This window comes from Magnolia sinica, chromosome 1 (genome assembly GCF_029962835.1).
Source record: "Magnolia sinica isolate HGM2019 chromosome 1, MsV1, whole genome shotgun sequence".
In the NCBI taxonomy this organism is placed as follows: Eukaryota; Viridiplantae; Streptophyta; class Magnoliopsida; order Magnoliales; family Magnoliaceae; genus Magnolia; species Magnolia sinica.
The window spans coordinates 10,857,000-10,907,578 of record NC_080573.1 but is presented as its reverse complement, the minus strand read 5'-3'; the positions used below and the strand labels follow the sequence as shown (position 1 = coordinate 10,907,578).

Below are 50,579 nucleotides of genomic sequence, written 5' to 3'. Positions count from 1 at the left end.
ATTCCTGCTATGGGTAATAATTATGTTTTTTGAATCTCATTCCACCTAATCCCTTCTAATCCCACCGCCCAAACACACCCCAATGGAAAAAAAAAAAATCTTAAAATATAATTTGTATTGCAGCACCTTTCCCAACAAATTTTATCAGCAAAGCTATCTATTAATTTGAGTAATCATTGCTAGAGTACTTTCCAATAGAGTTTTTAAACCGAAGTTGGCTCCGCCATCCAAGCACAGATGCTAAGCGGGTTGAGCTGGCCCAATGTCTCTCTCAAGCTAGAAGGGTTCATTTATGATTTGAGTGGACCCCACAATTGAAAGCATTATCATTTTGTGGCTCACCATATATTATGGATGGACCTGAAGTTGCGCATAAGGCATTAATTTGAATATAATATATAATGGTTGAATTGGATATCATATAATTACTCCCCGGATCTATGACAATTAAGTGTGGATGTTTTATTTAAGTATTCCCTTTAACACAAGTCACTTAAATCACAGGCCAACATGATATTTTGACCTTGGGCTTAAGGTGGGATTACACACATCTAATGGTTGAAGTAGGTTTCACATGCATTAAAGGAGGATTTTCTCGGTGAGGATATTTTGATGTTTTACAAGGCCCACTATGAAGTGCTTATGAGATCCACTTCGACTGTTAGGTAAGTATTCTAACACTAAGGGAATGTTTTGATAGTAAGTTACTTAGGTTATTTATGCCTCAAGTAACTTAATTTATATTTATTAAGTTTGTTTGGTAAGCAAGGATATTATCATCTTCTCTTTTCCGTCTCTCTTGATGTCTCCTTCAAATTGAAAAGTAGAAAAGCTTTTTTTTAAAAATCACTGAAGGAATTAAGTAATTTTAAGCAAACAAAATTTTCTTATAATTAATCATAAACCAAATTTACTTATCTAAAATAAGTTTACCTATTAAGTAGAAAAAGTTACTTATTCGATGGTACTAGTAAGTTATTTTTTTTAAAAAAAATTCTTCTTTTTAAATACACTATATGACAAAGCTATAATTTCATAACTTTGTTTTTTTTTATAAAAAAAAAATAGTAAAATAGATCAAAAAACAAACGGAGGAGATGTCAGCGTTTCTTTTAAGGTTTATTTAAGTTGAGTGCGTAGGCTTCTTTGTAATTGTTTTTTTTTTTATATACAAATTTGTTTAGAAACTCTTTTAAGTAATTCATATCTTACTTTCCATTAATCTCTCTAGGATCTCTTTAAAGAAAATTTACATGAGGAGCAACCCAAATTAAAGGTGGGACTCCACATGATGAATAGTCTACATCAAGGTGGGGCCCTACATCAAAGTGTGACCCCATGTGGTGGACAACTCACGTTAGGTGGGACCACGTGATAGAAGGTTGACACCAAAAGTGGGCTTACATGATAAACAACCCATGTCGATGGTTAGGCGTGCCCCACATGATAGATGGTTCACAACAAGTGGGTCCCATATGATGGATGGTGAACATCAAAGGTGGGTCCCACGTGATGGATGACTCATATCAAAATGCAGCCTTGTATAATAGACTATCTACATTAAGTGGACCCCACATGATGGACAAGCCATAGCAAAGGTGAGACACAGATGATGGATGGTAGACATTAAAGGTGGGCCCACATGAAGGCAGCCCCACATAATGCACGGTTCACATCAAAGGTGGGCCCCACATAACGGATGACACAAATCAAAGTGTGGCCCAACATAATGGACCATCCACCTTAAGTGGGCCTCACTTGTCCACATCAAAGGTGGGGCCCACATAATGGATGGTGGACATTGAAGGTGGGCCCATGTGATGAATGGTTGACATCAGAGGTCAGCCCACATGGTGAACGATCCGTATTGAAGGAGGGGCCCACATAATGAATGATCCACATCAAGGCAGCCCACATAATGGATAGTGTGGGCCCACATCAAAGTGTGGCCCCTCATGATGGACAATCTACATTAAGTGGGCCCCATCTAATGGATGATCTACATCCAAGGTCTCGCATGATGGATGATGCATATCCAAAGCGGCCCAACATGGCCGACATCAAAAGTAGGCCCCACATGATGGACAACCTAATTCGAAAGTGTGGTCCATGTGATAGACATATCAAACATGGATTTCACTTGGTGGGTAGTGGACATTAATGCATCGAAGAGTAATTTCTTAAAATCACATCAACTACCCATTAAAAAAAAAAAACTCTTATTTAAATAATTTACCAAACATACTTATTTCATCCCATAATTATTTTTAGTTTTGAAAGCCTAATTTTACCAAAAAAAAAAAGCTTATTGATAATGAAAGCCGTGATAAAAATAAAAAAAACTTTTTAGAGCAACTCTTATATGGAAAGCCTCGTTAGATTATAATAGAGATATCAAACAAGCCCAAATACAGCTAAAAGTTCAACCTAACTTGTGGTTTAGTGACATCATAGGCTTATTTGGATAATACTAAATAGGTAGCTTTTAAGTTATTTAGATGCTACCAGATCAGTAGCTTTTTACTAATTTTTTACTTTTAGAAGTAACTTTTCCATCATGGTTACACAACAATTTAAAAATTTATTTATGTTCCATGTGACCATGAACCCTTCTACATCATGAGATTGGAAAATCATCCAATAAATGTATAAACGATCTAATGGGCTCCACAAAATGATGGCCCACATCGAGGTGGCCCTATCTAATGGACAATCTATATCAAAGGTTCGCCCCTATTAATAAATGGCCTGCATCCAACGGGAGCCCTACATGATGAGTAAGCCAGGTGGAAGGTGGGACCAACATGATGGGCAACCCACATCAAAGGTGGGCTCTACGTGATGGGCAATTAATAATGGTGGGCTCCACATGATAGATGATCCATATCAAGGTTAGCCGTACATGATGGACAATCAACATCAAAGGTTAACTTAATGATGGACAATCAACATCAAAGGTTAGCTTAATAATGAGTAGCCCATATCCAAGGTGGGTCCCACATGATGGACAGCCTACATCAAAGGTGGGCCCCCATAATGGGACGTCCACATCAAAGGTGCCCTACATAATGAACCGTGCATATTGAAAGTCATCCCCCATCGAGGAATGGCCCACAACCAAAGTGGGACATGCATGATGGGGGGCTACAAAAAAATGATACACATCAAGAGTTGGTTCTGCGATTCTCCTCTTCTATCTCTCCTCGCGCGAATCTACGCAGAATTCAATCGAAGGGGATAAGATAGAGAGCAGATTCGGTCAGCTCGGGTGACACCGATTTCGGTCAGGCCGTGATCATAGGCACCACCTTGATGTATTTTGTGTATATCCACTCCGTCCATACCTTGTTAAAGATAATTTTATAATAAAATAAAAAAAATGAATAATATCCAAACCATGAGTGGGCCACACCACATGAAAAAGTAGTGATTGAGATCCTATCATTAAAAATTTTCTAGGGTCCACCGTAATTTTTATTTTCAATCCAACATGTTGATAAGATCATAAATACATGGATGAAGATCAAATACAAATATCAGATTGATCAGAAACTTTTGTCGCCCACAATAACTGTTTAATGGTAAATCACAACTGTTTTCACTGGAATGGTCCAACTGAGACATGGATCTGCTTCATTTTTATTCCAATGCCATAAAATTATCTTTAATAACGGATGGACGGTGTGGATATATAATTCAGATATCAAGTTGGGCCCCACAAACATGTCCTGACCGAACTCGTTGTTTCCCGTACCTGACCGAATCTGGTCTCGATAAGACACAAGCTTCACAACTCACAGCATCTTTCTCTCTTTCAAGAAAGGAGATTGGAGAGGGAAATGGCGTCCATCTCTTGTACAATCTCTCATCTTCAATTCCAATCATCATTGAATCTCAACCGTCCATTTCTTGGGATTAGAAAGAGGCTTGGATGGTTCAGATCTCCAAGTATTGGGCTGAAAACAGTCCCCAGCTCTCATTCGAGGGCCAGATGCTGGTTCCGGTTCGGAAAGAACGGTGTAGATGCCGAAGGCGCTGGAATCTACGGTAGCCAGACCCGCGATGATTTTGATAGGGATGACGTCGAGCAGGTTCTTTTCTTTTCTTTTCTTTTTCGTGAAAAAAATGCTACTAGTTGCATTAGGACACTTAGACATTTCGATACATTAATCCAGACCGTTCGTTAGGTCCATGGAAAATATCATGGGCTACATTGCAAATATCATACCAATCTGACAAATATTAACCATTTGATCAATGGTCTTAACTTATGGATGGTGGAGATTGTTTACACAAATGTAGGTCCAATGAATTAGTTGATCCATCTAACTGTTAGAGCTCATGATGGATTGTTTTTCGGAGAATCGTAACCATCCATCCATGGCTTGGAAAATGGATGACTATAATAATAATAATAATGATAAAAGTTAAATCAAGGATGGATTGGACCGTCCAATCACTGCGGTTTTTGTATGGTGGTCCATGAAATGTATTCTGGACTTAATGAACAGTTCAGATCAATCGATTGGACAGTGATAATGAGACAATGTAAGTAGGAGCACTGTAACTCTGTAGTGCACTGGAGCATTTCAATTTCTCGATATGGAGCAACATAGCTCGTGGATGAGTTTTGAATGGTCAGATTCTGGGCGCTCAGTGCGCACTGAGAGTCAGTGCGCATACATCACCCTTCATCAGTAGGTGGGATCTTAGCACTCATTTTAAGATGGATGTTTACACAATCGGATCTTGGAATGCTTGTAGATTCCTTGCAGCTATCTTTAAACTTGGGAGATGGTGTGCGCACCAGCTCTCTGTGCTCCCTGGGCGCATAGAAGTCACAAGCTGCAGATTTTTATTTTTATTTTAAATGATTTGGGTTTTTAAGGCTATAGTTGTTAGACAGGAAACATGCCTTGTATAGTTAATTTTCATATTACACAGGCCACATGCCTTGTATAGCTGATTTCCATGTATAGGTAGACGGTTCTGTTTTTATCTATAGATGACTGTAGATCTCCATATATTTAACCCTCTACGGTTGTTTCAAATACAAGAAACCAAAGGAGGATTGTCTTCTCTTTGTTTTCAATAGTAGCCCCCTCCTGAAAGTCGATACTGCAACCATAGTAGGGTTCTTAAATGGATATTCAATCTGTAGAGCTAGAAACTGGATACTGAAATCTACTGAAAAGCTGAAAAAGAAATATGAGGGACTGTTTGGATGTTGATACAATAAAAGATCCTGAACCATAGATGACAAAATGCAGATAGAATGATCCGGTTTCAATTGTTGGGTTCCTCAATTTACACCCCAATTCATTGTGGAATGAATTTTAAGGGGTGGTTTGGATGCCTGTAAATTTTAAAGTTGTGATTTTCATCTAAAAGTGACTTTGGGTACTGTAATTTTGCCTGTAAGTGACTCATTTCTCACTTATAGAACTTACAGGCATCCAAACGACACTTAACCAAGAGTGGAAATTGTTCCATTTTGTGAATTGGATGGTTCAATTGATGCATTGTATTTGAAAAAACACAACGATCCAAATGGTCCCGGACAGATTGTTTGGCTTGGAATTTAAAAAGTGGCTAAAGTATTTGTTTCTAGTTAACAAAACCTCTGAGAAAGAGATTCTGAGAATGTAAGTTTATGGAATTCAGAAACTGTGTTTGAGTGCTGGGAAAGGATTGACAGGAATTCTATTGTTGTTGTCGTTGTCATCGTCTTAAGCATTATCCTAACTTATGTCGAGCATGAACTGGGTGGATCAGGAGACTAGCATCTATCTTCTATCTCACATTTAAAAGGTCTACTAATAAATCTCATTTGATCTTGAGTTGAGTTGTGACTCAGCTGAGTTGGGGGTGATTCATTCGAGTTGGGTCGACTTAGCCCAGCCAGGCGGGTTCACCTAGCATTTTCAATTCTAACTCGTGGTGTCAAACCGGATGTGTCTTATTGAGTCCAACTCAGACGAGTTGTCTTAAGGGGCCATGTAAATTCAGGCCAAGTTGTGTCATGACAACTATTCATGGATATGTTGTTGGGACTAGTTATTCATGGACATGCGATTATGACTAGTTGTTTCATTTCTTTTTTGTCCAATCCTTGGAATTATGAAGATAGATTGTGGCATATGTCGGAGCTTATTATAAATGGCAGCACATTGACACATGCATGTGCCTATTTAACACATGTGCGTTGGCACATGTGCCATATTTTTGGGTGCTTGAAGATTGATGGTACAACATATGCACATGCAAGATTCTCGAACTTTGATGGTTGCACACATGACATATTGGAACATGTGATGCACATATACAAATACGAGTATTACTAATGTGTAGTGAAACTGTAAAATGTCGTTGATAAAGAGTTCCACTTCTTAAGACAATCAATTCATGCTTTAGTGGTCATATGTTTTGGATAACTTATCAAAAACTGCATTGGTTTCCATGTACAAAGATATTAACAAACCATAGACACATACTTTTATCTCCATTGCTTGTCGATAGCAGAACTTTGCCCAAATCCAAACAACCCTTACAACATTTCAGGCATCTTGACCAAGCACACTGATATTAAAATCCAAACCCCTCATCTAGAGGGGACCCATCGTAAAGGGATCGCAGAGCGGTCTTGTTTTTGTCTAACCGTGTATTCATGAAGTTGCTTTGAATCAAGGTTTCCATGGTTCGATAATGAGAAGATGGTGATGAGTCATAACAAACTGTATTGTTCTTCTTTTACAGTATTTCAATTACATGGGGATGCTTGCTGTGGAGGGTACATATGATAAACTGAATGCTCTTCTAAGACAGAACATCCACCCAGTAGATATCTTGTTGATGATGGCCGCCTCGGAGGGCGACAAACCAAAGATCGAAGAGCTGTTGAGAGCCGGAGCGAGTTACAACGTCAAGGACGAAGATGGGCGGACTGCACTTGATAGAGCGGCGAGCAATGAGATCAAGGAATTCATGCTTGGCTTTTCAGTCCAGAATGCTTAATTATCTTTCTATCTATCTTTGCTGTGGCATTATATATACTTGGGTAGATGTAGTTGAGATATTTGGGTTCATTGCCGCTGTAAATACATGTTAGAGTGGTTTGGATCATCAAATTGTGATTTCTTGAAGAATGAAATGTACAGCCAAACAGAACTATTTTTGGTTCTGTTTTCGTAGGCTAAAATGGGTTGAAGCTCAGGTAAGATATTGTGCTGTCTTGATGGTTCAATCAATCAACTGTGCAGCTCAAGCAGGCCAGTGGTTATGATGAATGGTTCGTATAACTAAGATTTTGGCAGATTAAAAATTAACTTAGTTATCCATGCATGCATGTTGACATCTCAACCCTTTATTCCTTACATTTATATATGACAGCCCTGACCAATGGCTGTTAATGATTCTTGTAGACGTAGTTGATACTTTTACATATTAACGGCGCGGCTTCAGTGGATCCCCGGATCCACGAGGTTGGTGGCTCCCATGACTATGGGACCCACATTGATGATGTGTCTTAAATCCCCACCGCCCATCCGTTTTTACCGCTCATTTTAGGGCATGATATCAAAAATGAAGCAGATCCAAATCTTAGGTGGACCACACCATAGGAAACAGTGGTGAGTGAATACCCACCATTAAAATCATCCTTGGGGTCCGCTGGAATGTTTATTTACCATCCAACCTGGATGAAGGGACCGCACAAATATAAGCTTGATCCAAAAATTGTGGCCCACGAGGTTTTTAATGGTCAATCACCACACTGTTGTTTCCTGTGATGAGGTCCACCTGAGATTTGGATCTGCTTTATTTTTAGGATCATGCCCTAAAATGAGCTGTAAAAAAGGATGATACACTGAAGTCGCGTCCCATATTAACGGCCTAGATGATGGTTAGTGGGACAAAAAGCGATGGACAGTCAATGCTGTTGAATCCAAATTACCTGATGATGCCATACCATCGGGTAATCAGGACCATGAATACTCTCGGATGAATGGTGGTGCCATCTGGATTCAAGAGGAACGTAAGTTTTGTACAACACTTAGCATCCAATCATGGACTGAAGATGGACGGTAGATATCATTCCATATTTGATCATAATAGGTCCTAGCAAGGATCTGAAATTCCCATGTCGGCCCCCATCTTTGATTTCCAACACTCTGAAAGAAACCTTTCGAAGGAAAGGTCATAGCCATATCATCAATGGCTGTGAAAATAGATAATAAAGAAAATGCCAATCAGAAATCATCTCTAAACAAATTATATAGTTTTGGGACTAAATTTTGAGAATTTACGTTTAATAGAAATACACTTTAAAAAATAAAAATAAAGACTGGCTACACATTATATGTGCTAAAAGAGGCCAAAATAGATAGAAGAGCTGCACACGAGCCGAGCCAAACCGAGTTTGACCCAAGTTTGGCTTGGCTTGTTTATGTGACACTCCATGTTCGAGCTTTACAAGAGCCAAGCTTCGAGCCAAGTTTGGTTTGGTTTGTTTATGTGACACCTCCTGTCCGAGCTTTACACGAGCCGAGCTTGAGATTGGTTCGGTTTGGTCCAAATATCCAAACCAAGCTAAGCCGAATCAAGCCAAGTTCAAACAACCCATAGGAAACAGTGCGTTCATGTTTATGTATTATCCACACCCTTCATCCATTTTTTACATATCATTTTAGGACAGGATCCTAAAATTGAATCATATCCAAAGCTCAAGTGGATCACACCACAGGAAACAGTGTGCATACAATTTATGATGTGAGTCAAACCTAGCTAAATGAACCTGAGCTTCGTGCCGAGCCGAGCTGGTACCATTCTAGTTTGAGCTTGGTTTATTTTTTTAAACAAGCTTGACTCTGAGGTTTGGTTTGAACATTTATTCGAACCAATCTAAGCTAAGCTTTCGAGCGGGCTTGATTTGTGTCCAGCTCTAGATAGAAGTATGAAAAGGAGCCAAAATAGAATAAGGGTGTTTGTTAGTTGATACTGTGTTTGAAAGCACTTTACACAACCCCATCTCCTCTCCGGCTCCACATAATGTGTGCTAAAAGGTTTACTCAGCAAAAAACCGAGTCAACCATTAAAAGAAAATAAATAAAAATATAAATAAATAAATAAGAGGCATGAAACCCATTATCAGGAAACCCCTTTTGAGCAAGTGACTCAGTAATACACTCGATGAGCCTCGCTGATTCAGAACCAAATCAAGCTCATGAGTTTCTTGGACTTAAACAAGTCGAGTCAACTCACTAGAGTTTTAGAACTATGTTTAGTAAAAGGTATAAACCCTCGAAACCCTGATCAATGCAATAAAAAACCCATGTCATAGGGACCAGTTATTGCAGGGGAAATTATTTCTATCAAGAAAGGCATGATTTTTGTCAAATCCAACATTCTGCCAAACATGCAGCCGTTGTATTGGCTTCTAATCCATTAAAATGACTTTAAACTTTGAAAATGGCCTGGGGAAACCAAAACCATAAACTGCATTATTTCAAGCGTATGTGTACACTATGCAAACAGCTTTCTCAACGCCATCAGGCAATGTTATTTGAATAAGCAACATATATATACTCATTACCCAAAATTGGAATTTTTTTTAATTTTTTTTTCCATTTTATTTCCTCATTATTGGATAAATTATATTTTCCTCTTTTTCTTTTTTTGGTTTGTGTAAATACATGATTTTTATAACTAGTATGTATTCGGAAGATGGCATGTATACCTCAGTTTCGGGTGCGAGCTGAGCGCATGCTGTAGAGCGACATCCATTCTCGCCCCTTCTCGGAACAGGGCATCATATAGAAGACAAATGAAACTGGATAAATCCTCTTCATCATCGTCTCTACAACTTGATGGATGCTCGGCTTTCTCCGGATCGCTGTCTTCCCAATCGCTGACGGGGCTGGCTGGCTCTGGCTCTTCGTCCTCTGCATCTTCGTCTCCGATCACAAACCTCCCGTTCTCCATGCCATTAAAATCAGCCAACCCATGAAATACACTTGGGTGCATCTCAGGCGGTTCAGCTGACGAAGAAATGACGGCTTTTGCACCCGAATCTAGGAATGCCTTGACCAGACTGGGGGCAGGCCCGCACTTGCCAGTGCAGATTATAATTCTGTCTCTCCAAGCTCCAACCTGGACATTTCCAAAGTTAAGAAGGGCATATAGAAAGATAACAGAATAGAAATCAGTGCTCTACATGAGCCCAACTGAGTCCATCTCCAAGAACGTCTTCACAAGCATAATATCAATAAACAACTGCATTTCCTTCATTAATACTTGCATCCTTGCCCAGGCGACTCGTCCAAGTAGGATCGTATTCCTAAATCCTACTTGAGCACACATTTGCCACCATGGCATGCTTATGAGGTCAAGGCCTTTCATTAGGAATTCCACACCATTATGCGCAATCAGGTCGATCCATTCACCAAGTGATGAGCTTCTGCACAGAGAAAGGATGCAAAGAAAGGTTGACAATCGGTCCACATTCAACTTACAAGTGTTGCCCACCTGATGGCATCTGGCCTGATTTTTTCACTAGGAAATATACAGCAGGGAAAAGCTCATTAGTGGCCTGCATCTTGTACCTGTGCCATGCAGGCACATGGGGTCGTGAGAGCGTTCATATTCCTCTTTTAATTACTAGCATGGATAGACACACATACATCACAACAAGAAGGGGCGGGAATGGCCCCATAAAAAGTGAGGTTCGAGAAACTTCACTAGTAAGGCTATCTGCAGTCTTCAGCCACGCATTCGGAAAGGCAGTTAAATGGGCATCTTGCCAGGGATTGATGTCTCCAACGAGGGTTTTGAAAGGTGCACCATTCAGAAATTGTGGAACAGACATTCTGCATTAGGGGGATTGAACTTTCTCCATTGAACTGGCTCGCAATCTATGATACCCAGAAAAGAAACAGATAGGTAATGTGTGTGCGTGCATGGAATTGTGTGAGTGCAGATCTTACAGATAAAGTCAGTGTTAGCAAGGCTATGAGCCAAATATGTTAACTGTTTTGAGGTATCTAGGTATCATAGCCTGAAATAGCATGGGGAAGGGGGAGCAGGTAAAAAGAGGTTGGAGGCTAAGGTAAATGGTTGTGGAGATTTGGCAAGGAATAAGGGAGCTTACGGAGATGTGTGATTGCAAGAATGGTGTCCAGAAAGGGAGATTGCAAGTATGGTGGGTCAAGGATTCTTTCTTATATAGGGCTTCTAGGCTATGGAAGGTGTTTGCTTGTTTGGCAATTACATTTAAGGAGGGAGTTAGCTTTTCAGTAAGGGGTGGGAAAAGGATTTGTTTTTGGGAGGATGTGTGGATAGGAGAGGGTCTGCTCCAAGCCGAGTTCCCAAGGTTAGCAAGGTTAACTATGGATGTGAACATTCCTATTGCTCAATGCTTCTCTTTTTGAGTGAGGAAGTGGTTTGGTTTCCTCCATGTAGGAGAAATTGTTGGATGAGGAGGTGGATGAATTCATTCGGCTTTTGGCATGGCTTCAAGGTCGCCAAGTGAGAAGGATGTGATGGTGCGGATAAAGGAAAAGTTGGGTCGCTTTTCTATCCGGTCCCACGGGATGATACTCCAACCAATGGCAGGAGAGGATTGTAATCATACCACTAATGTATGGCACTATGGCGCCCATCCTAAGGTAAGAGCCTTTGCTTGGTAGGCAGGCACAGGGTTCTTACAATTGATGATATTAAAAATAAAAATAAAAAAAAATCGATAGTCATTCCCAATACTTGCATCATGTGCATCCAAAATGCATCACTTATTTATCCATTGCTCTTTTGCTAGGGTAGTGTGGGAGAGATTCTTCAACCTCTTGAAAGTGTCTTGGGTGATGCTAAGGACCATTGAGAGCTTGTTTCTAGCATGGCAAAGGGGTGGGATTGGGAAAAAAAAGGTAGGGTGATGTGGAGGTTGGCCATGTTGGCAAGCATTTGGGCTCTTTGGGGGGAAGGGAACAAGCAGCGTTTCCAGAACCAAAGCTGGGTGGTATCGGAGGTCTTTAGAAGGGTGAAGTCAGATGTTTTGGGATGGGATTCAAGCTGAAAGGCTCTTGATGAGTGTATTTTTATTTCTTGATCGGGCTTTTGCCATTGTTGTGTTTTTGTAGCTTTTTGGCACTAGTACAATATCATTACCTTCAGAAAAAGGCCAGAAATAGGAAGTACATTGAAGAAGAAACAAGCACAATTGCTCTCTGGGTGAATGCAATACCACTCAATAAGAACTTGACAAAATCCGAATGCACTCGTAAACAATGAATATGAGAAAAGGAAACATCAAAGCTTCTCCATGCGCTTGAGCATATTTCTTTTCCCTTTTTCTCTCTCTCTTTATTTTTCTTTTACTTTTTCCTTTTTCTGTTTTTGTTTTTGAATTTTTTTTTTTTTTTGGAGAAGCGCCGTTGAGCATATGTCATTGTTTATAATGCAAAACAGGAAGGGTTGGCATATTTCGGTGTGGAGGCTTGCTAATACCAGGCATTATAAAGGAAGCCATCCACATGCAGGTGGGTCTTACCGTGTAGAGGCCTTGAAGAAAAATCAGGTTGGACCACTCATCGTGTGGGCCATAATGTTAGAAAGAAATGAAATGGGCCTGGGGTGAACTTAAAGGGGTGGTGTTTTGAGGCAGTTTTGATCTTCAGTTGAACATAAGTTTTTTTTTTATTTTTTAAAGGATTGTCAGCATCGTAACAGAGGAGAGGAAAATAGTTGGCTGAATCTCTTGGACAGTGGAACATTTCTTGGTTTCTTATTTCAGGTCCCCTGCTTGGAATCAAAGCTAGCTCCATCTCCACATGGGATCCATTGTTGCAAGTTTCAGAAAAAGACTGGCTTCTTGGAAGATGCTACTTATTCTTTGGGGTTCAGACTACACTTATCAGGCCACATTGGCGAAGCTCCCAGTGAAATTCCTTTCCGACAACAGTAGCTGAGAAATTGGAGAAACTTCAAAGGGATTTTCCTATGAGGCTGACAGGAAGAAAATGGTACCTAATCAAGTGGAAGGATGCCCAAAAGCCTAAGAATGAAGTGGTGTGTGTGTGTGTGTGTGTAAAGGGAGAATTAGAGAGAGAAATTGGCACCTACTACATAAATAGTGGTGGTGACTTGATGAAGAACCCAACAAGCTTTGCAGAAGGTTGGTGTGTGGTAAATATGGATCCGCAACAAGGGAGTTGGAGACAAAAGGAGTTAGAGTACAGAAAGGGGTGCAATTTTTGGAAGAACATTAGCAAAGTCAGAGATACCATAGTTTTCGAGGGATTTGATATAGAGTAGGGGAAATAGAATATGCTTTTGACAAGACATTTGGCCTTTGGGTGGACAAGTTTTGCTGTGAAATTCCCAGGACTCTATGGGCCCACATGAACAAAAAAGGAAGAAGATATGAACAAATTCTAGTGAGAATCTATTATTCCAGTATTCCACAGTCAAATAGCACTCAATAGACTGATGGTAGTTTGTTGTCAAGCATACTGGTATTTAAAAGCAATTCCAAATGCAATACCTGTTCATACTAATTTAAAACAGTTACTGTAACTTGTTTCAATCCCACAACTAAGATGACCTTGCAAAATAATCAAGTGGTCCAGCTGATGGTTTATTTGGACTGTCAAATCATGTTTGCCTCACCTTTGATTGCCAATGACTCTCTATAATCGCTTTAATCAGACAATTCTAACCGCCGTATAGGACTATCGACGTGTTGGATTTGGGTCCCAAGTCTGAGTAGGGCATCTCCAAGGTTGGTCCCACCCAAGTCTGATAGAAGGGGAAGCGAACCATCTGGATTCTCCTCCCGAAGTTTTGGAATGCTAGCCCAGCGCTGGATGGTGATCACATAATAGGTGTGGAGGATGAAATGCCATGGGTGGGAAGACTCATGGAGCTTTCATTTGAAGGCAGAAGCTTTGTTCCACTTCATGGAGGAGACGATGGAACAAAAATATGAAGCAGGTTCTGACTCCAGTGAAGAGTGCCATACAAGTCAACAGGGAGCTTCTAAACCATTCTTCCTTGTTTATGCATAAGCAAGAGATCATTGTATAGTGATATGAAGAACTCACATAACAAAAAGCATTTTCTAACGCTGGCATGCTTCAATGAACCCCCAAAAACAAGAATAATATGGTAGATACGAGCAGTGTTAACATACCATCCAACGAACATCATCGGACGTTAAGTGAGTGGCAGGTACTGTCCTCCGAAACATAAATGCTCCAATTTCTTGGTCATCTTCCAACACCTTCACATATCACATCATTACAATCACTATATTGATTTTACTGCTTAAAGAAATCAGATGGGATGGAGTAGATGTCCTCTAATTCCATACGGTTGCCGAGCCCAGCCCATTCACTGTAGCTGCATGTGCCAACATGCACAAGATCCAACCCATACATCAGATGGGCCATGCCACCACGCACAGTTGGTCTGGCCTCCCCTCACTCTGTTCCAATCATCATCAGGTGGGCCACAGTATATAAAACAAATGGACGAATAGAAAGTCAGCCAAGTTTTTAACAGTTCATTTTTTTCTGTACACCGATGCACCTGATGAGTGGACAGGCCTGATTTTTGAGCCAGCGAATGGTGGCAGTTGCCTAATGGACAGCAAGAACATTCCGTGGACGTGCAAACGTGAAATACATGGCCACATGTGAGTGTGCTGGGATCTACACGCCTCTGGGATTCACAAGCATTAAGAGATAAACATACATGTGTTTGGCGTCCGATATATCGATGCAGGATGCCTCCTACTTGAAAGTAAGGCCTGTATGCAACCAAATCAGCCATGGTTAAAATCTTTGTTAAGGCAGATGTGTCCTTTCTGCTGTGCCCACGCATTGTTGATGATAGACTCAACTTCACACTCTGTAGGAATCTATCCGCAAGCTCCCCAGGTTCAGCAACCACAAACACATCATTCTGCCAACTGGTAAATGGATGTCAAGCATGTTAAAATTGAGGATAAAGCTGCGTCTGCCAGAGAAAACAACATAGGTTAAGAGGAACTGTATGATCCTAGATCCAGCGATTGTTTAGCATCCTCGGGCCATTGGTTTGTGAAAGTGGGGTCCATGGTCCTGCAATGCAGATTGTTGAACTGATGGGACCCAAAGTAGCTAGGCCATGGCTCTGAAATCTCAATGGGAAAAATCCTAATTCTCCACTCAGTTGACATTCAACTACAAAACAGGCCAAAGATTGAAATTGATAGGAAAAGGCAGGGTGGAGATTTTTTAGCATGGTTCATCATGACATGGTCCATCAAATCAATGGTTCTGATTAAGTGACAATGGGCCCAAATGTACAAAATGAAAAGGCGAGACCATTATGCACATGCTCAGGCTGAGAATCATACAGTTCCTTGGCTTCAGAAAAGGGGAAAAGAAAATTCGACCTTAATATTGAACCGATTGAATCATTTTGAAGAGCCAGATGTACTATCCCAACTTGGGGCAAATTCTGTAGTTTTTCATGTAATGCCTGAGCAGGTACAGAGAGCTGCCTGATTCCTGAAGGAGATTTTGGCGGAGAGAATGGTGCCTTTCCAGTTTGAAAACCATCCAAGCTTAGTGGTGGAACTAAATCAATTCTATTCATCCGCTGTGGACCAAGTTCAGGACTGCATAAAAGTGGGCTAGATGGGAAACTTCCAGTGAACAATGGCGATGCGAATGGTGTAGAAACTGATGCTGCCGGCTTAGAAAATCCAGCAACCTTATTCATAAGAGAAAACCTGATGCCATTACGGGCACAGAACGTCTCAAGAGATCGAACATGGTGGATTGCTTTCCCCGAATCAGGACTATAATAAGATTCTACAAGAAGTACCATGCGCCTCCAACCCAACAAAGGGCTTCTCTCATCGAGCACTGCAACAAACAGAAATTCCAATATCAAATCCTATAAAGAATGTGACATTCAAATATTTAATAAACACATCCAAGGGGTAGTACAAAGAAGCACCACAACACAAACCAGTATTTGAAAGCTTTGTTCTAGGAAAGTTCTGAGGCTTCGACTTCTCTGACCATTTTTCTTCATTGAAGTGTGTTGGAACCAGTCGCTCGCAAACCTCCGTGAAGGCCTGAGATTGATCCTGAATATACTCTTCCGTTGCCGCTTCCAGCTTGAGCCAGTTTGTGGGATCAGTTTCATCCAATTCCATACCGCACCGCTCATCAACTGTGCACATGGGATACAAAATGAGTGATGACCAATAAATTCCATTTAAGAGGAATGCCAACCTGCAGACGCACACCTGCATAAAGTGAAAACAAGTGCCCTGCACGTGCCAAAGTGGCATGTGTGTGTAGATACCCCACCTGACCAGTGATGTCCCCTAAACCATTTGATCATACCGGATTAGGAGGGCTATTCCTCGAATCTTACTACAGAAGGGATCATTACCGTTAGGACAAATCCACACACACCCAATTTCACACCAAAAACAACTTCACCAAGCAATAAAAGGGTGGGGCAAGTTATGGCACAACCCGCCCCACCCCCTTCAATTTTTGCTAAATTTGTATTGCGGAAATTGGATTTCTGCATCGTCCACAAAGCAATCAAGCTGAAAAGTGCACACAGAAATTAGATTTTTGCAAAAGTGTGACGGCACAATGACATGGTTTTTTCCTCTTATTTTAACATTTCTAAGCAACCAGATGATGTGGGGGCATCTTGGTGTGGCTCCAAGGACACATCATATATCCACACTGGGGGTGGGGTGGCCCACAAGGTGGGGTCTGTGAGATGCAGGATGGCCATGAAGTGAGACCAATTGTGGGACCGTGCAATTTGGGAACCCGTGCAAAACGGGGGTTGCCCACGAGAAGGACTCGTCTAGGTTTGTCTGGGAGAGCTAGAATATTGGGATAAATCGGTGCTTCCCCAACAGCTTTGGATCTTTTGGTGTGTTGGTCAGTTGTTCACTATCAAAGTGGTATCAAAGCGGGGGCCTAGGGATAAAGTCTCCTCGCCAGCGTTGGTGCAGGGGCATCTTGCTGTGACTCCAAGGATATACCATATCTCCACACCGGGGATGGGGTAGCCCATGAGGTGGGGCCTGTGAGATGTTGGATGGCCACAAGGTGGGACCCATTGTGGGACTGTGTAGGGAGAACTTGTTTGGGTTTGCCTAGGTGAGCCAAAATATAGGGATAAATTGATGCCTCCCCAACAAATCTGGAGCTTTTGGTGCATTAACCGGTTGTCTGCTATCACCTAATCACCTCCCCCTTTTCCCACATTTTTTTGAGAAAATGGCATGCACCTTTACCCTCGAGAGTTCTCAAAATTACCAACAACCTATCCTAGAGATTTATGAGGTAGTGTTGTGCAATGTGTTCTTATGCACCAAAAGTCTTATGGGGTTGTGCCATGTGACCCTTACACTTTTCTTTGTTTTTCGAAAGGCAATGAAAATTTTGTGTGGGAGATGTGGCCTTGAAAGAAGATTTTCCGGATATATTCCATCTCGTTCCTAATCAAGCTATATCAGTAGCTAGCTGCTATACTGTCATCGGCAGGAAAACAGAGTGGAACATGGTGTGCAGAAGAAATTTACATGACTGGGAGATTGAAGAGTACATGGCCCCCCTTGACCGCATTTACAGAATCAAGCCAGATCAGCTCAGAGCAGACAGATTTAATCTGGAGGTTCGACAAATCCAGTAAATTTTTGGTAAAGTCGCTATACAACCTTTTGGACAGCGATTCTTCCTTCAAAGAAGAATCCTTGACAAATCAGATTTGGAAATATTTGGTCCCTCCTAAGATTGCATCCTTGGGATGGCAGGTCGGAAAGAAGAAGATACTGACGGTCGGCAATTTGAGAAAAAGGGGGATGATTATAGTGTCTATGTTGCATGGCGGACGAAGAATCGATTGATCATCTTCTTGTTTACTGCTCCTTTATCAACCAAATTTGGTCAGAATTTTTAATCTGCTTTAGAATCAGTTGGTCTTTCCCTGATACGGCAGGTTAACTGCTAAAGGCGTGGCATGGTGTCAGACTAGGCAAGCATAGGACTTTTTAATGGAGAATGGCTCTTCTGGCTGTTTGGTGGTCAATTTGGCAAGAAAGACACAGGAGATGCTTTAGGGATGTTTCCAATTTTGTGGAGTCTATAGCTTGTAGAGTAAAATGTCTAATGGTAGAGTGGGCTTCAAATGTAGATTATCTTAAGGGCTATGATTTTCCCTTTCTTGGAACCTAGGTGGCCCACTTCCTCAGCGGCCCCGCTCTCTGTTTGTTTTCCTTTTTTATCATATTAATATAAATCTCGTGATCTTTCTATTAAAAAAAAAAAAAACGAAAATTTTGTTAAAAAAGAAAGAAAGAAAAAGCTTTTTCATAGATAGATATCTATGCCACATTATGACAAAGAAGGCCTAAACAGAGAAAAAAAAGGGGACATTCAACAAGAGCCTTTATACTTAAGGCTCAACCTGTTACATCCAATTTTACCCTTCTAAAGACCTTCGACACCAGCCCACTCTGATTACGGAAACATTGATTATTCCTTCCCCCCCATAAACCCCAATTACATGTAAGAAGAGATAGTCATCAAATCATCTTCCTTTGTTCCCAACTCTAAACCCCCATGCCAAGCTCCATGACGTCGACTCCCCCTTTCCCGTATGGCTTACACATCTCTTCCAAACACTTGAACAAATGAAACATTTGCCTACTCCACTTTCCTTGTATGGCTTACACATCTCTTCCATAAGAAGTCTCATCTTTGTTTCTCCAATCTATCCAACATAGCATTCAAAGTTCAAACACCTAAAAAGAGACAGTATAACAATAGGTTTGACATGCATGTTTTACTAATGTTAATCTTCCACCCAATGAAAGATGCCAACTTTTCCACCTCAACAATCTCCTTTCAACCTTTTCAATTACCCCGTCCCAAATAGAAAGGCCAAGATATAAGGAAAGATAAGAACCAACGCAACATCCAAACACCTTTGCTAGCTAACCATCTCCTCCTAAGAAACATTAATACCCGGCATCTAGCTTTTGAGAATGTTTACCTTCAAACCATCTAATTATTTTCTCTGCATCGCAAAACAGAATGGTGTCACCGAAGAATTACACGTGAGAATTTTGAAACTGAATTTTCCACCCTAAACCCACTAATGAGACCAACACATCTCTTTTTCAGACATCCAAGCACTTCCGCTACAACCACAAACAAGAAGGGTGAAAGTGGATCCCCCTACTAAAGACCTCTCAAAGCCTTGAAAAAACTTTTGGTATACCCATTGACCAAAACTAAGAACTTAGCCAAATGAATACACTCTTTGTATCCACCTCTTCCATCGCAGCCCATATGCTAATTGTCCGAGCATGTAATCAAGAAGATCTCACTCCACATTCGTATGCTTTTTCAATATCGAGCTTTTATATAATGTCTTTTTTCCTTATGGCCGAATCAATGCATTCGTGAGCGATTAAAGCATTGTCCAAAATTTGTCTTCTAGCAACAAACACACTTGGACTTTCGATATGACATTCCCTAGAACCACTTGAAATATGGACGCTAGGATTTTTTCTAAGATTTTGTAATGACTACCTATAAGGCATAGAAATCTTAAATTTGTTAAGCATTCATCACCTTTTTTAGTATGATGGCTATGAAAGATGCGCCTAACTCAGACAACAAGTGACCTTTCTCGAAAATTTCGGCAAATGAATGTTACTATGTCGCCCTTCACCAGCTCCCAAAATGCTTAGAATAAAAAAGCCATGGGGAATCCATCCGGACCCTAGAGCTTAGTCTCTGCCAAATGCATCCACCGCCGCTTTAACTTCCTCATCAAATAGCGGTTTTTCTAAAATCTTAGCCGCATCCACCTCTCCCTTGTAAGAAGATTCTTGTAAAACCATACTATGGCCTCATAAACCTGAGATTTTTCCTCTACCCTAACACCGCCACCATCACGCCTTGGATCTTATTAGTCCTAGCTCAAGCACTAGCAATGCTATCAAAAATTGTGTTCTTGTCTCCTTCCTTGAGCCACGTTGCTCGGGATCGCTGTCTCCACTCAATCTCCTCATCCTTTAAATGATTCCTATATTCTAAGGAAAGCTTGACCCTCGTGGATTTTTTTTCCTCTGACAACTCCACCCCCCTCAAGCTTAAGGTATTAAAAGATAATTATGTAACGGTAACAATGGTACCTATCACACGTCACAGGTTTGTAACAGAAAAAATGGCCCCGTAATGGGACCATTACGAGGGAAACCAGGATTTTTTCTTTCTTTCTTTCTTTTTTTTTTAAAAAAAAAAGAGAGAAGAAAAAAGAGGGTTAAAATGGCCATTACAACTTATATATCATAAGGGTAATGACCACTGTTACCGTTATCGAATACCTTGATTAAGCTTCTCAAATGTGAATCTAACAACATCAGAATCTCCTCCTAAGCACCATCAAAACTGCAACGTATCACGAAAGGAGTCCAACTTTGCCCAAAACTAAGAACATTAGACTTGTTGATTCGGTCCCCAAACTGCCATGAACAACCATTTAAAACCCGTTGTTAGATCCCTAAGAAGCACTGAAACTAAAAATTGGCCTCCCCACCACTCCTTGTCCCAAACTCTAGTGTCCCAAATAACCACTATTCTTCCCACTACTCCCAACATATCAAGAGCCACCCAATCCTTATTTCTTCCTCCCCCTGATAGCGCTTACAAAAATCTTTGATTTGGAACCTCTTTTATGGGCAATCCAAACCCCTAATAATCCAACTGACGAGCATCATTGATGAACAACACTAGCCCTTTTGCCTTTCTTCTCACCTGCAAAAGGGATCTCCACCCCATAGTTTATAGAGGACACAAAGCCCGCCAATTCTCCTCCCCTTGGGAGACTAGTGAAGCTAACTTCGTTGAGTAGCTTGTGATTTTTGAATTCCTCTCAACAATGAAATCCTCCTCGCAATCTCTGAAGGAAATTCCAGCCATTTTACGGACATGTCCAATTACCTACTTAATCCAACACATGCCACGAGTCATTTAGATGTGCCTCCCTTCTTCCATTGCTAATGAAGTATTCTTGCACACAACTAACCGGCTACTGGTGTCTTCAATCTCCTTTTCGTTGTCATTGACTGCTTGTGAGGGTGGAATAGACATGTCCGATTACCTCCTCAATCCACCGCATGCCACAAGACATTGAGAGGTGCCTCCCTTCCCCCATTGCTAATGAAGCATTCTTGCACACGATTAACCACCTGCCGATGTCTCCAATCTCCCTTCCATTGTTGTTGACCACTTGCAAGGGTGAGATAGACAAGGCCTTTAATAGATACTCACAGCTAGTTTGCACCTCTTACAAAGACAAAGTTTCAATCACCTCCCCCTTGCTCTTGGCCACCTCGATCAACCTTCCATCCTTGCATTGTTTTGTGCAAATACAACCATCTCCCCCATATGATGAGAGAATATTAGTCTAGCTCCTGAAAGGGGTGAAAGAAATGGGTAAGGTGCAGGCTCAAGAGTCTACTCAAGAAATGAGAACATCAGTAGGTTGGTGTTGCTCTTCTCGACACCAACTTGCTTGGAAGGAAAACTTGAATCATTGATCATAACTAATATAAAGGAATACCTTTCACGCATGATAGAAACTTAAAGATGCCAACACATGCTTGTTACTACTGGATTCATCCACACATACTTGAACTAACTCATGTACTTGAGGTGCTTCATCGGTGTGACAACTATCCAAATACGTAGTTGCCATTCCTTCTGAGCCTTTCCACCTATCCCCTACACACCAATCTTCTCGTCACACGTGGCCAACCCCTCTTTTGTTGGATTGCAAGACCACCTATCCCTTGCTCCATCATACTTCCCTTCAGCTCTCCTCTTGACCTCCTCTAGCAATTCATACACTATTCATCTCGTCACACATGGTTGGGCTGTCAATGGGCCAAGTTGGCCTAACGAGCTTTGCCCGCCTCTAGACAGGTCGGGCTTGGGTTGGACCATTAGGCTCAAGGGCCAGGTTCAAACTTAAAAATCGAACCCTCGAACCATTTTCCATTCAACATTGCGACCACTTGCTTTACGTCCTCTATCTTCTCCATTGACACAAAGGCGAACCCTCGTACTGCCACCAATCCCCTAATCCGAAGAATAGTGACCTCCTTCACCTTCCCTATCTTTTGAACATCCTTTGAAAGTTCAGTTCTGACCATTCTTTCAAAAAGCTTTCAACGTACAATGTGGAAAACTCCAAGAACACTCTAGAACCTCTTCCAGCCTTGTTTAGCTTTAGTGTTCCCCTTCCAAGCCACCAGAATCCATCCTCCTTTAGATCCTTCATCCCCTTGTACACCATCTCCTTCAACCACTTGTACACCATCGAAAGCCATTAGTTGCGACCAAGGTGCCACTTTTTAAGATTATTCTTATTCCGTGCAAAATTCATGAATACCTATTGCACTTGACCTCCAAAAAGTTGCCACTTACTTTGAACTTCAAATGATGGAATGACATGCAATGATTTTCTATGCATCCAAAGAAGTATATAAGTGTGTTTCATCCAGTTGTGTCCCTAATGCATTTTATGCCTACTAAACCCTAACCACCCCACCCCCCCCCCCCCCCCCCCCGGCTCTATTTCTCCTTCATTTAGAGATTAAAAAGCCCTTCTTCTGTTTTTAAAGAAATCCATCATTACGAGAGAATAGTATAGAAACAACAAAGACATCAAAGCAAAGAGCAGGGTTAGAGGATCTAAGAGTTCCATACTCCTCTCTTAATGCATTAGTAAGGAGACACCTCAATCTTACAAGGTTTTGGGAAATGGTTCTCGACCATTGCAGCAGAGAGGAATTTGAGGTTATTCTTTCCTCCCCCAAATCTCTAATCAAGGCCCTTCATAAGAGGACCAAAATGGTTCGAGATGGAATTTTTTGACATTTGTCTTGCTACTGGCCTGTTTATTTCTTTTACCATCACTTGGAGTTGAAGGATTTTTGCTTAAAAGCAAAATTCCAATCATAAAAGTTTTGATTCCCGAAAAAGTAGAGAGGGTACATATGTATGGGCAGAGTGCAGCTTCCTTATTTGTCACCAAAGCCGTTACTCAAATCTTTGGGAAAGACCTTGCTGGAGTTTATCAATCAAACTCATCAATCTTAACCCTTAGGTTATTTGATTATACGGTTTCTAGCCTAATGTAGACTCCAAGATTTTAGCTAGTGGCGACTCATTTCCCTTATTTTTGCCAAATTTCGCTAGTAAATTTTACCAGTCTATTCCACTGCGTGTGAGATCCAAAACATTCATCAAGTCGACCTAGGGTATATGTAAACATTAGGACAGTCCCCTGACCAGCTTGGGCTACTCATGCACATCGCATGCAAACATCTAGTTATCCTTTCTTAACTGCCCTTTTCTCCAAAAACATGCAACCCACCTAATGGGTCAACCATTTTGTGGTTGGGAGACCTTCATAGTAGGACCCACCCGAAGAACACATGAAACACTTCTCTTTGGCATGAGTAGATAGGCTTTGTGAGTGACATTCCGCTTCATATACTCCTTAGGCATGAAAATGGCCGTGAAGTGTCCTTGGCACTAATTAGGAACAAATTATGCAAAAATGGTTACTTAATGGCCGTTAAGTGAAGGTAACAGTGGCCATTGTTACGCTTTACAAGGTCATAACAGCCATAAAGGCCAGTGGTGGCACTGGGTTGTTTTTGTATTTTAGATTTTTTAGGTTTCTTTCTTTGTCTTTTTTGTTCTCTTTGTTTCTAGGTTTTTCTTCTATTTCTGTTTTGGGTTTGTCTATCTCGTTCTCTTTGCTTTGTTTTCTTTTCAATAAAGTATCACCTTTCCAAAAAACAACAGTTATGAGGGCCATTGTGGAAAAAAGAAAAAAGAAAAAAAAAAGCCCATAATGGACCCGTAATGGGTGTAACCACTGTTTTAAGTATCGACGATATTGGCCGATTATATCCTACGATATATCTTGTATCCCACCTATGTGATACGAGACACACAAGTAGTGGGATATATCTCACATATTCGATCCAATGAGCGTTTTCGATTTTCGATCATTTTTTCTGTAAATCATGTTAAATCAGTGTCATATTGTTACAAATATATGACATTTCATGTTTTACATAAAAATCCATGGATTGGGAACTTCGATTTCAAGATTTAGAAGACATGGGCCGAGTTGCAGAAAATTGAAAAAAAAATCAAAATTTCTCAATTTCTCGCAAATTGGTTGCAATATTTGTGTCCAAACATAAAATCAAACACGTATGTAACCTGATCTAGTAATTCTTCTTTTGCTTTTGAATGTATTGCTTGGTTTCCACACATCTTCTTACATTTATAAATTATATGAATAGACTTTGAATATACTTACATCAACTTAGTTAGACAACACATCGATTAGGACCCCATACAAAGAAAACCTATTATGTGCACTTGTTTTTCTAATGTTTTGATTTACAAGTTATTGATGTCTTTTTTAACAGTCACTGAAGTTTCATTGAAAAATTCGACCAATTTCCCAATGTTTCCAACAACAGTGATACATTATGTGATACAACTGATGTATCCCATGCGATAACCGATACATATCCATATCCTAATTGTGTGATACATAATGCAATACTGATATTTTGAACATTGGGTGTATCAACCCTGTAACGGTCCGTTATGGGGCCAATAAAGGTTTTTTTTCCTGAAAAAAGGGGGGGGGGCATAACGGCCATCATGGCCCGTATCATAACAATATCGGTAGTGGCCGTTATGGCCATCGTTACCATTACAGAATACCATGAATAGGAATTTCGAGAATGAGACAGCAGGACCTCAAATGGCTGTGAAACAAAGGAGATTGCGTCATGTAAGCAGATTTAGAAATTGCCAAAACCAAGATAACAAACAAACTCCAAAGTCGATGTATCACCTGGGTTAAACCGAAAATAGTGAATCTCAGGAAGCATAGGTAACAATGCATTCAGAGCTTCATCAACTCGATCCACTGAGCATGCGCTCTCAATCAACACTTGTCCAGTATCTAAATAGCGCCACCCTCCTTTTCGAACCTAAAGTACATGAATTTACAAATGAAGTGTTAATGGCTTTTGAGTCCATATGTAACATAAAATGATCAGTCATGTAGATAACTACCCATTTTCATGAGGATATTATCTTCGTGCAAATGTTTTCAACACACAATGGTGCAAACAAGTGTTGTAGATCCCACCATGTGTGTTGATGGCGCCTACTCTGACCATCATGCACGCCCTCCCTGTTTAGCCATGGGCCCAAAATTCAAGCCAATGCAAAAGTCAGGTGGGCCAAACGAGCAAGAAAAGTTAGGACGGGACACCCTTAAGTCTTGTTGGGCCCCACCCAAATTTCATGATGGCCTGCCATCATATGGGGCAGATGTTGGATATCAATGGATTGGATGGTATATACACAACACGGTGAGCACCCTACAAGAACCAAAGGCAGGCATCCCCTCTCAACTGTTCCTGCTCATATGGCCCACCCGAGTCATAGACTGGCCTGATTCTGGACTCATGATTAAAAATGAGAGGGTGTGCATGATGGTCGGAGTGGATTTCATCAACACATCACGGTGTGCCCGACAGCAAACTTTTGCACCATAAATGTGGTGAGCACACTTGAACTTGATAATTTCCCAAATTTGGGCATGTGCATACACGTGCATGTTGTAGGGTAACTATCCACATTTCTAAATGTGTTTGAGAGAGAGAGAGAGAGAGAGAGAGAGAGAGAGAGAGAGTATCCATCGATAACTGCTGATATTTTAGTTGCGAAGCAATCGATATGCAGTCATGTCACACACGTGAAAGAGATTTGGGCTGTTCATCTATAGTCAATCTCCAGTCATGTGGTACACATGTACCAAGGCATGAGATCTGGGATGTTCACCTATAGTGCTTTGCGATGGATAGGACATGTGAAAAATATACCATTCAAATGATCCTAGCCACTGATTAGAGGACATTTGTCCATCAAATGCCAGCTGTTTGTTGGACTGTTTCCAACCACCTATTTATAATCCTCTAGAGCACTCTAATGAATGTGATTTTTGGTATAAGCCCTGTACACAAAAGGGCCAAACAGATGGAAGGTACAGTTCTCATCCATGTCAGACACCGAGTGATCGATAACTAAGATTGATAATTCTGGACCCGGTCTCCTATAATTATAATGTGTTAAATGCTAATGCTACCACACCCACCATCCTACGGATGCTTGGAATGCCCCCAAAGCTCTTAAATGACACAAAGGAGAGCACATCATTGTTCCAGACTATCCATTTGTTCCATAGAACTACTTGCAAGCCATGATGCAACAATCATACAATCAGATAATCATAACCCTTCAACTTAGTCATTTTGTTATAACTATCAGTTTCTACAAGACATACATCGGATGGTTAGCATCATCTGACAAGAAAGTTTCTTCTTTATTTTCGTTTTTCTTTTTTTGAAGATTACAAAAATGCATCTTAGAATCACAAGTAATCAACGGTGGGGCCTAATGGATGGATATATTTTCAACATGATGATTCAACCTAATTTTTTCTCTGCTCAATCTTGACTAATTATCTTTTTTTGCCATTGAACGGATGTTTAGAATCACAGGATCGGTGTGATTTTTGTGACTAAGTAACTAAATAATAAAATCTGTTATGGGTATGAATGAATTGAGTCTGGAGATGATTGGCTACTGCATGTATCATTTAAAAGCTTTGAGGACATTATAACCTCCTCATGGAAGTGCTGTTAGCAGATAATTACTGCTATTTATATTGATGATGACACATTCGGGTTTCCAACAAGGCTTCACTGTGTTTCCATTCATATTTGTGTTTCTAGTTTCTACGAATAGATCCTGATCATGGAATTCCACTGCTGCTTTTGAGAGATTTCTGAGAAAAACATGGACATCAGTGGTTCCCAATATTGCCAGAGCTAATACCCATTCCCCGTGCAACGTGGTAGCTGTAACCAAAATAACATCAAACACAACAAATGGCAGTTCTTCCCATACCTTTGTTGGAACAGAACCGCATCCCACAGAAACCAGACAGTCGATTCGAGTATCAGGCCACAGAAGTTGTGCTTCTCTTATGGCAAAAATGGCCGGATTATTTCCTACAATAGCTCCATCCTGCCAACGATTTACATCTGAAACAAATGATAGAAAAAGATGCAATTATTAGGACCAAAAAGAGAGATGACAGTATAGATAGCTCAAACTCCAAGTTCATAAATGATATTTGGAAATAAGCTAATATAGAAGTCAGATGAAGCAAAGTTTACAGTAATAAAGAAAAAAGAAAATTTGGAACCCGAAGAGAAGGATAAGAATACCATCAGAGTAATCATCGAGATAATATGGAGCAGCAGACGATGCTCTTATGGCCTGCCATATATGATGCTTGCAACTTCCAATGAAAGCACCACGTCTAGCAGTTGCTCCAACCCCACTAATCATCAGAGCATCTCCCGTTCCTAAAGGCATCTCTGGTGTACCAGAAGGATACTGCAATTACAAAATATGATTATTACTCTTAGATTTAACATCCAGGATATAGTTGCACGCATATATTAGGACATAAATAAAGTATAAATGTCAGCACATCAGCCAAGCAAAGCAGTTCCCATCGCCCTACTGAAGTAACTCCTTTTACCTGATTGTTCCAATATTCGTGAGCCTGAGAGGTTTTTTTTTTTTTTTTTTTTGGAAAGATGACGAAAATTTTATTTAAAAACAAACAAAGCAAACTACAAAGAGATGAAACGCCGAGAAGGCGACCCACTACAACCCAAGGAAATCGAAATTACAATCCCTACCCTAACCTTAGAGACACTAGAAGCCCACTCAACAATGAGCATCCTTGAAACAGTACTGAGCCTGAAAGACTTAATTCCTTCCAAGCCTTAAAATGGGTTAGATCTATTGATGCTTAATTGTTTTAATTCAAACAAGATCTCATCTTTTTAATGGCTCAAAGGAGATCTGTTTTGACTCGCAGCCATGATAAATAAGCAACTGAATGACTTGAAACAGTACTGAGCCAAGCTTTTGATGCAACCAATGGCTACACAAGTTGGTTGATCAAAGATCTCACCAATCCAACCATACAGATTTTCTTGATTGATGATTTGGACCAAATCCATAGTCTGATGATGAATTGGATGAGATCAACATTTGGCTTGCAATGTCGGCCTATGGGAGAAAACGAGGGGTCATTAAATTTATAAGGTTTGATGTTTTAATTAGTTTAGGGTAAGATTTAGTACATAATTATTTAATTTTTTTTTTTTTTGAAAAATAACTTGAATTAAAGGGGGAGAAAAAGCTACAGATAGGAGCTGCTGAGATAGCAGAACCAATTAGGACGCTAGAAAGGAAAGATCGACATTACACCCATCCGTATGGGAAGCCCATTCCGCAATTAAACATTTAACAAAGGAGGAGACTAAGTGATAAGGCTTCGAATCGTTCCGAAAACAGCGGTTGTTTCTTTCAGTCCAAACAGCCCACCAGGTGGCCAAAATTGCCATCGGCCAGATCCGAGATTTTGGTTTGTCCATTCTAACGCCATGCCATGCCTTTAGAAGCATGTCCGCATTTCTAGGAAAGCACCAGCAGACCTTGAAGCAAGAGACAATCTCAGTCCAAATGGAGTAGGCGAACAGGCAATGGATCAGCAAGTGGTCCACAGTTTCTTCAGAGGACAGGCAGCATATGCAGACATTAGGAAGAATCATTCCTCTTTTCCGAAGGTTGTCCAAAGTGAGAATTCTGTTGTTTCCAGCCAGCCATCCGAAAACGTGTAACTTAGTAGGAACATCATATTTCCATATGAAGTGATGGTTCTGAGGAGAGGAGTTACCATCGGGGGTCGATATTTGTTTGAACAACGATCTGACCGTGAAGACAGACGATTTGTCTGCCTTCCAGATGATGTTATCCTCACGCTTGTGATTAGGAAAAACAGGCTAAATGCATTCCATGAGCTCCACAAATTCAGTGATCTCCCAGTCCTCCAGGTTTCTTCTGCTTTGAATGTTCCAGACCACCTTGCCTGCTTGAATAGAGTAATTATTTAATAATTTTCTTTCATATTCTTGTCGTATTTCTGATGGACCACTTTTGGAGCATCAAATGATTGTTAGAATGACATGATATTGGTCCCATTTGATGGCCTACTGAGCTATCTTTCAAGCGAGCTGAAGATTATGCAATTCCGATACTGTTTGACTTGTGGCCCATCTACATAAGGCCCATAGAGTTGTGATGAATTTTAGGGGTATCTTAGTCTTTTCTCCTATGTTTAGGGGTTCCTCTTTGTTGAGCCTATATAAGGCATCACTTTGGACATGTGATGCAGTTTTTGACATGAAGAAATAAAAAATTGGGTTTCTTTTCTTTGGCGTGTGCTTTTGGAAGATCTGGAGATGGCGCTTTCAGTCTCTCGCATTCAGCTAGAGGATTGATGGGGTTTCTTCCTACAACCTTCGTTATCTTCCTATGATCCTTTGCATCCCATCTCGGGTCCGGTTATTTTCTCCCTGATTACTGGAAAATTCAGTGATGCCCCTTATAAAGGCAGCAATACAGGGCCCTGATATAGTCTCAAATTATTCCAATAGCACTATAGTGGGAATTATCAAACTAGAAACCGATAAACTTGAGACTGAATGAAATTCTGAGCTAACAATCAAATGTTATTGTAATAGTAGCAATGAACCAGCAATAATGGATAATATTCCACAACTATTAGACACTACCCTTGTAGATCCCTTCATTGATCATGATTTTTAGGAGGCTATTGCCTAGCAGATAGTTTAAATAAATCTGCCATGGATGAATATCAAGAATTCATAGGAGTTGCTCATCCTAACACTGTTAATACTGCCAGCAATGATGTTTCTTGTTGACTGTACACAAGTCCTTTGTAGTTCTTTGTTTTCTTATATGTGAAGCACAGCACTTACCCTCAAAAAATTTTATGCAATGGTAAACCATCACTATGTTTTACAAAACTAAGATTCTAAACAGGTTACAAATTTTGATGGATTTGGGCGTCTGAATTCTCATAAGAAACATTGGTGCAAAAGAATAAAAAATATGACCCAAGGAGCAATTGTTCATCTGAATGAGAATGAGAATACGTTCACATAGAACAACTTAGAAGCACGCTAGTAAATGAATGGACCTGATAGTTTCGGAAGACAAACGGCTGAGCTGGCACCACGCTGACAAGCGTTGCCACAACAAAAACTTTGGGAATGCCTTTCACAGCTGACTCTATTAGAAGGTCACCATCTTCATCAGCACACATCTCTTTCAGCAACCTCTCAAACTCATCCGCATTATGCTGCAATAGAATTCATGGTAAGGTTTCCTGTGGCCAGAAACAAATAAGAAAAAATATATAAATTATTTTTGCGGACTTTAGACCCCTGGACAACGACTCTAAAGCTCTGTGATGAACTCTTGTAAAGTTGATCCAGCTTCTCTCTCCATGTTGCAGCTTCATTGTCCTTTGGGACAGGGTCCGCAAATACAACTTTTCCTGGGTAGCCACAAATCGCCAATGATATACTGGAATTCTGTAAATAAATGAAACATGGCATGTCTGGTAAAGGAAACATATTGAGCAATTTACCCAGCCAACAAAATGTGCATGTGGGGCACACCTTTTCTTTGCCCAAACCATTTTTTTTACTTTGTCCAAACCACTAGTACCGTGGGCCCTAAACTGGATGGGAGATGCCCCAAAGATCTGCCCATTAAAGATCCAAGCTGTCTGAATGGCCACATTAATGTGGACCATTTGGCTGTTTACAAGCCACCAATAAGATTGATAGGATCATCTAATAGGTCAAATATTGGGCATAGCTTGTCCAATCATAGGTGCAGCGGATGCGCAGAATCACCAAAGATGCGCCCCTCCAGTACAATTGTTGAGTCTGACAAATAAATTCCATTTTTTTCCAAATGAGCATCGTATAGTGAACCTATCTTGAAAATATCGCATCACTCTGTACCTACCAAGTTTCTTGTATATTTCCTCACACTGATCCAAGGTCATTTGTTTCATCCCAAGAGCAATAGCAAGCATGCCACCAGTGGATGTACCGCATATAAGATCAAACATCTCATGGATATGCTTCCCTGTTCCCTGTTCAATTCGTTTAAGAATCTGGACAGTTGCCAGACCTTTCATACCACCCCCATCCATTGAGAGTATGCGCAATCCCTGCTTCCCTATCTGCCTTCCTCTTATTGCTCGTCGCAGAACCTCATTCTCTCCTAAATAGGCATACAAGACAGACAGATACAATTAGAACATACAGAAGGAAGCTTACTCAGAAACATGAGATCCAAGAAACAAACCAAGAATTGCCAAAGCACGTGCTGCAGCTTTATTCACACGTGGCTCAGCCGTGACTGTTAGGCGCACGAGAAGCTCACGCAAGCTTTCAGAAGTGGCTAAAGCCCGTCGATTCTCCAAGCAGAAAGCTAAATTCCCAACAGAAAAAAGTGCAAGTCGTTGCACCTAATGGAAGGTACCATCAGCAATTCTCGTGGAAAAATGTGTAACTTATAGACAGAGCTCTATTAAGTGCACATGCATCTCTGCATGTGACCAAGCCTGCCAACCTGGCATGTGCAGCGAGCATCAGACCCATGCAGCAAGTGGAACCCACCATGTAATTGACCTGGCCCTAAGATCAGGCAGTTCAACTTGTCAGGTGGACAGATGACCACACATGTATGGAGAAATGGATGGTTCAAAAAAATGTCAAAGGTCCGCATTGGACATAACCATATGGCTCCCCTGGATGAGTGGACAGACCTGACTTTGGAGGACACGGTCTACATGGCGAGGCCTACCCTATGCACAGTTCGAATGCCACACACTACTTCGCCACATGTAAAGGTGCATCTGGACTTAGCAAAGTCAATGAACATGCTGCACTGAACTTGCCTCTGCATTTTTATGTCCGCACAATGCTTTTAGTGATTTCAGTACATCTTTAGTCAGCATCTTTTGAGCTACAATATCAGAGGCAAATGCTAAGTTGACCACAACTTGCAGCACAGAAATTAGTTCTTCTTGGTCGACTGATTTCAGAACTGATTCAATGGGTTGCATGATATCAGACTTCATCAACTGCATTGCCACAGACACATCTGCTGCAAGCGATGAAAGAGCACAACATGCTTGTTCAACCTACAACATGATGGAACCAAGACAAAACACATTGTGTTAATGGCAAAAGCAAAAGTTCATCCAACTAAGAGGAATTATATATCCCATGACCTGAGATATATGTATTCATCCTGGGCTTTCTAGTTTGTGCAAGTGTGGCCCATGGTCTAGTAGTTCTAACCATTGACAGCGGATCTACAAGACCAAAGATCTCCTAGATGAAACAATCCTAACCCTTCCACTGGTGGCCTCCAAATGGAGGGTTGAGAAAAAAACACGGCAACTATCAGCATTTAACTGAAAATTGGTGAAATAAAAAATGGTTAGGGGAAACTTTTGGGGTGTGGTACATCCATGGAGGGCCTGCGAGATCAATTTCATGCATGACTGAATAATGTGCCTCACATGCACAAACTGAAATCCCCAAGGACATGTAAACCTTGGGTTGAAGATCATAGTGCAAGTTTTATCCACATACCACGTGACGTTCTTCACTGCTTATCATGCTTATAAGCTGTCGAACAGCATTTTCATCTTTGCCAATCGCTGTGCGGTTGGCACGATCTTGCATGATTTTGGCCAATGCAGATGCGAGCAAAGGGTGATGACAAGAGGAAAACCGGAAAATAAGAGAGAAGAAAGCACTCAGTTTGTGTCTAGATGCAACGAAATAAGAGCTGTTGTCCACCTGCAATCAGCAAAACAGGTTTTTACACAACAAGGATAGAGGTATTCAAACAGAGCCCATTAACGCCACTGTCTTTCAATTATTACCTCAATTCGCACATCTACAGACTTTAAATTATCATCAGCTTCAATTCTGATATTTGCCAGAGACAGGTGGCGGAGCTTGTGCAAAGGTAAAATTTCTGGAAGAAATTCAAGAGGATTACCAAATAGCCTTAAAACACGTAGCTCAGCCATAGCCCTGCCATTAAACTCATGACAAACATTAGATTTGGACTCAAAGTGGATGAAAACAGAAGGCATAACCAAATAGTTAATTGCCGATTGAATGACCTGAAATCCAGAAGGGGGCGGACCAATTTGTTATATTCCAGTGATAACTCCACCAGCCCAACACACTGCCTGAGTTCCACTGCATGACGGTTATAACATGGTCAGACAAAATAGTATGCACTCGGAGAAATTGAACAGTTAAAAAGGAAAAAAAAAAAAAGAAACAGAACAATGGGATGAATGTTGAACAACATCAGCGCACTTCTGTGTAATTTTCAGAACAAATCTAAAGTTTACCTGGAACTGAAACCAGCATGTTGTTATCAACTCTAAGTACTTTCAGATTTTTAAGTTCACCAAGCTCAGGAGGCAAAACAGTCAGCTTATTGTTATCAAGATATAGCTTCTCAAGAAGCGGCAATCGAGTTAACTCAGCAGGCAATACCTGAAAATAAGTCCACGATTAACGGGCTTATTGCAAAATATGCTTATATGCAACCATCTATTGAGAAATGAAATATTTATCATGAAATTGGATTTTCAAGCAAAATGTTGGTTTCCAGGCAACATGATTTTTTCTTCAACTCAAAAATGAAAGAAGATCATTTACCAGCAATAGAAGGAATCATGAGGTAAAAATAACAACAAAAAAAAAAAAAAATACTGAAGCCCAGGGGATCAGTGCTTCAGGCACATGTAATGTGTAAGCAGGTATGGATTTCGCAATGTTTTGTTCATTCAGGCAGAGCATATTTATATCACAAATTATTGTTGAATTAGATGACGTTGCGAGCAAAATAAGGGGCAAAAGCATGCAGGCATGTCTTTCTAATATGGATTGTTTTAAATTCTTTAAACAGCTCTGAAGCTAGAAGCTAAAAGCCAAAAAGGATCTCGCACACTCTACATGTCAACAACATTATTCTACTTACTTTAAGTTCTTTCCAGTGATTAGACACAATTCCACCCAGTCTGAACCCCCAACCAACTAATACACACCCCAAAAGAGCCTTCTTTACTACTACTACCAAAAAAAATAAAAATAAAAATCCTCAGCTTGCAGGATCATACACCTTTTAGGTTGCCAGTTTCAATACAAGCATCCTTGGCATCCCCTTGCTAGTAGGATCAGCCAACTGCCTCAAAAAGCTTCAGGAAACCATTTTCCAGTAGTTTGTACTTGGATAAATGAATGCTTTGCAACAAAAGCAGCTGTCCATTTCCAAGAATTATATGGTCCGTTTGTAGTGGAAAGACACCCTATTTTGAGAGCAGATGCTCATTCTTGGATAGATGAATGCTTTGCAACAAAAGCAGCTGACCATTTCCAAGAATTATAGTCTATTTGCAGTGGAAAGAAACACATTTTGAGAGCAGATACTCATTCTTGATACTGACCTTTTTGCCCATCAATCTGTCTCCAAATATGAACTTCAATATGTTTCGAATCCTTCAATAACAAGAGGCATTACATTTGCAAGGGTGTTCCTCTTTCCCACTAATGAGTCACAGTCAATCTCATCATTCTTCATTTCATGGAAGTTACCACAGCAACCCAGTGTTGGACTTGGGAATGGAAGATTTGTTGGTATAGAATAAACATCTTGTGGACAATTTCATTATCTATTATGTGGCCAAATTTCCTTGATCATAATCGTAACGAAGTTTTCCTTTCAAAGTGGTCTATCTAGAAAATTTGCCTTTTTTCTTCAATCATGTTATTAGGTTCTTTTTCTTTTCTTTTCTTAAGATTATGTTATTAGGTTCATTACTAGTACTGATCACCGAAGGATATACCCTGCCTGTACCAAATGCTGGCCTGTTTTTTTTTCCTTTCGTTTTCTTTCTTTTTTCTTTTTTTTCTTTTTTTTTGGGGACATGATCTCAATGTTCCCAAATCCAATCTTTCGGAAAAAAAAAAAAAAAAACAATTCCCCAATCCACCCAAATTAATAACCATTGAAGATTATTTAAAAATTAAATAATGTAGAATGAGAAAAGAAAAGGAAAAGCTGTGCACATCCTCCAAGGAAATTTCACAACTGAACAATTTACACTCATCAGAATTTTCAGCCTACCACCCATTGATCGGTCGCCCAACCAGATCAACAGTCCTGATCAATAACAAGTACATTCATTTCATAATACTACCATTCTTAATAATCAATGGGGCAACAGAAGAGCACTCACCGACAAGCCGCACCCACAGACACTCAACACGGTAACGCTCTTCCAGTGCTCGCCAAACCCTAGAAACCCATTGCCGGCGCCAAACGGCGCCAGCTCCGACCGCAGCAGCCTGGTGAGTACCCCGACCCCGTCGTTCTGCTGCCCGGAGCCGACCGTCTTCGACATCGTGATTGACCGCAGGGCTTCCCTCATCCTGATCACCTTCATGTCGACCCCAACACTATCCTCCTCCTCACCCTGGGTGAGGCTGAGGACTACGGAATCCTGAGGCGGAGGAAGGGCCACCATGAGCTGGGATTGGAGGCGAAGGGCCACCTGCTCCTCGTCGTCCCCGGCGGACCAATCAAGGTTGATCTGGAAGTGTGGACCGTTGGATGAGGGGGGAGGGGGATCGACGGCGGGGATGGCATCGTCGTTGTCACCGTAATTGAGGGTGAGATGGAAAATTTCGGAGGGGCGTTTCCAACCTAAGCCCCATGACATGGCAAAAATGCGATCTTTCCGAGGAAAATTAGGTTTAGGGTTTCAGAGAGAGATGAGATGAGAAGGTTTTATGCTGAGAGGAATGGCAATTCCTTGAAATTTAAGTTTGCTGGGGGATGGCAGTTCTGTAAATGAGAGAGAGACAGAGAGAGAGGAAAACCAACAGGACTCGCGCGAGCGAGTGGAATGATGAAGAAGACTCGCAGCAAACGTGACAACGGGGGAATGGCAGTTCTGTAAATACGAGAGACAAGGAAAACCAACAGGACTCGCGCAAGCGAGCGGAATGAAGAAGAAGACTCGCAGCACACGTGACAACCTCAGACGAGTGTGCGGGTCGCGGCGAAAGTTCCTGCGCTGGGATGCAAGGTGGGGTCCACCGTGATGTTTATGATAAATCGAACCCGTCCATCCATTTTTCGAGCTAATTTTAGGACATGCAACAAAAAATAAGAAGTATCCAAAACTCAACTGGGCCATACAAGATGAAACAGTGGGGAAATGAATTCCTACCGTTGAAACCTTCCTAGGCTCCACATTAACGTTTATCTGCCATCCAAACCGTTTATAAGGTCATTTTCACTGGGATGAAGTGAAAATACCAAAAACTTAGACAGATACGAAATATTGTTGACGTTGGTCACTAAATCCCCACTGTTTCCTCTTGTGTGTCCCATTTGAGTTTTTGATTCACCGTAATTTTGGTCATGTCTTAAAATGATCTCGTAAAACGGATGGACGGTTTGGATTTCTCATAAACATCTCAGTGGGACCCATCTAGAATCCTTGCGCAGGAACTTCCTGGCAAACGCTTTGGCAGGAAATCCGCGTCCGCGGCCCGCGGGTCGAGGCTCCTGGATTTGCGCGCAAGAATCGGGGCCGTCCACTCGTTGGGTGATGGTCCTGATGGAATTGTGTTCTTTGAGTATAGGCAGTCTATCTTTTCTTTTCTTTTTTTAATTCTATCGTACGTGTGTCGATTCATGAAGCAGCTTCATTCTTAGGAGAGGCAAGTGCGTAGCAGACCACAGCCAATGAACGGAGCCGATGTCCCACACGTGTGCTGTAAGGATCTCTCCGACTCACGCGAGTTATTGGACGATGCTCCAGTGGGGTGATCTAGACCATTCAATAGATTGAAGACCCAACATTCTTTGCTATGATTTTGAAATTTGGGGGATTTTTTTGTCATAGGACACTCATACTGGATCCAATCATTCCAACGGTTTGGATCACTGAGACGTTGGCCCCAGGTGTACAGAAGAAAGCTACAACGGACTGTACGGTGTGGTCCTTCCTAGCATTGTACAATACCTCGTAACTCAAGTTGATAGGAAATGGCCATCAATCCGGACTCACCAATTAATTGGCCCACCTTATGGATGGAAGCGGATTGGCTGGTGTAGCAAGTTCTGTGGGTCACATCATGAGCTATGTGTTATATCCAAACTGTCCATCCATTTTGCCAGCTCATATTAATGCTCAAGGTGAAAAATAAAATAGATCTAACGGTCAAGTGGACCACACTAAAAAAAGCAGTGGGGGATTGAACGTCTGCCATTGAAACCCTCCTGGGGTTCAAAGAAGTTTTGTATCAATATGAAATTTGTTTGGATATATACATAAATGTGGAGCCCAGGAGACCCTTAATAGCATGGTCCTGAGGGGACGCCGATTTCCTTTCACATCAAGTCCCTACGTAAGGATTCTGGGTAGGACGCGCTGTAATGTTTGCGAGAAATTAAACCTAATCATCTGTCCATCTACTTTTCAAACTTATTTTAGGGCATAAGACAAAAAAACAAAGGGGATCAAAAATTTAAATACGACAAATGAGAGAAAAAAGTGGAAAGATGAATGCCTACTATTGAAACCTTCCTAGGCTCCACCTTGATTATTATATGCCATCCAAACCATTTATAAAGTTATTTTCACGGAGATAAAGTGGAAGCACCGTAAACTTACAAACATTTTGTGGCTATATAAATGATTTAATGGTGGTCACTAAATCTTCATTTTGTGGCCCATTTAAGTTTTGGGTACACTTCATTTTTTTTGCATGTCCTAAAATGATATTGAAAATTGGATCGACAGATTCGATTTCTCACAAACATCACAGTGAACCCTACTCAGAATCCTTTGGAAAGAACTTTAAGTTTAAAGCTTTGGCAGGAAATCCGCTTGGGGGGAGGGGGGAATAACCATTGAGTGTGCCGCGTGACAGGAAAAAGTGGGCAGAAAAATGCCTCCCTAAGGGCCTATGTAATATTCACATGCCATTCAAACCATTCTTAAGGTCATTTCCGCTAATCCCAAACTTTCATGACCTCACCAATGTTTCAACCATAGTGTTTTATGTTTTCTGTTGCATGACTCATTGAATTTTGGATATGTCTTATTTTTAAGTTTTTGTTCCAATATTTGAAAAAAAAAAAGAAAAAAAAGAAAAAAGAAAAAGAAGATGAATGGAATAGATTTTCCACGAAAATTATGTGGGCCCACATAGCTTCTAAGCATAGAAACTTCCTACGTCACTTCTTAATGACTAAACAAGGTGGACCCAAATGCCTACTGGAAGTGTTTGATGCCTGATAATATTATTTTTTTTATCTAAGTTGTTGATCCTTTTTTTTTTCCTATCATTTTATGACAAAGCTTGTAATTGAAAAAAACACATATATCATTGTGGGTCCACATATCACTGCCTATTGTGGAAGTAGATTCCGGATTCCATCCTATCTTGGTAATTTGTCTGGGCAGAGCTCTGTCCGGCGTGCTGTAAACATGTAAGATGCTGTCCACATCTATTACCATATCATTTAGGGCATGATCCAAAAAATGAAGCATGTCCAAATCTCCATTGAGCCAAGCTAAAGGATGCAGTAGATGTAATGACACCCACCATTGAAACCTCTCCAAGGGCCAATGTGATGTTTTTTTACCATCCAACTTATTCATATGTTCATGTAGACCTGGATGAAGTGAAAACACAAATATCAGCTTGATCCGTAACTTCTGCAGCTCCTGAGAAGTTTTTAATGGTAAGCCTTCAATCTCCACTCTGTGGCCCACATAAGCCTTGGTTCTACCTCATTTTCGGGTTCATACTGTATAATGATCTTTAAATAGGTATGGACGGCGTGGATAAGACGTTTTCATCACGGTAGCCTTCACAGAGCTCTTCCCAGACGGATTATCCGCTTCTGTCCATTGTACACCTCGCTATTCGGCAGCACCGGCAGACGATCCACGTCCATGCAAGCATTTTCTTTGAAGGTTTGTTGTTGTATTATACCAAGATACGTCGGCACAAATATTCGTTGGACCACGTCTCTATAATCTAGGCTTTTGAAACGATGAATACAACGATCCATGGCCGTCTCAAAAACCTTCATGATTCGGAAATCTTATACCTACGAATCAGGAGCCTGCAAAGCAACGGTTGAGATGACGGGTCCTGTTCACCTGAAAAGGTTAAATAATAAAAGTGCTTAGATGCTCAATCGGAGAGTTCTTGTATGGATTTCTCCACCGACGTCAAGGACTCAAGGCTAATCTTGTAAACGGTGTAGATATCAAACACGTGTGCGGTGCATCTGTATGTTGAGTCAGATATCAACTATCTATTGATCCGGACCGTCTGATCGGCTCATGAGTGGACCGCTAGTCATCAGGTGCGGCACGTGGGGCCCATCTCGATGTATGTATTCTCTATCTACGGTGTCCATAGTCACATATCAAACAATGCATACGATCTTATCCGTACAGGGGCCTTCAGATAGAAAATCAAGATGAAGATTAATTCAACCATCAAAAGTAATGATTTGAATCTTCTGTTGTTGTGATTCTCAACCAAGGGCCATCCACGGATAAGATTCAATGGATGAATGGATCAGATCTACCCTCGACCTGCCCACGTGTCAATTACTGAACATGATCCAAGACGATAGACCAACGTGGAAAAGTGGCAAACAAAACCCATAAAACGGATCTCTTGATGAACGGTCCAGATCTAGTGGGCGTGCGAACCTTGTGGGTAATAAAATCAATCAACTTCAAGGGTACGTTTGAATGTAGACTGCCGACTCGGTCAAGGACTCGTACTCGAGGGAGGAAAGCCATCTCTCGGCAGCATACGTGGCAGGGTGATATGTCAATCGGGTCCGTTCATCTAGTTTCCCCTTCTTTGGATAGGAAATGGTGGAGAAGATAAACGGATTGGATGATCCAAGCCATCTGATCAACAGCTCTTAAATCATTTAACATTCAGACGTTCAATGAGGGAAATTGAAAATGGACGATTCTAATTCTCTAATACGTGTGATTTTTGAAACATAAGCCATCCATGATAGGGCCAAGTAGATGGATGGACTGGATTGGTATAGAACCCTTCCATGTATGATGTGGAGAGATGGCTCTACCATATTCCAACTGCTCTGGGGCCATACCTTATAGTCTCCCTTGAAATAGTAGGTACCGGTTGTTTGCCACCAATTCAATAAACTACACTCTAGTCATGTAAACGACTTGGACTGTCGTATCGTTGACATGGACCGTATCAAACTGATTGGACAAATCTAACCGTCCAATTGATATATTGAAAATGGACAGTTCATGTAAGTTTCAAGGAAATTGGTGTTGGTGTTGACCTGCTAAAAAGATAAACATGCTATCTAATCACCAAAATTGCTTTGGAATTCATTCTAATTCAATAATCTATAGTAATTCTAAGATTTAACATTCAAAGACTTCCTTTAATGAGCAACCAATTACATCGATTTAATCCCTCATTTCAATCAAGATCGCAACTTGCTATTGGTTCATCAATGGATGAGCAAGATCACCCATCGAGCTAATTGATCGATCATGCTGCAATTGATAAGGGTTTCCTAATTGAAAATCATAAATTTGATGCCATTACTCTTGGAATTCTATTATGATTTTAAGGGCTTGTTTCGACAATGGTATTAAGTTGTATTAAATGGGATTGCATTACTAATCCCACTTTGAAATATGGGATGGCGTGTTTGGAAAGAGTCTAAGATGGGATTAAAATTGACTTCGTAGGCTTTGGAAAATGAGCCTTGTGTTGAAAAGTGTGACGTGGGATTACTAATCCCGATTTTTCTTTGCATCCACGTTCAATCTAAATGCAATTTGAAAGTAAATCCTAGGATTTATTTTTTAATGCATACATTCCAAACACTGTATTAGAAAACATGGGATAAACCCAATCCAGGGACAATACCTTACACTTGCATTTATTGTAATGTTTGCAATTCCATTCACCTTAATCCCACCTAATACAGCTAGCCAAACAGGCCCTAGGGATCAATGATTCTGATATGATATTTATTGATCACCCTACTTTGATCACTTTGGTGACTATTAAATTGTTCCAAGTTATAAATTGATAGTTAAAGTTAATAACATTTACACAAATAGGCTAAAGGTGTCATAAGTAATTTTTAAAAAAATATTTATCACTATGTCATTAGTGGTCTTATCTAATTCATTTTTGGCTAAAATATTAATGCTTTAATCCAATCACATAGGGTCTATAGGTTGGGTCCAAAATATAATTACATTATTGGCTAATTTAAAGCATTAAAAAAAATTATGTTTAAAGCTTTGGATCCAACCATCACAAGTTAATTTATTTATTTACTTGATCAAACTGCTATATTCTAGTTTATAGGCCAAAACATACATGATAGGCCCAATAGGTGATAATCATAATCCAAACAAGATAGTCTTACATACATACCTCCAAAAACATCATTTCATGTGTGAATATGATGATCATGCAAAAGGCGCAGAATTATGTCATTGAATGTGAGCCCATCAATTTATATTGATTAGCAAATTATCGTATGTGAGCCCATCAAATGCACTCACTATCATCAGGGTCCATGAGCATATGCACTTAAACCCAACAACAAAGTTGATATGCATATAGTTGATTATATATTAGGTTGACGATCATATCATCACATGGAGATTTTACATAAATAGTTTGTCAAATGGATTTGTTAGAACCTGGTGCCATACAATAACAATTAGGGGTGTACATCGAGTCGAACCGAGTTGAGTTGGCCTCATCTCGACTTGGCTCGGCTCAGTCCTCGAGCTTGACTGGCCAGCTCGGCTCGGTTTGGTCAGCAGCTCGGGCCTGTTCAAGCCGAGATCAAGTCGAGTTCGCCATTGCAGCATTTTCACAAACACCTGGACTATGCATAATCATAATCCAAACAAGATAGTCTCACATACATACCTCCAAAAACATCATTTCATGTGTGAATATGATGATCATGCAAAAGGCGCAGAATTATGTCATTGAATGTGAGCCCATCAATTTATATTGATTAGCAAATTATCGTATGTGAGCGCATCAAATGCACTCACTATCATCAGGGTCCATGAGCATATGCACTTAAACCCAACAACAAAGTTGATATGCATATAGTTGATTATATATTAGGTTGACGATCATATCATCACATGGAGATTTTACATAAATGGTTTGTCAAATGGATTTGTTAGAACCTGGTGCCATACAATAACAATTAGGGGTGTACATCGAGTCGAACCGAGTTGAGTTGGCCTCATCTCGACTTGGCTCGGCTCAGTCCTCGAGCTTGACTGGCCAGCTCGGCTCGGTTTGGTCAGCAGCTCGGGCCTGTTCAAGCCGAGATCAAGTCGAGTTCGCCATTGCAGCATTTTCACAAACACCTGGACTGTGCCTTGAAAATCTCACTGTATTTGAGATAGCAGCAATGGTTTTATAGGTATTTTCAAGAAAAAAAAGGGTGCTGGTTTCATATACATACCTTCATTGCCACTAGCCACACTTCTTTGAGTCATTTCATCAAACACTTAGTGAGCAACATCAATATCAAAGTAACTAAGTCACCGAACTAGTTCGATCCAAGTTGAGCCGAGCTGGAGCTAGCTCGAACTCATTTTCGAGCTAAAAAAATCAGCTCGACTCGGCTCGAACTCAGCTTTTAACCGAGTCAAATTGGGCTTTTTTGAGTCGAGTCGAGCGAGCTAACCGAGCTAGCTCAGTTCTTGTACACCTCTAAAAACAATTATGAGGTCTAGCAAAATAATATAAATTGATGGAATCTTAACCCGATGCATCCGACAAAAAACCAACCTGTTGTATATATTAGAGGTGTAACTTGCACCGTTGAACTAGACAATGAAGCTCAGTGGTGATGAGTTGTTGCTTGGATGATTTCAACTGTCTAGATCTTCACGACGCAGCACCTTTAGCCTAATCAACAACTAAGATCAACTGGGTTTGGTCTTCTCCTTTCAACTCGCTATGATGTATGGATGGAGATGGGTGTATTCCACTGCAATGTTGAGTTAAAGAGAGGAACCAAGAGCCTAGCCGCCCAGGGGAGTGTGGGTGAGTGTCTGGGAGGGGTATGGTTCCAATCCATCAAATGAACCAATTAACCATGTGACTATTTATGTCCTCTAATTAATTAGAAAATAATTAATTTAACAATGGAATTTCAAGAACTTTTATTCTAAAATATAATTGACTTGGAATAGAAAAAGTCACGTCTATGGAATGTGAAAGGACATCTATGGGAATGCAAAAAGACATCATCAGATTGTGAAGAGTCATCCTTAGAATATAAAGAGTCTTAGAATGTGAAAGGATACCTATTGAAGCTGAAAGGTGTGGTCAGCTAGGCTACTCTTTATATATAGGCACACACACACCCCAATATATTGCACCTGCCTAAAAAGAGTTGGAACCTGTGAAAATATTGACTTGTTTAAGTGAAACTCTATGCACGTGCCACACGAGTGGGAAAATCCATGTCATCCACCATGTGGGCCTCACCATATATATAGATACATCTAACCAAAATTCGAATCCGGCTAAACACAAAGTGTTGCTAACATAGTAGAGAACAAGGAATAACGAAAATGACATATAAATGCAGATTACAGCTACGTCTTTAGTCCCATCCTCACATGAACGGAGCCATGGTTGAATCACCAAACACGACCACACTCAATCACGCACACTTTCGCAATCTCCATCCAACTCATCCAATGCAAATTAACGGCTCAGATTGCCAATTGCTGCCACCAGTGACCAAGTTCAAATTCCATTTTAACTGCCTGTAGTCCAACTTCATGTTCACCATTATGGCCTTAACCCATGCAATGTGTGCTCCAAGTTCTAAAACCACATTCTGTAACCGCGATCAAATTTACGAATAACCTCAACCAATGATTTGGTCTTCGGGTTTTGATTTACGCTGCGTTTGGATGTTCAATTGAATTGAAATGCAATAATCCAATTCAATAAGACTTAAAATGGCCTGTGGAGCTATCCCCACTCGCAATGTTATCACTTTAACTTGTAATGATCGTCACTGTAAATCAAAATGGACCCACCTCAATTTTGGTTACTTCCTCTCCGTTCCATCGAATTCTTGCAATTTAATCCAATTAGCATCCATCCAAATGCAGTGTCCATGTCGCGATACTTATTGGCCTTCTGCATCTGATAAGCTAGAATTCTTCAGTTTTATGGACACTCCTGTCTACTGCCCTCACTCTTCTCCCTACATTCCTTGTCTTTATATGACTCCATCTTCATCATTGATGTCTGGTTGAGATTGTGGTGTATCAGCATTCCCAATAGCCATTTTTGGTGACTTTGTAGTTGGGGAGCGTAGATTCAGGGAGATTGGATCTTTAGAGCTCTCCTCGGGACCGAAATCTTGTATTGAGAGGTATTCGAGAGCAGTCACGATGTCACTGATCAAAGGGCGGGTGCTAGCTTCCTCTTGAAGGCACATTGAAGCAATTGCTAGAGCTTGGTACAGACCCTTCTTTGGGTACTTCCCTTGAAGTAGTGGGTCGGCCATTTGTGTGAACTTCTGCCGATCTTTAAACAGTGGTTGGGACTGAAAAGTGGGCACACAAGGATTGGTTTCAAGGGTGTGGATGGAGATGAAAAACAGAAAAATCGCAACCGTTCTTTTTTGACCGGGCCTGAATGAGATTTGGAATGGAATGATCCGATTGTAATCCGTTTGCATGATATTATGCTGCACTCCCTTGTATTGCACACATATGAGTTCAGATCATCGGCCTGGACCATCCATCTGACAGCCCCACCTAGGATTTCAGATGGATCAAACATTCCCATCGAACAATCCTGACTGCCCAATCAGTGGATCTAACTGAATGAATACTCCTAATTGATCATCTTGCTTTTCTCACTTCCACTCCATGGAGTTGCAGCAAAATATGGAGCAGACCAGATCAGTGTTAGGAGTAATCCATACCAGTGCTTTGAATCATAGCATAATGCATCATCCATGGCCCAAAACTCATACTGATACGATGATCCTAGCCATCCCATCAGTGATTTGAGGTGGTTCAACATATGTAGACCGTCACTCAACTTTTCTGTGGCCCATTTGTGGACTCTTTTAACTTGTTAGGTTGTCCAATCCAAGTGATTTTTTTTTCTAGATGAACCGTTCAAGTTGGGACCCACATCCACAATAGGATAGGCTTGCATGATGTTACGATGAAAACCTGTATCGTATTGGTTTCTCAATGTTAAACTTAAAACTAGCTTTGATCTTTGCATTATATTGTATCTCTCAACATACCCAAGTGACGAGATTCTGTTCGTTCTTTGGTTTCGAAGAGTCGATCGCTCTCCTTCCTGTGATGATCTCAAGAAACACTACGCCGAAACTATAAACGTCGGACTTCGTAGTCAGCTTACCTGTCATTGCATACTCTGGTGCACAATAGCCATAGGTTCCCATCACTCTAGTAGATACATAGTTCTTGTCGCCTGTGGGGCCCTGCTTAGCAAGCCCGAAATCAGAGAGCTTCGGATTGAAGTCTTTGTCGAGTAAGATGTTGGACGCTTTGAAATCCCTGTAAATTACAGGCGGGTTGGCCATATCATGCAAGTATTCGAGACCTTTGGCTGCGCCTTGGGCAATTTTCATCCTCGTATTCCAATCGAGAGGCCCCTTGTTTGGCGATAAATCTGCAAAAGGTGGTATAATCTTGTAATTAGCAGTGCTGAAATGGTGGGACCCATGCTGTCAGAAAAAAATCACCCATCTGATGATCAACACTGGAATGGGCCCTTGATAAGTGCGGACTATTTGTATTAGTTGTCCATTTTCGATGGATGGATGAGGTAATCTGGTAGGTGAGATATTAGGGCATGGGGGATTCCATGGCGCATTCATTAAAACAGTGGATTAGGTTGCAAAAAGGTGGGCCAACTAGTACCATTTAACATTAAAAATAACTCAATTTTTTCCACCTGGGCACCATATAAATTCCTCATAAATGCTACTACCTTGTGCATATCAAAACATCTCTAACGTACATATTATGCTTGTGTAAAGAGATCAGGACCCCAATTTGGTGGGCCACCATTCATATGGGCCATATATCAAAAGGCAACATGATGGAACTATGGTAACCACCTGATCAATGTCATAAGAAACGAGCAGATCACTCAAGGGGCAACAGTCCACATTCAAGGAGGAAAAACTCACTACAGTCTGGTAATTGGTGTTGTTCAATCGCCATGATTTTGAACTGGCCCATCAGCATGGTGGCCCACTAGAGAAATGGTCTCAACCACCATACATGTTTGCCACAAGCATCTCTAACATGCAAAACCAAGAATTGAAAGCAATATCAGGTTAAATATCTAGGAGTTGTACCGAGCAAATGATCCTCTAGAGACCCCAATGCCATGTACTCGTACACCAAAATCCTTTGATGGCCATCCACACAATATCCGATCAGATTAACAAGATTTGGGTGATGAAGTAGACTTAACATCAAAACCTCGACAAGGAACTCTCGATTTCCTTGCAATCCATTCCTGTCTAGCTGTTTAACTGCCACAACCTGGGTGCAATAAATCAAAGTTAGTATCGGTAAATCTGATATGGATTACATGGTGTTTGGAGGTACCCCAGATCAACATTTGGAAAAATATGTATGCGGGGAAACTCCAATTTTGAACTTATCAAGCATTTGATGAAGCACAGAAAATGGAACCTGGATGGACGCATTAGTTATACGCTTTCAGCCCATTGTTACTAATGCTACAAAAAAAAAAAAAAAACAGCTCCAGTTGCGTTTGGATACACGAGTGAACAATACTAAGGAAACTATGATTTGATTGTTTCCACTTCACTAGACTAATGATTGCAATTCAATTCAATAGTGCATCCAAACGTGCACTTAGTGTTTTGAATTGATGCATGGGAAAATGAAGAAGGGAAGTATAAAATATAGTACCTGATTTGATTTTCGGAGGTGCCCTTTGTATACTCTTCCGAAGCCGCCTTCACCAAGTAGACAGTCAGACTTGAAGTTTTTGGTTGCGGCTGCTAACTCACGGAAGGTGAATGTGTGAGTGGCGGCGGCCCCATTGCCAATTTTTACGATCTCTTCAGCGATGGCCCTCTGCTTGGCAGCATCTGCACAACCAACGTTTATCAAATCGTTCATGGTGGGACTCAGCCAAGAAACTTGCAAATCAAGGAAATGTCTGGTTGGTTTGGTGGACCCATATGGGCTCACCCCGTACACTTTGCTGTATGGTCTATGACTGCAGATCGTCTATCAGCTGGACTGTTCAGTTGATAGCCCACCCAGAAAATCCCCACGAATCAAGCTATCTGATCCGTCTGATTTGTGCTCTTCAATGGATGGTAAAGGTAGAAAAGTGTTGTGAAACTTAGCAATTACAGGGTCAGTGAAAATGTGAAAGGGAAGAAACAACATGAAAGAATTTACAAACAACATGAAAGAATTTACATGGTTTGTCATGAGACATCCAAAGGCGAAGATGATCAAGGAGATTTTCACTCGGATCAAGATTACAAAGAACAGGGCCGTTCAAGCCAATTTTCTCTTTGCTTGGGGCAGTAGGAATATAAGATTGAATTCAAGACACGCATAAGAAAATGTCAGTGGTCTGCTTCAAAATCGGAAGTCTATTAATTGGATTGTTGATGCATTCCTTTTGCAGGCCATCCATGGCAGAGCCACCAGAATTACAATCTGCATTTGTTGACCATGATTCATCTTGATCACGGCAAAACCCCCTCTTGAAATCCACTTTCAGCACTTGACTGTTTCAAAAAATATGCTTCTACACTGAATACAAATTGGAGCCGTATTTCACAAATTGCATTCCCCGCTTTGGACAGCAGATGTTGATACCATCCTCAGGATGGCCCATTTAGTGGACCGTACTTGGATTGCATTAGGTCATGCAGTCTCATCAAACAGAAGTTATTGATCTATTATCTATTTGTAAACAGATGGATGCAAGGAAAGAACATTTCGAAGCCATAAACTGGATGGTTGGGGTAATCCAACCAGTGTAATTGAACTTGGTGACCCCACAAATAGGTCCACTACATGGATGGCCGATGCAGAACATTGGCTGGTCCATGGGTCCCACGTGTGAGTTGCTCATGTTATGGTGCAAATGAATTGGTCACTAACATATATGAATATAATTGTTGTAGTATTGTGAATGTATTGTACGACGAGTCTGGTCTGACCGACAATTAGCTTTCAGATAGACCGATGTGTCGGAGGGTTGAACAGCATTGTCCAGGTCTTCAGTTTGGCAAGTTGGGGGCCATGGTACGAAGGACTAAACCATTGATATGATGGGCCTCGCCCTGGATGTCCATTGTGCCTCCATTGGAAGATCCTAACTGTATAAAATTGGCCCTTTTCTTGGTTGAATGTGAACCATTTTTCTATTTACTCTCTTAACATCTATTTTCTGACCACCTACTGCATGCTTAGGATTCTTCCAATTCGAGAGAACTTTCATGGACAACCGTCCACAGTGGGGCCCATAATATCAACTGTTTTGGTCAGTGAAGCATGGGCCCCACTTGCCCCACTTGTACAAACTGAAAAGCTGAACGATACTGTGCAACCTTTCTGGCAGAGCATTCTAGTGCAGGTTGCGTGATGCAAACCCGAAAGGAAAAGCAAATAAATCAATAAGAAAAGAAAGAGATTGTGGGAAAAAGACCCAACAATTCTCCAGCCAAATTCTAGAGATCACAAATGCAAGATGGTGAGCAAGCTCAACAGTCCTCTAGTCTTGAACTAGAGATCACTTTCTCCCCCTTCAACAGCTACTGTAGAGAAGAAGGAATTTCATAAAGAGAATATTAATCAGCTTGTTTTATTCCATAGGCCATGGGCCTTATTTATAATCAAACCTTACCATCTGTAATAAAAGCTATAGAATCTAAAAATATGTGAAAATAAGAAAATATCTACTTAAGAAAATGCCTAAAACAAGAATATATTTAGATAATAAAATATCTAAAATTATTCCCCTACCTAATATAGAGATATGAAAGAAAGAGGAAATTTCCTAATCTAGAGATTTGAAAGAAAATGAAAGTAGAGATGAGCTAAAAAAGGAAAGTGGACATTTTCTTGTGCACATGTGCGGAGTGTCACATGAGATGCAGGCCTTTTCTTCAAATCTTGATCAATCGGCATGTGTGGCCATTTGGTTACATCATTGCGTGATGTATAGTCAGGTGGGGTCCACATGGCTGTGTGTGGATGACCCAGACTGAACATCCGGTGGCAATAATGGGAATGTAGCACGGTCCAAAATCATGCAATTTATTCTCAACCATCCGGTTGGTGACATTCAAATGGAAGATTGAAAACACAATGAATCAGCGGACAAAATTCAAGAAGGAAAATAACCTTTCACCTTTTCGCACCATGGTCCATTGGCGATCAAGCCAACCTGATGGAACCTTGGATCCATATGGGGCCCCAGCAACAAACACATGATGGGCAGGCACAGATCATGGCCCGAGAAGACAGTCAATTTCATACCATGATTCGATTACGAGAGGCATGGAATTTTGATCTACCTGATTTCATTGAGATACTATGGACCAATTTGGAGATTGGAATCCCTTCTTTCCGTAGGCCCTTTTTCCACAGCAACCGGTTCCTCAAATTCCATGGCGGTTGACGACATGAAAAGCAGCTCATGTCTACCTCTTCTCTTACCCTCATCGCATTACTTTCTTCAAATCCGAGGCCCTGAACTTTCTTTTTGGTTAACAAAAACCACCGCTTTCTATAGAAAAATCCATTTGGGTCCCGAACAACAGAGACCTAGATCAGAAATCCGGAGAGATAGAGGAGAAATAGGAAGGAATAAGAAGAACCCAGATCGTAAAATGCCTCGAGAAGCCAGAAAAACCCAAGTCCTAAAAGGAGGACAGGCTTTTTCCTGGTTTCTCAGAGCTAGAAATGGCCGGTGTTTGTTTTGCTTGGGGCTTTTCCCTCCAAAACCGTTGAATTCGGACAGGAGGTTTGACAAGGCTCGATAACTAACTTTAGGATTTTCAACTCTTTTAGAAATGACGAAACTGCCCTTTTCTTTCCACGCGGAATTACCACACACGTTCGTAAGTGGGACCCACCGTGGTGCGCGTGCGTGCCATCCAGTCCGTCCATTAGATGCGGCCCCTAATGTTAGTGACTAGATTCAAGGCTGATCTATAAATCAAGTGGGCCACACTAAAGGGAACAATGGGATATTGTGAGGG

At 40.9% G+C, this 50,579-nt stretch overlaps 3 protein-coding genes across 4 annotated transcripts; 1 reads left to right on the top strand and 2 right to left on the bottom strand.

Moving 5' to 3' along the window:
* Window positions 1–3,800: 3,800 nt before the first annotated feature.
* Window positions 3,801–7,127, top strand: LOC131239661 (protein LHCP TRANSLOCATION DEFECT). The gene is made up of 2 exons (XM_058237488.1): window positions 3,801–4,091; window positions 6,757–7,127. The coding sequence occupies exons 1-2, from the start codon at window positions 3,840–3,842 to the stop codon at window positions 7,012–7,014; spliced, it is 510 nt and encodes a 169-aa protein (XP_058093471.1). The 5' UTR covers window positions 3,801–3,839; the 3' UTR covers window positions 7,015–7,127.
* A 2,331-nt stretch (window positions 7,128–9,458) lies between these two features.
* On the bottom strand, window positions 9,459–36,165 carry LOC131239654 (phospholipase A I). 2 transcript variants are annotated; one of them, XM_058237463.1, is made up of 18 exons: window positions 35,443–36,165; window positions 33,550–33,697; window positions 33,313–33,391; window positions 33,067–33,220; window positions 32,771–32,980; window positions 32,068–32,313; window positions 31,473–31,635; window positions 31,128–31,388; window positions 30,527–30,648; window positions 30,289–30,450; window positions 27,434–27,605; window positions 27,111–27,247; window positions 24,985–25,123; window positions 16,012–16,218; window positions 15,431–15,905; window positions 14,746–14,962; window positions 14,183–14,272; window positions 9,459–10,146 (listed from the first exon to the last, which is right to left on the bottom strand). In XM_058237463.1, exons 1-18 carry the CDS (start codon window positions 35,923–35,925, stop codon window positions 9,703–9,705), a joined length of 3,909 nt encoding a protein of 1,302 aa, XP_058093446.1. In that variant the 5' UTR covers window positions 35,926–36,165; the 3' UTR covers window positions 9,459–9,702. The 2 variants fall into 2 exon arrangements, with proteins under 2 accessions (XP_058093446.1, XP_058093456.1); XM_058237473.1 differs by lacking the exon at window positions 32,068–32,313 and having other exon boundaries at window positions 35,443–36,164.
* A 7,494-nt stretch (window positions 36,166–43,659) lies between these two features.
* LOC131239648 (probable serine/threonine-protein kinase PBL23) lies at window positions 43,660–50,315 on the bottom strand. Its single transcript, XM_058237452.1, has 5 exons — window positions 49,893–50,315; window positions 47,257–47,438; window positions 46,671–46,860; window positions 45,585–45,976; window positions 43,660–44,867 (listed from the first exon to the last, which is right to left on the bottom strand). Exons 1-5 carry the CDS (start codon window positions 50,038–50,040, stop codon window positions 44,538–44,540), a joined length of 1,242 nt encoding a protein of 413 aa, XP_058093435.1. The 5' UTR covers window positions 50,041–50,315; the 3' UTR covers window positions 43,660–44,537.
* Between the last annotated feature and the right edge of the window lie 264 nt (window positions 50,316–50,579).

What these genes read in the sequence shown, in the direction of transcription:
- LOC131239648 (XM_058237452.1), bottom strand. Translation starts at nt 50,040, where the DNA reads ATGAGGGTAAGAGAAGAGGTAGACATGAGCTGCTTTTCATGTCGTCAA. An exon ending in TAGTATCTCAATGAAATCAG is followed by an intron (nt 47,439 to 49,892) that starts GTAGATCAAAAT and finishes TTGGTTGTGCAG; the next exon opens with ATGCTGCCAAGCAGAGGGCC. An exon ending in AACAGAATCTCGTCACTTGG is followed by an intron (nt 44,868 to 45,584) that starts GTATGTTGAGAG and finishes CCCACTTTTCAG; the next exon opens with TCCCAACCACTGTTTAAAGA.
- LOC131239661 (XM_058237488.1), top strand. Translation starts at nt 3,840, where the DNA reads ATGGCGTCCATCTCTTGTACAATCTCTCATCTTCAATTCCAATCATCA. An exon ending in ATAGGGATGACGTCGAGCAG is followed by an intron (nt 4,092 to 6,756) that starts GTTCTTTTCTTT and finishes CTTCTTTTACAG; the next exon opens with TATTTCAATTACATGGGGAT.
- LOC131239654 (XM_058237463.1), bottom strand. Translation starts at nt 35,925, where the DNA reads ATGTCATGGGGCTTAGGTTGGAAACGCCCCTCCGAAATTTTCCATCTC. An exon ending in CATGCTGGTTTCAGTTCCAG is followed by an intron (nt 33,392 to 33,549) that starts GTAAACTTTAGA and finishes ACCGTCATGCAG; the next exon opens with TGGAACTCAGGCAGTGTGTT. An exon ending in TCGTTGTCCAGGGGTCTAAA is followed by an intron (nt 30,451 to 30,526) that starts GTCCGCAAAAAT and finishes ATTCTATTGCAG; the next exon opens with CATAATGCGGATGAGTTTGA.